Here is a 72,089-nt window from a genome sequence, read left to right as displayed (position 1 = left end):
TATAAAAAATTACAAGCGTAAAATTGTCAATAGATCAAAATTGTTCAAAAACTTCGATAAATAAAATTGTCAAATTCCAGTATGATAAGTTTCAAAAATAATTAACATAAAAATTTAGCCTTGGAAAAATTTAGCCAAGTTGACGACTAAGTCTCAAATTCTTACTGGAATTCAAAATAGACATAAGCCGATTATTCAGGCAGTTTGAATTCGAGTAAATTTTAATTAATCTAAAATTTTGGTTGAATAAAACGCTGCTGTGATATTAATAACTAAGCGACCAAAATTAAATAAAATTATTTATCGAAGTCAAGTTAGGGACCGGGAAAATTGATTCCCAGGAAGTCATGTTGAAAAAAAAATATTTAAGAATTTTAAAAATGATTGTTAATTAGAGTCAAGAGTGTGTTTGGATGAAATTATTATATTGTGTGTGTGTGTGTGTGTGAAAAATTAAATTTACATTATATACTCCTCGTTCACGGGCTGTCGAGGAGGTTAGTATTAGCAGGTTGTCGACTAGTGTCATGGTATCCTCCTCTGTCCTAGTCGACTTCAGGTTCCTTAGTCCCGTAGTGAGGGTCCGGGCGACAGCGAAATGGCTAAGGACGGTTTGAACCTTGGGCAGGGGTCCGGGCGACCACCCAAGGTCAAATCTAGAGTCTTAGAGCGTGAGGGTCCTGTGGACAGCGCGACTTAGGTAGAAACTGCGGTATAGACGCTCCATATGAGGGTACCGTCAGGAATAAGCAACTATGATAGAAACTATGATATAGACGCTCCTTATGAGGGTATCGTAGGAATAAGAAACTATGATAGAAACTACAGTATAGACGCTCCTTCAGAGGGTACTGTTAGGATTAAGAAAATTTTTCGGCTATGTGAGTGTGTGTGAGAATTAAAATAGAATTTAATTATGTAAAATTAAGAAAATAAATTCATGATCAATGTCAAATCTACTTGTTATTATTTATGTCAAATTTTTATGATTTCTCTCGACCCTGTGATATCTCTCTTGCTTGGACCGGTTCTGGTAACCGTGATAAAAATTCCAGTGGCGCCCTTAATTATTAAATTTAAATAAAGGGGTGACCAAGGGACGGTACCAACCCGTTACAAGCGGGATAAATAATCATAAAAGTAAAACAGCAATAAAAAAATGAAGGAACGTTGGAATTCGAAAAATAAATAGCCATAAACCATCTAGGAAAAATTTCGCATGGAATGGTCGTAGTTTCATGTCCATACGATCAGTGGTTTAGGCGTGATTGAGCTTCAAACGAAGACCATTTTCATTATATATATAGAATATATATGTAATATAACGCGGAATGTTGCCGCGATTGTGTCTACAATTCTTGACGGATCTAGATGAAATTTGTTACACATATTCTTTGAATAATAACCTTGAATGAGTTCGAAGATAAACGAAATCCTTCTATAAGTTAAGAAATGGCAGCTCTTTAAAATTATCAAAATAGTGAAAATCACGTTTTCGGTGACTTCATTGATGTATAACTTTTGATTGAAAAGAGATCTCTAATTGTTGATAATTTTATGTGAAAGGTTATGAAATTACCTTTAATTTGGCGTATATAATTGACATTTTGACCATTTACCTTTAATTTGGCGTATATAATTGACATTTTGACCATTTTTAGTTATTTTATCAAAATTAAGAGTTCTATTGAACCATTTTCAGGCAATGTGTAGTACAACCGACTTATGAATGTTATTTTGTCGAGAATTCTCAACAGATCCTTATGAAATTTAGTATATAGATTCCTAAGACAATTAGCTTGCATGAGCCCTAAAATCAGCGAAATACTTCGATTAGTTCAGAAATAGTAGCTCTTCAAAATGATCAAAATAGTAAAAATTACGTTTTTGACGACTTTATTTATGTATAACTTTTAATCGCAAAAAGATAGCTGATTTTTGATAAATTTATGTGAAAGCTTATGAAATTCCTTCTAATTTGACGTATAAGACGTTAACTTTTTGAAAATTATTAGTTATTTTATCGAAGTTAAAAGCTCAATTGAACCATTTTCAGGCAATGTGTAGTACAACCTACTTACCCTCGCAGATTCGGAGTTACTGTAAAATCACAGTGAAATCAATTTTACCGTAAGTTTACTGTGTATTGACGGTAATTTCAGAGTGAATCTCATACAAAGTTTGGAAATCGGCCCTAGGCTGGGCCATTGCTGGGCCAAGAATGTCGATTAATGGCACAGTAATGGCAATTTTCAATGGCCAATAAACGGCTTACAGTTGGCATGATAACCACGGCTCATTAATGGCATTAAACTATTGGGCCATTGATGGCAACCAGCAATGGGCCAGACATAATTTGAATTATCGGCCCATTGATGGCAACCAGCAATGGGCCAGACATCATTTGAACTATCGGCCCATTAACGGCAAACAGTAATGCGCCAAATATTTTTTCTACTATCGGTCTACTAATTTCAAGCTGTTCTGCGCCAATTATGATTTTAATCGTTTGTCCTTTAATCGCTGATTGCTGTAATAACAGTTATTATTATAATTAATCACTTACACTTTATATTTCACTTTGAAATTATTATTATTATTGCTTCATTATTTTTATAAGGATTATTATGTATTAATAATTTTAATGTTAATTTTAATATTAATTTTATATTAATTATAATTAATAATTATAATTATATTAATATTAATTATTTTAATAATAATATTATTGTAATATTATTATATTAAATAGATTATAAAGATAGGGATCTTTGTTTTTGACCCTGTTCTCGATCTCCTTGCCCTGACAACCACCGGCCAACTTTTCCGGCAAAATTTTTGCAATCTTCACAGTCACCAAATTTCTCTTTTACTACATCTGTAATCAAAAAATAAATAAATAATTCGATACATTAAAAAACACAATTATATAAAAATCATTTTCATACCTTCCATACACTTAAATGTTTCTGTTGCGCTAAAATTAAGTTTTCCCACACCTTTTATTCTTTTCTCAGTACCAGAGTAATTTTTTTCAACATTTTTGGTCATCAGTGCAGATGCCATTTTACAAATGCATCCTTTCGCTGTTTTTTCGCCAAAAATTTTGATCCGGAAAAATGCAAGCTGGAAATAATTATAATAGTTTATAATAATTTTCTCCCAATATTTAAATAATTTTCACTAGAACAAAAGCTTGAATCAATTTTATAAACCTTTTGTCTTTGTACATTTTTTAAATGTACAAAGACGGGATTTTTCCTAGAAGATGGAAACAGCAAAGACTTGTACTTCTCCCTAAAGAGAAGAAGCCACCGGACGAGCCATCATCCTACCGACCACTCTGCATGCTGGGTACAGCGGGTAAGATATTAGAGCGTATAATGCACCAACGAGTAGAAGCAGCCGTCGATCCACTCCTAGCAGAAGGCCAGTATGGTTTCCGGAAAGGACGATCAACGCTGGATGCGATCAACCTGGTGGTCGATACAGCTAAGGAGACAATCGCTGGAAAGAGATGGGAACGTGGCAGAAAGAAGTATTGTTTAGTGGCTGCCTTGGACATCAAAAATGCCTTCAATTCCGCTAACTGGGACTGCATCATGCGAGCTCTCGAAGATAAAGAAGTGCCAGGATACCTGCGCAGAATGGTAGCAAACTACTTTACAGACAGAGACCTCAAATATGACATGAAAAACGGTCCAAGGGAGTACAAAATAACCGGAGGAGTGCCACAGGGCTCGGTTTTGGGTCCTTTGCTGTGGAACATCATGTATGATGGTCTCCTGAGAGTTGCATTACCATCAGAGGTGAAACTTGTTGCATATGCCGATGATGTAGCGGTAGTGATTGTCGCGAAACACTTGGAAGAGATCAATCTGGCTTTCGATATCACATTTAGCCGGATTAACCTATGGATGGAGATGATGAAGTTGGAGTTAGCCAAGCACAAAACTGAAGCTGTGCTCATCACCAGCAGAAAGATTGTAGAAAACATCAAGCTGAATGTCGGCGAGCAGGAGATCGCATCGCAACCATTTATCCGATATCTGGGGGTGACGCTGGATGCCCGACTGAACTATAAGCAACAGGTCGAACATGTAAGTGCTAAAGCATCAGCGATGGTAACTAGTCTATCAAGACTGATGCCGAATGTTGGAGGCCCGAAGCAGAGCAGGAGACTATTGCTGTCGTCAGTAGTCACATCAGTGCTTACATATGGAATATCCGTTTGGGCAGACGCGCTGGAGACCCAAGAATTATGGAGGAAAGCCGGACCGGTCTACCGATTAAGTGCACTGAGAGTTGCAAGCGCCTTCCGCACAATATCCGAGGAGGCAGTGTGCGTCATTTCTGGAACTCTGCCTCTTAGAGTCCTAGCTGAGGAAAGACGGAACCTATACCACCGAAAGAGGTCATCTACACTGAGCGCTGAAGAACTGAGAACTGAAGAGCGACAGCATAGTATAGCAAGATGGCAACAACTATGGGATGCTGCGGAGAAGGGAAGATGGACTCATCGACTTATACCAAGGATTGACGTTTGGCTTAACCGGAATCACGGCGAGACCAACTACTATCTGACCTAGATGTTGTCAGGACACGGCTGTTTCCGGGAGTACCTTCATCGCTTTAAGCACGATAATTCCCCAGAGTGTCCGTCTTGCCCAAGAGTTGCTGAAAATGTGGAGCACGTTTTCTTTGAGTGCCCTCGTTTTAACCTACAGCGTGATGAGTTAGAGAAGATCCTGAACAAGAAAATCACACCAGAGTCAATAGTAGAAGAAATGCTGTCATCCGAAGCTGCCTGGAACGCCACAAGCACGTTTACCACCGAAGTGCTTACAGAGCTGCGTTCCGAATCTTTTTGATAAAATTTTGCGATTGAAATAATTATTTCTTTTTTAATTTTTGAATAAATTTGGCGAGTTGAATTAATTAATATTTTTTTTTTTTTTTGAAAGAAAAGACTGTAATTTTTTTTGGTTACTCGAATATTTTTTTTTGTAATTTGTTTTATTTTGAAATGTTGAATCATTGCGTTAGCACTAGTTTTGCGTTAGAATTATTTTTGCGTTAAAATAATTTTTGTTATTAATGCGACATTGCCGACAGAATATATTTGTTGTTGAATAAACCGTTGCTGGATTAGAAGTGCACGCCTCAATTATTTTGTTTAATTGTTGTTGCTCTGATTAACCGATCCCATCGTCCAATTTCGATTTCTTGGTCCGTCGATTGCCGTTATTCGATTTTTGAATCTCTTCACCACCGACCCGCCGCCCAACGAAGATCAACAGCGATATCGACCCGTGGAACATTGAGTTCCTGGCACCCAACCAAACGAAACAGGTAGGCCAATTAATTTTTGTTGACCTGATCCGGTCTTGTCGACGCCAGTGCCGGAAAAGGCATCACAAATTTAAAAAAAAAAATAAACAGCAAAAAATAATCAAAAAGAGAACTGCACGATGCCACAGTCACAGCGTCCAGATCAGAATTGATTGTAAATATGGCTGCCTCCTCGGCAACACATGCTCTTTTTCTTTTCGGTTCGTTCCAAAAACTCGCATCCAATCAGCTCACAAGCTTCTTCTAGCCGCCCCTTTATTACGGGATGCGTCCAGTATTCCGTTGCGATCGATGATTGGTCGATATGCCACTCGGTTTGGCTTACGGCATCCAGATGGTGCCTCGCTCGACTTCAAGTTGCTCAAACGCCGTCGTCATTCGTCGGTTTCAAATTTTGCTTCGCTCTCGCCGTGGTCCTCCTCCAGACGTCACGCTAGTCGTTGATGGCTCCGTGAAATTTTCGGGTTCGTATCAAGAATTTCAATCGCCAAATTTAATAACAAAATCTCAATCGCAAAACTTTATCAAAAATCGCAACCGCAAGATTTATTTCAGAAGTTTTTTTTTTTTTTTGTTAAAAAAAATAATAATTTCCAATCGCAAAATTCAATCAATAATTTCAATCGCAAAATTTTTAATACACAAATTTCTAGAGAATATAATAAATTCAATCGCAAAAACCTAACAAAGATCTCAAAATTATCCAAAAATAATTCAAATCGCCAAATTGCTCAACAATGACAAGAAAAATCAAATTATGCGAAGTATTCGAATTAGTCAACTTATTTTACAAAGCAATTCACTAAGCCGCTTTGTCGGGTATTTGAAGCTCGAGGTAGGTAAACAGTACTTATAATCCCGACCAAAAATTCCACACACACAAACACGCGACTCAATGGTACCGTGCCGCAGAGTGTCGTCACTAAGCTTCAAAAATACCGCACGGAATTTATCTAATTCCGTGCAACTCGAATTATAAACAAATTATTTTAACACGACGAAATTCGCGGTGATGACACCCTGGGGCTAATAAAGACAGCGACCAGATTTACCCTGCAGCTACCGTAGACATCTCGGGCGATGCTGGCTAAGTAGGCGAAGTTGGCGGCAAAACTGACGGAAGAGCGTCGATGTCTCGGCGATGGCGTGTCCGGGGTCGTAGTGTCCAAAACAACTCGGCGAAATATTGCACAATAATGTACACAATTGTACTCACGTCAGCGACAAATTTAAAAAAAAAAAATAAACAGCAAAAAATAATCAAAAAGAGAACTGCACGATGCCACAGTCACAGCGTCCAGATCATAATTGATTGTAAATATGGCTGCCTCCTCGGCAACACATGCTCTTTTTCTTTTCGGTTCGTTCCAAAAACTCGCATCCAATCAGCTCACAAGCTTCTTCTAGCCGGCCGTTATATTACGGGATGCGTCCAGTATTCCGTTGCGATCGATGATTGGTCGATATGCCACTCGGTTCGGCTTACGGCATCCAGATGGTGCCTCGCTCGACTTCAAGTTGCTCAAACGCCGTCGTCATTCGTCGGTTTCAAATTTTGCTTCGCTCTTGCCGTGGTCCTCCTCCAGATGTCACGCTGGTCGTTGATGGTTCCGTGAAATTTTCGGGTTCGTCTGATCGCTCTAACTTATTTTGGTCTCACTCTATCATACTCTTTACAATATTCACACTCATTCATGCATACTTTTCCAATTCGGCGCTTTTACTTTTACTAATTTTACCTCGAGCTTGTCATTCTGATCGGGAGGCTGCTTGGGGCGACACAGGCGCGTCGAATCTCTGCTTTTCCTCAGCTTAGCCAACCTAATAATTTTAAAACTCGTAATTTCAAATTTTATAAAATTTTTCCCATGTCACAATATATATATATATATATATATATATATATATATATATATATATATATATATATATATATTAGGGTGTGCCAAAATGTAACTTCCGTGGAGAACTTTTTAAAATTGGAATTTTAAGTTGCACTTTTAACAGCAGCTGTGTTTGGGCATTTCCTGAGATATTTCGGAGTGAGAGGATTCATTTGATTATTTAGAGGATTTTTAACAGGAGATTTAATTGGGTACTTCCGGCGAAATTTTGAATTTTCACCGGAAATGCCTAAACTAAGCTTCTGTTAAAAAACTCTATGAAAATCTAATACTTTGTCTCACCCCAAAATATCTCAGGGAATGCCCAAACACAGCCCCTTTTAAAAGCGGAACTCAAAATTCCAATTTTAAAAGATTCTCCACGGGAGTTACATTTTGGCACACCCTAATAGGGGAGGGGGGGGGCAAAATGGGGTACCTCCAAAATTTCGTAAGAAAATTTTTTTTTTCCAAAAAGCTCTTTCAGCTTCCTCAAATATATTTTAACGTCATTTCCTACAATTTAAAAAAAAAAAAAATTTTTTTTTTCTAACTTTTCTTACAGTCATTTTTATCGTCATTGTGCATCGTAATAAATTTTTTTTCACATCTACGATTACTTTTTCTAAATTTTTAAATTCTCGCTTTACAAATGAATAATTAAAAAAAAAAAATCGGGGAGTCATTGGTTCCATGCCAGTTTTCGAAAATCAAGTTCTAATCTGATCTTCACATTTTTAAGGTCCTAGGAACTAGTTCTTAATATTCCTACGAGGATATCTGTCGGCGTGTGTGTATGTGAGTGTAAACCTCTAATGTGTCGAAGAAAAATCTTACACAGAAAGAAAAATTTCTTGACTGGAGAACAAAATTCTTGGCTCAAGAAAATTTTGTGTTGTTTTTGTGTTGAAGTTGTGTTGCCCGAAATAAAAATTTTTCTTGAAATTCTATTCTTGGTGGAAGTAATTTTTTCTTAAGTCAAATTATCATAAATACTTGATGCAATAAATTTTTACATTTGATCAAGATTTTTAGATACTTTAGGGAAGCAGTGTCACCTACTTCAGCTGAGAAAAAAATTTTCTCACCTTGAGAAAATTTTCCTCTTGAATATTTGATACCCATTTTATATTATTTTAGCGTGCAATTATACATATTGAATGAAAAAAAATGATTCAACATTATTTGATCTTCCAATTTAATATGTTAAGCAATATTAATGAAAATTTACTTCTATCTTTATATTTAATTTTTTGGAGCAAGAGGCTGAATTTTCTCAAAACAAGAAGATTTTCTTGACTTAAATAAATTTTCTTGGATCAAGATACATATTTCTTAAAACAAGAGAGTTAATTTTGTTGGAATAAGTGAAATTTCTTGTGTCAAAAAGAAATTTTTTTTTTTGCTCAAGGAAATAATTAGGAAGAAAAATATTTTCTTGGCTCGAGTGAACCTTTTTTCTGTGTAAACTAACCATTCTAAAAGAATGTCTTTTTCAAATAACTTCGAAATTTATTCTCGGATAATTTTTGATGTCATAATTTAACTATCAATGCTCAGAAAACTATGTCAGAGGCCGCTAATTTCTTCAAAATCATTTGGTGGGCTTGTGAGATATTTAATTTAAAAAGTAAGATCTTCAGGCCTACATGATCATTCAACTTAAAAAATTTTTCCTGAATCCCTAAACCAAGAAAGAGAGTGCAAAAAAATTAAGAATGTTTTTTTTCGTGCTATTGCTTGGAATTGCGTGAGAACTATGTCTAAAAAATTTTTCACCGGGAGATCCAAAAATTATAATCTTCTCAAGGGAACTCTTTTTTTTTATCTTGATATTATTTTTACTCAAGCGAAACCCGTCAAAAATTACTACAAAATTAAAAAATTTTTTTTGCTACCTCAATTTTTGTTAGGAGTATATTGCGTCAACTATAACAATGTTTCTTTTTTGGGTGATTTCGGATAATGAAATTTTTTTTTCACTTTTTCAGGGGGTACCCCATTTTGTCCGCAAAAAAAAAAATTTTTTTTCTACGGCAACTTGAAATTTGATTATTTTCCTTCAATTACGACTGAAAACGAGAAAAATCAGCATATTTAAGTCCTTAAAATCATAACGGTTTCTTAAGTACCCCATTTTGCCCCCCCTCCCCTTTATCTAATATATAAAATTCTCGTGTCACAATGTTCGTTCCCATACTCCTCTGAAACGGTTGGACCGATTCTCATGAAATTTTTTATGCATATTCAGTAAGCCTGAGAATCGGCTACTATCTATTTTTCTAACCTCTAAGTGATAAGGGGTATTCACCCCAAAAATTTTTTTTTTATTTTTTTGATAAAATTTTTTTTTTTTAATTTTTTTATTATGTGGCATCAAAAAATACATACAACTCTAAATTTGCACTTTTTTATCACCAAACCTTGCTTTTTAATAGTCATTTTCATAATTTTATCATTTTCTATCCCGCTCGATAACATCAATTATTATCTCTTGGTAAGTTATCCCCTCCATGTGTCTACCGGTGTCACTTCTCACCCTGTAAACAGCACGGAGTAGGGATGTTACCTCTACAGTTTTCGGCTATTATTAATGTTTATGCTTCAAGCGTAGTAGTTAAACATTTTTACTATCTCAGTGTAACTCTCATATCAAATATATTCTCGAGTAACTTTATTATTTATTTATTAATAACTAATATTATTGAATATAATTAATTATTAATAACTAATAAAATTATTAATTTTGAGTGTAAATCGCACGATCAGTTAATTGAGTGACTTACATAACCTCTAAAATACTCAACACGTGTCACGAGTTCCCGCAAACAACGGCTATTGAGTTGTAAGTATAAATTATTTTTTACGTTTATTATAAAATCAAAAATTATTCTTTCTTATTTATAACGAAAATATTGTTAGAAATGGTGAAAAACGAATTCGGTGAAAGTTAGATTTTTATTACAATTGGGAAATTTTTTTTGTGTTTACTTACAAGAGCTCTAACTTCAACAGAAATTTTTTTTTTCACTATTTCTAACAATATGTATTTTCGATATAATTAAGAAACATAAAATTTTTCGCTTTCGTGAAACTATCTTATTTTTACATGTATATTTAATATAATCAAAGATTAAATAAATGATTAATATAATAATTAAATAATTCAATCAGTTCTATTCATGTGTGTTTTGTATTGTACAGTGAACAATGCCAATAAAACGCAAAGGGGCCAATTTGAGCCGTGATACAAATAAATCTAGAAGCATTCGAAATAGAAGAGCCCAAAGAACTGAAGAACAAGTTCAGGAAGAAAATACTGGAGCGCGTGTGAGAATGGCGCAATTGCGTCAAGAACAATCAGACGATACACGAGCTGAACGCAATGAAGTCATGAGATTAGAACAACGACAATCACACCGTTTTACTGTCAATAGACGCAGAGCGAATGACCAACAACGCCAACAGGCACATCGAGCATTTGTAGCTACATCATTTCTGCGTCTAGCATTCCAGTATGAGCCCGATATTGAATATTATGCTCATTCAAAAGTAGTAATTGGTGCTATGGACAAAGAATGCCCGTATTGTCATGCTTTGAAATTCAAAAATGAACCAGCCGGGATGTGTTGCGCGTCAGGGAAGGTACAACTATCTGTAATTGAAACACCACCAGAACCATTGAACGGTTTGCTTATCGGCACAGATCCAGATTCTAACGTGTTCCTGAAGTCCATTCGAACATTCAACTCATGCTTTCAAATGACATCGTTCGGAGCAACAGAAATAGTTCAAAATACTAATGCAAATGGTCAACAATACAATTCTACATTTAAAATCAGAGGCCAAGTTTATCATAAAATAGGCTCATTGCTGCCAATGCCAAACGAACCACATAAATTTTTACAAATCTACTTTATGGGCGGCGAGGACTCCGGAAGCGCACTAGCCAATCGGGTGGATGCACGTTGTGGCTACAATAACCTTGATTCATTCTTTGCTAGACGCATCGTCAGCGAGCTGGATGCTCTATTGAATGAGCATAATGAATTGTTGAAAATATTCAAATCCCACATGCACAATTCATTGCAACAAATGAATTAAATAAATATTTTTGAAAAATTATTTTTCACCACATTGTTAGCGTAAGAAAATTATGATTTAAAGAAAAAAAATTTTTCTTAAAAACAATATCTTATTGTTTATAATCGTTTTTTTCATATTTTGATTGTTTAAATAAATGATTAAGAAATCATTTTTTTTTTATATCATAATTTTCATTTCTAAAAATAATGGCGAAAGAAAATTTTTTTTTGTCAACAATTTATTAATTTATTTATTTAACAATTTATTATAAACAATTTTTTTTTTATTTTAATTTTTTTCTAGAAGATAAAAAAATTACAAAAACAGCAACCTACAACAATATGGCAAAAAAAATTTTTTTCGATTTTTTAAAAAACATTTGGATTTTGAAGCACGACAAAGTCCAAGCACTGACTCGATTTGTCAACAAACAAATTGCTGTAACTTTGCAACTATTGCAGATACAGCTTTCGACCTCCGAGTCGTTTTTGTAGAGTATGACTCATACTCTACAAAAACTCATACTGTATTAGTTAACCTTTCTTATAAATTTTAAACCTGACGTTTATCTCTTTTAGTTCTCTAACTACACGCATTTATTTATAAAAATTTGCATTTTGTATTTCTTACAATGCTTATATCTCATAAACTAATAATGCTATAAGAAATATGCTTCAAGACTTTTTTGTTACCTGATTATTAAACTATTTAAATATATTTTTTTTATATTTTTAACTTTATTTGTTTATGCGATTTTAAAATTTTTTTTAAAATTAGTTTATAATTTCACTTGAGTGTAGACAGCTATCGAGCATGAGACAGAAATTACTCCGAAAAACATAAAATAGTTAATAATTTCAAACCAATAATCATCTCGTACTCTTCAATATAAATAATAATAGATAAAATTATGAGATTGACTTTAACAATATAATAAATAGTAAAAACTTGTAGTTTCAGTTACTATGTAATGAGAAACTCTTATCAATGAAAGTGAAATTATAAACTAACTAGAATTCAACTTTAGAGTTTGCATATATTTTCATGCTTATGATATATTCGACCAATCACGTTACGAATAGTTTGCTTACATGATATATTTTCATATTTTTTATCTAAATTATAAGAGTGGATTTAAAAAAAAATTTTAAAATCTCATAAACAAATAAAGTTAAAAATATAAAAAAAATATATTTGAATAGTTTAATAATCAGGTAACAAAAAAGTCCTGAAGCATATTTGTTATACATTATACATTATACAATATAAAATTATTAGTTTATGAGATATAAGCATTGTAAGAAGTACAAAATGCAAATTTTTATAAATAAATGCATGTAGTTAGAGAACTAAAAGAGATAAACGTCAAGTTTAAAATTTATAAGAAAGGTTAACTCATACTCTATAAAAACGACTTAAAAGTCGAAAGCTGTATCTGCAATAGTTGCAAAGTTACAGCAATTTGTTTGTTGACAAATCGAGTCAGTGCTTGGACTTTGTCGTGTTTCAAAATCCAAATGTTTTTTAAGAAATCGAAAAAAATTTTTTTTGCCATATTGTTGTAGGTTGCTGTTTTTGTAATTTTTTTATCTTCTAGAAAAAAATTAAAATAAAAAAAAATTGTTTATAATAAATTGTTAAATAAATAAATTAATAAATTGTTGACAAAAAAAAATTTTCTTTCGCCATTATTTTTAGAAATGAAAATTATGATTTAAAAAAAAATGATTCTTTAATCATTTATTTAAACAATCAAAATATGAAAAAAACGATTATAAACAATAAGATATTGTTTTTAAGAAAATTTTTTTTTTTTTAATCATAATTTTCTTACGCTAACAATGTGGTGAAAAAGAATTTTTCAAAAATATTTAATTAATTCATTTGCTTATAAAAAATTTATAAACAAATGGTATAAAAAAATTTTTAAAGTAATCATTTGATGCCTAACAAGAATATAAAATCAGTAATAACTTAAAATTAAAAAAAAAAATTATTTAACATACGTTATTTTAATTTTTAATTTTTTTGTTACTTCAAAAATTAATAATTAATGAAACAATAATATTTTATAAACTTTTATAATGCCATCTTGTTGAGTAAGTTCATAAAAAGGGCTCCAAGAAACAAAAAATTTATAGATTAATTATTTAAACTTTTATACCGCCTTTTATAATAACACAAACCCGTAAGAAAAATGTTAATTAACAATTGAATAACTTTTTGAAAAATGGTGATACAACTTTTATTACCGCGGAATCATATTTTTTGAAGTGTCTAAATGACACCAGAATTTTTTTAAATTTTTTAATTAATATTTAATTGCATATAAAAATTATTAAAAAACTACGCTCACTAGAGTGACGGCGCGCGCATGCCAAAACTGCCGCGCAAGAGCCGATTTTCAACGCTTAATTAAAATTATAAACATTGGAGCTACAATTTCGGGAGTCGAGAACTTTTTAACTAAAATTTTCTGCTCTCAAAATCTTTTTTAATATTTGAGCTATCACTTATACTTTTTGAGATTTTGCCAAAAAGCTGGACGGCTAATTTTTTTAACGGTTTTTTCTTAATAACAATTGTAATTTTCTTTTTCTCAAAAACTCCTTTTTCTAGACACCATTCCGGATCGTTGAAGCCATCAACCATATTTTTAGGAGACTTGGAAATATTTTTCGCAAGAAATCAACTCGACTAGACTATTCTCCTTGTTACAACGCATGACTCACCTACATAATAACCCCCAAACTACCCCCTCCTACTCTCTCTTTAGGCCCGAAGATCGAGACGCGCCAGTGCTGCGTCGAACAGTTATCGATCTCTGGCGACTTATCGATTCAGGGTAATTTTACCCTGTTACATAGTAATTTCAATACCACAAATAAACAGTACTCATTTTTTTTTAACACGGAAAAAAGTAAACTGTAATAAATAATAAGGTAAAAGCCCCAATTATTGACACTATAAGACACAAAGTTATGATTCCATTTTTTAAACAATAAAATGTTAATATCATTGAATTTTATTTGTGGTAATGTCTTAAGTAATGTTTTTACTAATCAATTTATTTTTTTAAAATGATAATCAGTGATATTTACTAATTAATTTTAAATAATTAAATAGATTATCCGGATACACCAATTATTGACAGATTAAAAAACTGATTGATCTAATAATTATTGACATATCTAAGCCCCAATTAATGACACCTATACTGTGCATGTGTCAAATTATCTGCTTATTTTTATTTATCGAAACTCATTATTAAGTAATCAATACTATTAAAGTTTATTAATAATAATTTCCATAAAAGTGATTAATTACTATTAAAAATATAAAAATTAATTTAAAAATAATTCATTAAATCAGAAAAGTTCAAACTCGTAAAGTAAATTTTTTAGGTCAAAGTAAAAAAAAGCGTCATATAACGCTGTCTACTAGCTGTCAATATGAGATTCAACTTAAAAATTATCAACTAGTTATTGACACCCATTATTGAAATATTATAAAGCATACAATTAATTTCGATTATTTAATTTTATAAATTTTTCATATATTGTTAGTTAAAAAAATAAAGATCATTATAATTAGATGAAGAAATTAATTTAAACTCGGCGTTTGAATAAAATGCTTTTCTAACCAAAGTTGTTAAGAAAATAGATGCTCGTAAGCTTGTTTGAACTGACAGTAATTTTTTTTCAATTTTTTAATTAATTAAAATTTAATAAAAATTTATATGATAGTTATTCTTATTACAGATAATTAAATATATTTAAAAATAATTTAGGGTGTCAATATTTAGACCCCTGTCAATAATCGGGGCTTTTATTTTAGTCGATTTATAATAAGTAATGATCTACTGAAAAAAATTATCATTTTAAACAGTAAAATCGTGATTTAAATAATCACCTCACAATATTTATCACTTAAATGCTAGAATTTATTGTTTACGTGGCGAAAATACTATTTCAAACAGTAATATTCGCTATGTGAATATCGAAATATTAAAAGATAATAATTAAAAATTTAGACTTCGATATTTATCATTTCGTACTTAAAAAATGATCGCATAATGTGTGGGACTCTTTCTTCTCCTTATTTGTGAAGCTAATGCTCGCCCGAGTCAAAGTTAAAAAACTAATTTGAGCCTCCCAATTCTACTCGAGGGCAAGGAGGCCGAAATCAGTTTTTTAGATCTATACATTTGGTTAATAAAACTCCTGACATTAAAATTTCTCCAACGTTCGTATAGCGTTGCGGATAAGTTGTAGTCTCGCGTGCGTTAGGTGTACTGTTCGAATCTCGGTTAGAGCGATAGGCGTTTTTAGAAAATTATTTGTAAGGCAAGCGTTAAACTTAATTAAGATGAATGAATGTAAATGTGATGTGATACCTTATCCCCTCCCCCTCCGCCTCCTTTAAAAAACTCCAAATAAAAAAGTAAAAATCAAAATAAAAAAGAAAAATTATAAAAAACAAAAAAAAAATAAAATAAAGAAAACATTTTTATCAAATTTTTTTTTAATGCCAATTTTTTTGTGAATTCACATAGCGAATTTTATAAATTATATGAGAATTATAAATTACTAGAAATTTAAATTTCGCGCTTCACGCCCCTTAACTTTTAAATCAATAAGGAATCAGGGATTATATTTTTGTGTTAATTCGATACTTAATTAACTTCACACTTATTTATATTTCATCTATTTAACGAGGATAATGAATAAATAAAAAAATTAAAATTTAAAATTTTTCCTGCTCCCAGCAGCCATTTTTATTTAAATTCCTTCTCCTTTCTCTTCTTTCCTCTCACCTATTTCATATAAACCAATGAGAATCTTCTTCTCGATCGAACTGTAGGCTTTGGAGGGTCATTTTAGGGTTCTGTAATACTAATTTCAACCTAAACTTGGTAAAAGTGGATAAAAATACCAAGTTTAGGCTGAAATTAAGGTTTCGCTGTACAGCTTGGGTCAATCTAAAAAAATGATTTCAGCCTCCTTACCCTCGAGTAGAATTTGGAGGCTGAAATTAGTTTTTGAAGTGAAACTTCTTTAGAATCGTTGTGATTTCAAACTCAATGAAACGAAAAAATAAGTCCATAGAGACACAAACACATAAATGTATAGGATTCAGCCGGCGGGAGAATGAGATAGAACACATTAGACGTTCTCGGTCTCCTCTTTGCGCGACTCTTCGTAGCATCCCTACTATCGTCTACTAAACATTGTCCATATGTATGCATGCTCCTGTGTAGTGGGATAGTCAGTTTATCTATATCTGTAACTTGCTCCAGGTCCGAGCGTTCTACGTGTTATGTTAGTATATGTTTAATACATGTGTTTGCGCCTGGGTATGAGTAAGCTTTAATAAAAAGCAAGCGTGTTGATTGTTGATGCATTTTTATTTGTGTGAATATTTTAATTTTTTGAATTTTACAATTATGCCAAAAACTACCAGATCAAAAACAGTAATTGACGCTGTTTTCCAAAGATGGTTATTATTTGTAAGTAGGATCAATCCAAGCTAAGCCATATTAATTTTTGTTTCTTATCAAATTGAACAATTTTTTTTTTTTTCAAATTGTTCATTTTTTTATGTACTTTAAAAAAAAAAATATATCTCAAACATCAAAAAAAGATCAAATAGAAATTTTATCCAAAAAAATGAAAGCCAAAATTTTTTCCTTTCGAAGGCAAAAAAACTATCGAAATCATTTTTTTTTCTTTCACGACATTTTTATCTTAAATGTGCCGTAAAAATAAGCAGAATAAAAAAAAATTAAAAGGTTTTAATTTTTTACTTAGTTATGGCCCAATATGGGGTTGACCCTACTTGTAAATTATGAACCCAAAGATATATAAATCAAATTGAAACTAGAGCATTTGTTTCCTATTTCAGTTACTATAAACCTCTCGTGTCATTTGTTCAATGTGAAAATATAGAGACTTAATGTAATATATGTAATATAATTGTTTACATTGGGCTCGTTCAAGTTTACTAAGCTCTTGGGAGATCTTAGCAGATCATGTACCAAAAACTAAAAGTGACTACATTCTCTCTAAAGAATATCTATAAAAAAAACAATGCAAGTTATACTAATCTAAGCTCAGTCCAGCGAAAAACTTAGTAAACTTGAACAAGCCCATTAAAATATTAAATAATTTTTAGGCTCGGTGAAAAATAATAAACCTTACATTTATCCTAATACTCCTGACACTCTATATCTATCTCAATCTCTCGTAGCCTACTCTTGATTGAAAATACTAATTGAAAAGTATTGAAAATAATGAGATTTGAATTGTTTTTAATAATCCTAATACTTTTTTTATGTATTTTAAATATACAGTTTACATGAAGAGATTGTTTATTTTTTCAATACTTTTCAATGAGTATATTTAATCAGGGACTTTTCGAAAGTTTCACTTCTACCGTGTGTGACTTGCACATACACACATTTTTTTTAATTTTGACTCGGGATTGCATTAATCGAACAGTATAATAATTACTTAACGAAAAATGAGGAGCAACTCCAATATCTTCTAAAAGTTGTACAAGATCATCGTCGACGTTTTCAAAATTTTAATAAAGAAACATTAAAATAATCATTAATTTATTTTATAATGACTTTTCTACTGTAATTTATAAAAAAAAAAGTTGTTTCAAAAAGAATGTTCAAGAAAGTGATACTTTAAAATTTGATATTATTATTTCAATAAATAAAAAAGATTGTTCCTGAATAAGTGTCGTCTTTTTATCAAAATGTCATTGTTGGGTTAATGATATTTAATTGTTGTTAGTAGCATTTCATTGTTCATAGTTTTGATAGCTGAAGTGAAAAAAGTAAATTTTATAAACTGGAAATAATGGTGTTAAACTTAAAGCTATTATTTATACTAGGGTGTGCCAAAATGTAACTTCCGTGGAGAACCTTTAAAATTGGAATTTTGAGTTCCGCTTTTAACAGGGGCTGCGTTTGGGCATTTCCTGAGATATTTTGGTGTGAGACGATGTATTTGATTTTCATAGAATTTTTTAACAGGAGATTTAATTGGGTACTTCCGGCCAAATTTTGAATTTTCACTCGTTTCTTAACGCTTAGAAAGTATACTCAGTACTTATGTGTATATCTATATATGTTTTTATAGCGATACTTTCTTTTATAAGGTTACAATTAAATTCATAATAATGTTAATTTTCAACAAGATTTGCAATCAGGAAATTTTCTAAGCTACAATTTTGAATTCTTATCGTTGTTTTGAAAAAAAAATCAATATTTTAGGACTTATAGCCGATTTATAATCTCATGATTTTACATTTTCGATATGTTAATAATACTTCCTAAGTTTCTATATCCCCTAAGATATTGAAGATAGTCCTACAGTATAAAAACATTATTCATAGGAAATTTCCTAAGCTGCAATTTCGGATTCTTATAAATTTCTGAAAGATTTATATTTTAGGAGTTACCGTCATTTTTGCATTTATATTTTTATATTACGTATTCCCTATACTAAATTTTATTCGTTCACTACTTAGTTGCAGCTGCACGGCTTATCTCATTTTGATAAGCTCCGATTTCTTCCACAGCGTCCCAACCCCTCAGTTGCCCCATGGATGCTAAATGGTAATTGCCTTTATGTTCTCAGTTTTTCTTATTCCTAAATTCCTTTGTTTCTCAGTTTTTTTCTTGACTTTATGTCAAAATCTTGTGAAACTGACGTGTTTATTATTTTTTTTTTACCTTGTGAAAAAAAAAATTGTGGAAACAGTCGTATAATTGTGCTAGACGTGTTTAAGTGGAGTTGACAATTCTGACGTGTGATTTGTGTAAAGGTGTGATATTGTGTTAAAGAAACGGATTAAGCGACATATCACCTCGTCCTACCCAGCACAAAGGTAATTGAAATTTATTTATAAAATGCTGAAAGGTCACTTTGGTAATCCGTCACTCATAAAATACTTCAATAATAATTGAGAATTTAAGTTATACCTCAAAGGAATATATATATATAGAAAGTTATTTTAGTTTCTTCCCTAATTTCTTAAATTTAAACAGTATTATAATTATTTTAAATACCTTCTAATGATTTCACCCTGATTACGCAACTAATAAAATTATAACAATGCTTTTAATTATTACTCCTTTTATCATTTTTAAATTCTTAGTCATTAACGTACATTATTTTTATAACTTAATTTAATATTTACAAAAAAAACGGGCCGAAATACGTTCATTTGAAAAAGAAAATTTTTGAAAATTTTCAAAATCACGCCATTAATTATTGAAGGTAATTAAATGAAGTTTAAGATAAATTTGATATCTTTTATCCATCTTTTACGTCTGGAAAATTATTTTCATAAAATATACGAAATTCGAAAAAATTTTTTTTTGAAATGGAAAAAATTTTCAAACACCCCCAATTCGTAAACTAACCGGCCGATTTTGCTCATATTCGAACTAATGAAACATATTATGACAAAATTTTCTCAAAATTTCAACATAAGACCGGCTACAATAGATAGATTCCCACGTAAATCTACCTATATTCTCGACGACTGGTTCGTGGTTTTCTGCCGTTTTCGTTGTTCCTGTCGTTGATGCTCCGTTGCCGTCACTGGTGAGTTATTTCCTTTAACTTGTTTTCGCATTTCATTACTACATTAATAGAATTTCCAGGTTGATTGCTCTGATGTGGCTCGATTGCTGGTTCTCGTTACTGCGGCTGTCACTATTTCTTGGATGTTGTTGCCGTACCCGTCACTTGCATCTGATATTGTTGCTCCTGTTTTTAATTTACTGTGATCTATGGTGAGTTTTTTTCCATATTCCCTTTTTATACTTCGTTTACTATATTGTTTTACATTTTTCCAGGTGAATTATTTTGCTGAGTGATTGCTTCCCGTCCTGCTTGGTGATGTCTCTGCTGTTGGTGGTGTCATTATTGATCTAAGTGATTTGCATCCTTAGACGGTGAGTTCATTCCTTTCGTCCTATTTTTATATTCATGTGTTTCATTGATTACATGTTTTTCCAGGTTTTATTTCCTCACTTGGCTGGATGGTGTCTCGATGTTGCCGTTTTCCTGATTTTCTTCGTACCCGCTGCTGCTGCTGGTGATGGGCCGTTCCAATCGTTAATGCGCGGTAGTGATGCCCTGACGTAAGAGCATTTTTTTTGCTCGCGTGTGGTATCTATCACACAACCTCATCGTATCCTTTATTTATTATTATTATTATTTTTATTAGTCTTATTTCCTCTACCTAATATTTCTCTCTCTTTTTTTTTGACAAGGGGAGGATACGACCTTGGGGAAACGGATTTGGATAATCTTTGACGCAGTGATAGTACACCATGTGGGTATACTACCTCTGAAATACTAAAGTGCAATACTCAAAAATGGCTGAGAAAAACACACTCAAAGTTTACTCAGCACTATAATATATTAATAGGTAAATAATTGATACATTAAATTATTCTTTAATAAAATATTTTTTTATTTTCAACTTCATTTCTATAAATTATCTACGGTGTATATCATGAGATATTTGTAATTCATGAATAATTCTTATAACTCTCATATTCATTATAAGTTTAACTGAAAAATATATACCTGCGCCAGACAATAAGAAGGGTCGAATATGGTATGAGGGTACAATAATTCTTGTCCTCGAGTTATTGTAAACTGTACATCGATTCGAGCTCTGTTGGCCCACCGGAAGAATAGTTATGTTGTTGTCCTTGAACCTATGTTAATCCCACCACTTTTTCAGAAGCTTGACTATAGCAGTTAATTTCTGAATTTCGACACGAACAGACGTATTTATGCAGTGAAATTTACTTTAAAAACTGTTTTATAATTTATAAAATGTCATCAAGTGAAGCCAGTTCTTCTCATGGAGATGAAAACACTCCTGATACATCCTTACATAGTGATTTATCGAAGCAACAGCTAAAAGATGGAGTAGTGTATTATGAAGGTTTACTTCTTGAAAGTGATTTAATTGCAAAAACATCTTCTGACACTCTATCTGAAGATGCTATGTTGATTGATAGAGAATTATATGATAATACGTTAGATATGTTAAATAAAAAGAAGTTCGTAAGCGATCAAGAATTGATTCATGCTCAAGAAGAATGCCCAGACGGAAATTTTGAAACAGTAGAAGATAATTCAGTTGATGACTATGTTCCAGATGAAAAAAAAAAAAAACAAAAAATGATGGATTATATTCCTCTGGAATATAAAATTAAAGTTTTAAACATAGCAAAAGCTCACCCTTCATGGAAACTAGAGACATTACAAAAAAATGGATGTAGTCATTTGAAGAGAATGGATCATTTGAAAGTATGGGAAAAAGATGTTGAACATGGTGGAACTAAATTTGATAAATATCATGTGATTGATTCTTGGACGTATGACCGCTTCGTCGAGGCAAGACAAAATTATCAACAAGTGACTACACGAAATTTGCAGCAATGGGCTTTAGCTGTAGCCAGCCAGTTTCTTAATCTTCAATTTACAGCGTCCGATCCATGGGTAAAAAAATTTAAACAAAGACACAACATTCGTCAACGCAAAATTACAAAATTTGTAACAGACAAAGAAGTTCACACCATGCCAGAAATTATCGCCTCTGCAGAAATGTTTCGCATTCAAACAAAACAATTGATATCTAATTTCGATAGTGACTTCGTTATTAATACAGATCAAACAGGTATATAAATTTTCTAACGGTAAACTAATTATTTTTTATTCCATTATTAAATTTAATCGAAGTTAATCATTAGATTTTTTAAAATTCATATTTTCAGGATGTCAATACCAATCAATGTTTAATAGGACACTGACGGAAAAAGGAAACAAAACAGTGTTTGCAAAAGTACAAGACATGACCAAGGTGTCACACTCATATACTGCACAATATAGCATAACATTATCTGGAAAATTACTACCACATGTTTTTATTTGTTTGCAAGAGCCTACAGGTGATTTTGGGCCAAGAATAAAGAAAAACGTAGAAGAATATTTAAAAAAATACAAAAATGTTATTGTCACATCATCAAAATCAGGAAAACTGATAACTACTCTCTATAAAAATTTTCTAGAGAAATGTTTAATGCCATATGTTCAAAAAAATAAATTTCTTTTAATTATTGACTCGTGGACAAGACAAGTGAAGCCAGAATTATATGATGAAATATTTCAGGATGATAAAAAAATGCCTACATGCACATTTAAAGTTATACCTCCAAAATGTACTCCGTTAGTTCAACCATGTGATGTCTATTTCTATAGACAAGTGAAAAATTTTATCAAACGATTGCAAAGTACCGCTGAACTTCTAGACAAGAATTATGAAATTCATTCCCGAGAGGATTGCATAAAAATTCATTCGATTATTCATCACCAATTGTCAGCGCCAATATTTCGAGACATGATGGAATATGCCTGGTTCGCCAGCGGGCTTTGTGACACAAGAAATTTTTTTACTAATGTCAATGATGGGTGTTTCTCATTAGACCGTTTAAAAATACCGTGTCATTGTAAAAAAGCAGCATTTATTTGTTGTTCTTGGTGTAGAAAAACTTTTTGTTTTGAATGTTTTTATCATAAGTATCACTCAGGATCATGTAATAATATCTCATAATACGTAATTATAAAATATTGCTTTAATTAATTAAAAAAATGTATAATTTTCCATTTAATTTTCGACTTATTATTTGTTTGTACCACCGCAGATAATTTATAAAAATGAAGTTTAAAATTGAAAAATTTTTTATTAAAGAATAATTTAATGTATCAATTATTTACCTATTAATATATTATAGTGCTGGGTAAACTTTGAGTGCGTTTTTCTCAGCCATTTTTGAGTATTGCACTTTAGTATTTCAGAGGTAGTATACTCACATAGTGTACTACCACTACGTCAAAGATTATCAAAATCGGTTTCCCCAAGGTCGTATCCTCCCCTTGTGAGACAACGGTCGTTTATGGGTCAGTGGGGATTCTCGCTCTTAAATTAGTAATTTACAACATATTACTATTTTAAAGTCAGGTCCCAATTGCTGGTCCTTATGAACTATTTTATAACTTACGCCTACTATTAGTGCTTCCAAATTATTTTAATACAAAATCTGAATTATTTTTAACCTCTCTTTTTATTCCCCCTTTTTTTTGTACTCAGTCGTTGTTTTCCCTTACCGTACCGAAATTTCCCACGCATATATATCAATGTGTATATACATATGTGTGTACTTTTCTAAATCGATCTTTTCCAACCTATTCTGGAAGGAATTACACTCCCGATTGCGTTAGTTAACGTAGTTTTATTTAGTATAAGCTTTAAGGGTTGTTATTATTTTATAAATGATAGAATTACCGGCCGGATTTTGAGATGAAAGAGTGAAAAATAGAAGATAGTGTATGCGAAGGGTAGTATTTCTAGTTAACATGCTGTATTATTATAGTTTGGTTATGTAATTATCTTCCAGTAGGCAAAAAATTATATATATATTTAACACTATATTCTTTACTAAATTCTATGATCCCGTGCTAAAATCTATAATATAAAGATTCAATAATAATTATCTGATTACGTCACCTATATGGTTACTTCGCGTATCGTTTCATGCCCTGGTATTGTTGGTTTTGTTGGTATTTTCGTCTCCATTTATTCTTCTTCCGTAGTTGAGATGTTTTTCGGGTCCATAATTTTTACCAAGTCCTCTATTTCCAAATAGCTCATGACTCTGTCTAGTTCATGTCCTTGCAGATGACGTAGAAATTTGACTTTCTCTAATTCTTCTTTTACGGTGTCAGTCATCTTCTTCCTTCATAATGCCCGTTTCACTTTCTCTCTCAGCTCTTCTTTGAAGTAGTCGGTGTGTCTCAGTTTTTCCTCTAGAATGCTCCTGAACTCCGCGCATCTACAATAGATACTCATCTGCTCCTCTGAAGCCCTCCAGACGTCGAACAGGGTTATCGACTGTCTTGTTGTAGATACGCTCTTCATAATCTCCATTTCATTCAGTACTATGGTTTCGTATTCTTCGTATTTTTCCTCGACGCATGCTATTTCTGATTTCAATTCCTCCGCTATCTCTTTACCTCCTGCTCGTAACTTCAAAAGCCAACATTTGATTAGGTCACATACTTGTACTTGGCCGCGAGTTGCGTGGTTCCATGTGTTTTTTGGAATACCAGGGTCGTAATCCCTTGGCATGTCAGCTACTTCTCTGTGATACTTGCTGAATTGCGGAACGTACCTCCCTCTTTTTGTCTTTGCGTTGATATCTGCTCCGTTGATTAGCAACATTCTAGTTATTTCCTCGTATCCTCTATGTGCGGCCATGTGTAATGCCGTAATGCCTTCTTCTGTAGTGCGTTGGTTCACTTTTGCTCCAAAAGTTAGCAAAATTTTTACAATATTGACGAGAGTTGTGTATTCACTGCTCCAGTCATTTCTCATTGCGTGGACGTAGTCTACTCGTTTGTTAAGGACCATCATCAATGGCGTCATTCCTTGGTTATCAGTGTGATTAACTCCAGCACCCATCCGAAGTAGTTTATCCACTTTTCCCTTTTGTCTTCCTTCTACTGCGTAGAATAGTGCTGTTCTTCCATTGTCGTCCTCTAGGTTGATTGTTGAGCCTTCCTCCAGCAGGACGTTGAATAAGTCCCATATACCTTGCTTTGCGGCTAGGTGGATTGCTGCTTGACCTCTATTTTTTGCTGATAGATCCACCCCTTGTCGGATCATGTGGTATAACATTCTTCTGCTCGTGACTCTTACGCGTCTTGATCCAAAATCTCTATCTATTATTAATTCGTGTATTGGTCGGTTACCACTGTCATCATTGTCGGCATCCAGTCGTGCTCCTCGATGTATAATAAGCCAGGCTTCCTCCATCATTTCTCGGCCTAGGGCTCTACACAAGGGCACTGTTGAATTTTTTTGATCTGCTTCATCTATTTTGGCTCCTAATCTGATTAATTCTCTCACTGATACCCGTATTCCTCTTGTTAAAGCTTTCCCCAGGAGTGTGTATCCCTGGTTCCATTCTGGCACATATCCTAGGCCGTAGTCCTGCACGATATTGATTATTCCTATGACGTCCTCGTCCATGACCGCCGTGATCATCTTCCTGTTTAATTCTTTAATATCCATGGCTTCTTGTATTTTCTTCTTAGTATCTGTTAACATATAATTTCGCGTTTTTGTTTAACAATGGGGGTGGGAGGTTATATCATCCTCATGCAGAGTTTATATTTAATAGTAAGTCTTCAGATTCGGAGTCTGGAGCTGTCTGTGTCAGTTTGATTTTGTCCTGGTGTACCACTCGAAGTTTGCCTCTTATGTTTATTTCGACATTATTGTTTTCACAAACTCTAGTTATTTCATATGGGCCCTCGTAATGGTATTTCATCTTGTCTGTCCGCGGTTCTTTTAATAACCACACTTTCATACCTACTTCGAAGACCCTTTCTGTTGCGTTGCGGTCGTAATATTCTTTTGATTTCCTTTTTGCATTTTCTAAATTAGTCCTCGCCAGTCTTTGTCGTCAAATAGTCATGGTAAGTTTTATCAGCCGTATCTGCTCCTAATGAAAATTCTGATGGTATGCTTGCAGTTCGTCCAAATACTAGTTCGTGGGGTGTGTAATTGGTTGCTTCATGAACTGACGTGTTATATGAGAACATTGCAAAGTCCAACCAGTCGTCCCACTCTCTATTTTGGTCGATGAAGGTTCTCAGGTACTCTGTTAACGAATGATGACTCCTCTCAATGGAACCGTTGCTTTGCGGGTGGTATGCGGTTGTATTGAGATGTCTGATTTTAAATAATTTACACAGGCTTTGCATCGTTTCGCTCATGAAGTTCGTTCCTTTATCCGTTAAGATTGCTCGTGGTGCTCCAAACAGACAGATGACTTTTTCCGCTAACGCCTTTGCAACATCTCCAGCCTCTTGGTGTTTCAGCGGAATGGCAATGGCGAACTTTGTTAGTAGATCCTGCACTGTTAATATGTATCTATAACCTCGTCTGGTTAATTCTCGTGGCTCATAGATGTCCATAGATATTTTCTCGAAGGCTGTCTCCGGAGTATCCGTGATGACCATAGGTTTCTTTGGTTTTACACGTACCAGTTTCCGTTGTTGGCAAATAAAACAGGTCTTGATGTAGTCCCTCACATCCTGCTGCATAGTCCTCCAGTAGAATTGGCTTCTTATACGTCGATACGTCTTCGTCATGCCCTTGTGTCCTCCTACAGCCGATGTATGGTGGTCCCTTATTAGTGATCTTCTATTGGTGGCTTTCGGCACTTCTAATTTTCCGCTGCATAGAATTATTTTTATTTCCGTATTTGAAAATGTTTCCTTCAATCTTGATACGTAGTATGCTTGCATTGTTTTGCTGAGTAACTCGATCCCTGTAGGCATTCGTAGGGTTTTGCATTGTTTTTGTTCTGCCAACTGTTTCAACGATGCCACGACCATGTCCAGTACTTCTTCATCTGTTCTACCGATAGCATTGGATGCATATATCATTCCGAACCCCCATCTTTTTCTTTTATTTATCATTAATACATCCCCTTTTTCTAGATTATCTTCTTGTATATTTCCCATATTTATCCACTTCATTTCCAAGAGTATATCGACTAAGTCCGAATTTATGTCTCCACTGGCAGGTAGGAAGAATACAAAGTTGTCGTTGACATCTGTTACATGCTGCTTGGTGTATTTTACATTTGATTCTTCCTCTGGATCGATGCGATCTCCCTCTGGCACACTTAACTTGGGGTTTGTTGGGTTTTCGCTTCGCAGTCATCTGTACTCGTCGTCACTGGGTTTTCCGTCAATAACTGCCCCCATAGATTATTCCGATCCTCTAATTCCTTGTCTTGCGGTCCAGATTCTATTACTCTATTTGACTCATCATTACTTCCGTTAACCGCCACTTCCCCTCGTTCTGACTGCTGCATCCTGCCTCCTTGCGTTTCCGGTGCTGAATCTGTATCTTTGTCACTCTCCGAATCTTCTAGTGACTCTTTCCTTCTGCTTTTACTTGCAGCATCTTTACTTCTTGTTTGATATTCTCGCTGATTACGATTATTTCCTGATTCCAGCCTTGGTGTTAACTTGAGTTTATTTTTGCTTCCTTTTGGACGTCCCCTTTTCCTTTTTTCTGTTTGCATTCCCGAGGGTCCCGCCACTGCTGATGTCAGCTCCATATCTACGTGGGATTCTTTTTCGAATTCGGAGTCAAATGTCAAATCTTCACTGGACTGCTCCATTCCTTTTGGCATTCGTTTTTTTCTACGTGCTCTTTTCCTTGGACCGCCCTGCTCCGTTGATGATGTTGCTGTGTTTTCTTTCCTTCCTCTTTTTGCCATGTCTACTTCTGCTAACGGTAGGAGCTGACCATTTTCATCTCGTACTGGGTTCCTGGAGAGCGCGTCTGCATTTGAGTTGCTCTTACCTGAACGGTGTACAATTGTATACTTATATTCTTCCAATCGATCGACCCATCGTCGTAGATGTTCACCAGGCCTTTTCGTTGATTTCAGCCACGTTAATGGTTGGTGGTCAGTGACTAACAAGGAAACTCTCTCCGGTGTCCCCCTCCGATTTTGATGAAACTGAGATATGTTATTCTCCGTCGAAATCTAAGAGACACGTATTTTTTTTTATCTGCGGAAAAACATTTCTAGGGGGTGAAACTACCCCTCAAAGTTTAGCCTCCAAAGGGGTGTTTTTCAAGTTTCGCATACTTGCAGTTTAAATAATCGAATGGGACCAATTGCATAATTTTCAGGGTGGAAAATCATGAAAAATGCTTTTGGTTTTATAATAAAACAATGGATAGAACAAAAGTTATGAGGGTTGAAAATCACAAAACTTTTATAAAAAAAAAACTATTCGATGGATTTCAATGAAACCAACGGCAATCGGAAGAGGAAAAAAAAGTAGAGAATACGTCTTTCGTGGTTTTTCCGAAAAATTAAGTTTAGGGGGTGAACATCCCTTAAACATATCTACATTGACCACCAAGAAAATATCGTTTTTTATATTAATTTCGATATGAATTCATCAATAATAATTTGTTCGTACATTTCTAGCATTTAGAAAATAATAATAATATTATATCTTAATATTTTACTTACTTGTTTACTTCTCATCCCAAACTTTATTTTGTGTATCGGGACATCAAATATTATAAATGTCATGTAATGTGAATCTGTTTTGGAAAAAAAGAAAAAGAAAAAATGCTTACAATATATGCTTTACTATACTTTACTTTACTATAATCAAATTAAATTTAAAAATAATTTACAAATGATTTTTTACAAAAATATTTAATATTTCTGATGTTTATGAAATTTAATACTTAAATTCATCATTTTGTCATATGCAGATCTATTCAATATATGTTTTGCAATCGTGATGTTCATGAAAAAAATGTTGAAAACACAACGACTTTTTGCACCATGAACAGCGGATAATTGCTATATTTTGACAACCAGGAACCTCACAATGAGAATTGCATGATCCGTGAAATGCAAAATCCACAGGATTTTCAAACTCATCTGGTTTTACTTCTGTGTAGCCACTTTTGTACCACGAGTACTTGAATAAATTTATGTACCGAGGAGATGACAACTGGATATGTGTAAGTGATTGTAATTTTATAATGTTATTTCGTAAATGCAAGTTTATGTCCAAATTCATCAAAACTGTACGATCCGAAAAATATCGAACAAAATTTTTCCATACTCGGAATCCAAAAACATCAAGCGGTTGAATTTTCCCAGTTGTACCTTTTGGTAAGATCATTACTTCAGTATCTTTATTTGTTGGTTTAACGCTTTGTACAACTTGAGGACAATGCCCAGTCCATGATTCAATTAGTAATAAAGATTTTGGGCCCACATTTGGAAAACACACCCTCTCCAAACAAATTTTGAAATGATCTGAAAATTAAAAAATATGAACTATTTGTATCAACAATAACTTATGCGCAAACCAGATAAAAAAATAAAGAATAATTCGTACCTGATGTAAGTTTTCCGGATTTTGATGCTTCTATGTATACATTATGAGGTCTAAAAAGTGTTGTTTCAACTATTGGTCGAAATTTACCACTTGGTTCTTTTAGAACCAAAAAAAGTGGGGATAAAAGCTTTCCATCAGCGGATACAGTTGGTTGAACTGTGTAACTATGAGTAGTAGAAGTAACAGATTGTACAAGACATTCTACTTGCTTCTCTCCTTCAACAGCTAAAGTTCGACCGGAATGCATTTCCAACTGAAAACCACTTTGATCTGAATTATATACGTTTGCTAATTCATAAATTTTAATTTTTTGTTTTACATTATTGACGAATTCCTCAGCTTGCTGTTTTAATGATTTACTATTTTCAATGGTTTTGGACGTGATAAACTTATTTATTTTTCTTGATACGATGCGATGTGCTCTTTTGAATGACGCGATCCACTTTGTTGATGCTTTAAAACGGAAATCTTCCGCACCAATTTCTTTTTGAGCTTGTAAGGCCCATCTTTTTATGTCACAATCATGTACGGTTAAACCTGCTTCTATAGCTGCTTTTGAATGTTGTAATGTATATTCACAAATTCTTGCTAATTTTTCCTTATAAGTCCCTCCCTGATTTAAAGTATGAGCCCATCTTCGTAACTGTCGCACAGATTGTACCTTTCTAAATTTTTGTCTAACACTGTCTAAACTTAAATTTCTTTTTTTGCCACTACGCCAGTACTCGACGGCTTTCAATTTATATTCATAAGATAAATCTTCAACATCCTTAGTGCATTCGTCGATAGGTGTTTCTTGATCAACTAGTGCATTTGCCCACTCTTTATCTTCCACGACTTCCATCGTCCAATCTTTATACGGTTCTTGGAAATGCAAAGAACTTTCTTCGACCATTTCGACTCCGGAGTATTCGTTCATAGCATTGAGTAAAATATTTTCAAAACTTTCTTTGATTTGTATTTCTTCGTCATTTACTGGCGATTCTGGAATGTTCATGACTTGAAATGTTGTTAAGAGTAGTCTTATAATATTTATAGGATTGACATTCATTTTGCTCTATGTACTAAAATAAAGATTTTCGTACAATTTTAAATTATTCACTTATTAAAAAAAAAAAACACGATTATAATATTGAATTATAAAAGATGAAGTACATCGCAGTAACTAAACTAATCTCGAAATGATACATTTATTTATACTATGTTGTTTTTCACAATACTGACTCATATATACTAAAAATATAATTATCTCTTTTTTTGTATGAGATAACGATGAATGATTATTATGATTATAATAAATCATTATAAGCATTTTTTCTTTTTTTTTTTTTTCCAAAGCAGATTCACATTAAATGACATTTGTAATATTTGATGTCCCGATACACAAAATAAAGTTTGGGATGCGAAGTAAACAAGTAAGTAAAATATTAAGATATAATATTATTATTATTTTCTAAATGCTAGAAATGTACGAAAAAATTATTATTGATGAATTCATATCAAAATTAATATAAAAAACGATATTTTCTTGGTGGTCACTGTAGATATGCTTAAGGGATGTTCACCCCCTAAACTTAATTTTTCGGAAAAACCCCGAAAGACGTATTCTCTACTTTTTTTTTCCTCTTCCGATTGCCGTTGGTTTCGTTGAAATCCATCGAATAGTTTTTTTTTTATAAAAGTTTTGTGATTTTCAACCCTCATAACTTTTGTTCTATCCATAGTTTTATCATAAAACCAAAAGCATTTTTCATGATTTTTTACCCTGAAAATCATGCAATTGGTCCCATTCGATTATTTAAACTGCAAGTATGCGAAACTTGAAAAACACCCCTTTGGAGGCTAACTTTTGAGGGGTAGTTTCACCCCCTAGAAATGTTTTTCCGCAGATAAAAAAAAATACGTGTCTCTTAGATTTTGACGGAGAATAACATATCTCAGTTACATCAAAATCGGAGGGGAACACCGAAGAGAGTTTCCTTGTAAGGTGAAATTCCTTCCATAGATATACGGTTTAAATGTTTCTATAGCGTACATTATTGCCAGTAGTTCCTTCTTCGTGACATTATAATTTTGCTCGGCTGATGACATTGCTCTTGAGGCGTAACTTATTGCTCTATCTTCTCCAAGTTTACCCTGACTTAATATTGCTCCTACTGCATATTCTGACGCATCTGTCGTGACTATGAAAGGTTTTTCGAAATCGGGATATTGCAATGTAACTCCTTCGCATAACTCTTTTTTCAATGTTTTGAATGCACTATCCTGGGCCTCTTCCCATACAAAGGGCGTGTCTTTTTTGAGTAGGTCCGTTAATGGTTTGGCCTTTCCTGCAAAATTCTTGATGAATCTTCTGTAATAGCCGGCTAATCCCAGGAATTCTCGGATTTTCTTTTCGTTTGTTGGCCTTTTGAATCTCTCCGCAGCTTCCACCTTCGTTGGATTTGGTCTGACTCCATCTGCGCTGATAATGTGCCCCAGATATGTAACTTCTTGACGTAGAAATTCACACTTTGATGGTTTTAGCTTCAATCCTACTTTCTTCAATCTGTCAGCAAACTTTTCGTATTTCTGGCGGTGTTCCTCCAACGATCTTCCATATATTACTCCATCGTCCATGTATACGAATAATAACTCCCCCTGTAAGCCTGATAACACGCACTCCATGGTACCCTGGAATGTTTGTGGAGCTCCTTTAAGTCCCATTGCCATTCTTTTATAATGATAGTGATCCATTGGAACCGAGAATGCTGTTTTATGTTTATCTTCTTCTGCCAATAGAATCTGATGAAATCCTGAGTCGAGATCGAAGACCGAAAAATACGTAGCGCCACCAAGTTGGTCAAGTATGTCTCGAATATAAGGTAGCGGGTATGAGTTCGGAATTGTTTTGTCATTTAATTTGCGAAAATCTATCACCAGCCTTCAATTTTTTGATCCGTCGGGTTTTGGTTTCTTGGGCACAATCCATACAGGCGAACTATATGGTGAATCGGAAGGTTCGATTATATCGGCGTCCAGCATGCCTTGTATTTATGATTTTAGTTCGTTTTTTAAATTATGAGGCATTCGGTATTGTTTAACATTTATTGGGATATCGTCAGTCGTCCGTATTCTGTGTGGTGGTACTTTTGCTGCTTGAAGTTTCTCCCCAGGTAGTATGTATATGTCAGGCTCGTACCAAATATTTTGACGTACCATTTCTAATTCTTCCTCCCCAAGGTGTTCTGTTGGTATAATCTCAAGTATTTTGTGTGCTCGTTCTTGCCTTGTCTCCTCATTCGCACCTTCCTCGTAAACGCTATGTATCGTTGCTTCGTTTAATTTCTCTTCAAATTTTTCAACCTCCAGGTACGGCACTGTAAATATGTGTTCCTCATCTGTTGTGTTGTAAGCATACATGCATGCTACCCCGTTGTTGACAGCCACGACTGCATCTCCTAGATAAACGCCAGGTGCTATGTCGCATCGCGGAATGTACCCCTCTTTTTCAGCATTGATCACCTTGACATGTACCAGATGCGCGCATCTCCTAAGTATTCTGATGATCTCTTCTTGGAATTTAAAGTTTTTATTGCCAAGAGTTAAATTTTTGTTTTTGAAGTCGATCTTCACTTCTTGCTCTCCCAAGAAGGGTAACCCCAGGATTCCGTCTTCTTTTAGGTTGAATTCATCCCCTATGACATCGAAGATGGTTGTTTGGCCTTCGATTTCTAATTTCACCTATCCTAAACTTATAACTGCTCCTGATGTGATTCCTTGGAGTCTCGTTCTCTTTGATCGGTCGATTTTTGCCTCTGTTCCCAGCGTGCTGTCCCTAATAAGGTTTATTTCTGCCCCAGTGTCTATTAAAAATGTTGCTTTTCCGCCCTTAACTTCCTTCGCATTGAATTTTATTTTTGTATGTATTTTCCCACATAGTTTAATATTTTTCTCTCTTAGCTTACGTTCGCTGTTTTCCGAGGTTTTTGAGTCGGCGGTTTCAGCGGGGGATATTGCTGCCCCGGCCTTCTCTAGTTTAAATGGCTTGTGTTATACATTTGTTCTTGTTGACCTTGGTTCTGTTAATACTGTCTTTGTTGTGGTCGTTGCTGCCACTGGTTCTGAGGTAGTCGTTGTCTTTGTTGCCAAGATTGTTGTTGATACTGCGGGCTCATTGATCCATCTCTTCGGTTGTCTACTGGTTGTTGCTGCCATTGATTTCTTCTGTTCTGATAATTGTTGCCTCTTCCTTGTCCCCTGTAGTTACCTTGATATCCTCGACCGACTTGATTATTATTGACATAGTAATTGTTACCATACGACCTCCTGTTATAGAAATTACTGGCATTATCGTGGTTGTTGTTCTTGCACAGTTGTCCGGTTCCTCGAAGGTTGTGTGCTCCTCGCCGTACTTGCTGCCGTCTCCCATTTTGATCTGGACAATTACGTATAAAATGTCCTGGCTCTCCGCATCCATAACATTTTGGGCCACCTTGGTCAATATTAGCTGCATCGTTCGTAACGGTATGTTGCCAACCTGATTCTAGCGTGGTCTCTCTCTCTGCGGCGAACTCTGTCCTCTCTTAATTTATTCATTGCCTCCGTTTTTTCACTCTGGATCTCGGCTTCCAATGCCACTTTCAATGCATCTGTAAGGTTCCTAGGTTTCTGGGTGGAAACTGCAAATGATAGCTGCGGTGTGAGACCTACAATAAATGTTTCCAGGGCTGCTGCATTTAAATCATTATTTCGATATTGTTTTTGGTCCGCTGTAAGTGTAATCCTGTCGATTTTGTTAGCTGCCTGACTTCTCATACTTTCTAAACGTGCCCCGAATCTTGCTACGCTCTCATTCTCCTCCTGCAATAATTTTGTTAGTCGATTTAATATTGCGAAGAAGTCTTCGGTACGCCCAAAATTTTGTCGTAATTTTTCTATGACTGCGTCAATTGTCCGAGCTGTCTTCATGACTGTCCTCATGCTGCCTACTGCAACGCCTGAAAGTCTAGACGCTAATTCAAAAATGAAGGTTTCTTCATCCCCATCCTTAAGCCTAGGGGTACAGTATTCAATGGCGTCGATAAATGGTTCGACATCATCTTCTCCTGAAAATACTGGGATGTGTCTCGTGAGTGATATGATGCGCTTCAACCGGGCTTCTTCTGTCTCCACCATGGTCGTCGCTGGTTTTCCTGATAATTCTTCTTCTAATTCGTCGTCTAGGACACCGTTCGTCGAACCGTTCTCTAATGTCCGTTCGTTTATTAGTGCGTCAAATGAAAGGTCGTCAAGAGCAATGTCGGAATTTTCAGAACTAGGGGTGGAGTTGTGTGATTCGTTATCGCGCCACCCGTCGAACCACGCCTGCCGATCCTCGTCAACGAATTCTTTTATATGATCAATTTTTGCGACTTTTTTTTGTGCCCTCTAAAATGATTGGTCGGCTTTCCTATTTCCTCGGAGCCCTGCTGATGACGCGTTCTTTTGTTGCTGGCTGTTAATTTATCCTCTGCGTGGCTTATGTTCCTCTTCCTTGTAGTAGCTGCTTCTATTTCTTTATTTCTTTTTTTTCTGGAGACACTTGTTTGACCTCTCTCTCTCTTTTTCACTTTATTTCCTTGTTTCACTGAATTTCTTATTTCTTCGGGGACACTTGTTTTAATTACTTTTCTTATTCCAGTTACCTTATTTCTTAATTGCACTTTACTTCAATTCTTCCTATTTCAATTAATTTCCTATTTCAATAACTTTCCTTATTATCTCACTTTTCTATGTAAATTATTCTTCTTTTTCTTGATTCCTTTTCTCTATTTCACTTATTTTCCTTATTTCAATTCACTTTTCCTATTTTCAATAATTCTTCTTTTTTTTCTGGATTACTTTTTCTATTTCACTTATTTTTCCTGTTTCAATTCACTTTTCCTATTTTCAATTATTCTTCTTTTTTTTCTGGATTACTTTTTCTATTTCACTTATTTTTCTTGTTTCAATTCACTTTTCCTATTTTCAATAATTCTTCTTTTTCTGGATTACTTTTTCTATTTCACTTATTTTTCTTGTTTCAATTCACTTTTCCTATTTTCAATAATTCTTCTTTTTTTCAATTCACTTTTCAATTTCAATTATCTTCTTTATTTCAATTCACTTTTCAATTTGAATTATCTTCTTTATTTCAATTCACTTTTCAATTTCAATTATCTTCTTTATTTCAATTCACTTTTTCATTTTCAATTATCTTCTTTTTTCAATTCACTTTTTCATTTCAATTATCTTCTTTATTTCAATTCACTTTTTCATTTTCAATTATCTTCTTTTTTTCAATTCACTTTTTCATTTTCAATTATCTTCTTTTTTCAATTCACTTTTCCATTTCTTCAATAATTCTTACTTTTATACCCGGGTATTTCCTAGAGTTCTCAGTTTTTCCGATTTCTGGGTACTCACCACTAAATTTTCCGCACAATTCACTTCACTCAATTCACTTAGCTGGGCGGCAACCACGTTGGGCGCCAATTTTTCTGTTACGTGTGAGCCTACACCTGGTTATTTACCTGTCACGTAAACAGACCTCCGGACTAGCTCAGCGTCTTACTGAAAAATATTTAGATGTTGATAAAAGGGTGGGTCGCTCAGTGAATGAAAAATACTCGTGAATTACGGTACTAATTGTTTATTGGGAGTCCTCAAAGCATGGGAGTTGCCCCAAATGGCCCTGAGAGTCTCTTTTACAAACTAATTCTATTTATGAAAGCAAATCTAATCCAGTACAATAATCCATTTGATGCAATACTTTTGATTCTATAACTAAGAGAGAGAGATGGGACAGCAACGAGAATGAGAGTCTTAGGAGACAATTAATCACGATGCAAGACAACTCGGACTCAACATAGATTCGGACAGACTAAACAACTGACTGATTACAAGAGGCCGCTCCTCCTGAAGGTCCCAGGTTTATGTAACCTCGGTCGCGGATGCCGCCAAACACCTGTATCACTGCGCGGAACTTGTATTATTCCGCGGTTGAACTCAGATTATTCCACCCTGAGGAACTAGGTGGTTATTGTCAAGTTCCCTAGTCAGCAGAAAATGGTATCAAGGCGCCGAAAGCGGTTCCCTGTGCTAGAGTACCTGTTCGCTCGGTTCCCATGAGAAAGCGTCTCCTCAGCAACACGTGCAAGCAGCGATTCTCGGTAACCAGAGTCAGGCTAGAAATACAACGGAAATTCAGTGACTAATTCAGGTGGGCAAATTGGCCCATCGATTTATAGAAAATATATATAGGATATCATAATATTGACGGGAGGGTAGGCCCACCCGTCACATAATAATAATAATAATAATAATAATAATAATAATAATAATAATAATAATAATAATAATAATAATAATAATAATAATAATAATAATAATAATAGCGGTGCTTGCTACGTGGCCTCCAAGCGGCGCATCGCGGGAAACGCAGACCATAACACCAGGTCTGTAGGCGAACGACGTAGCCGATGCAGTGGGCCAACTACCCACTGCATTGAAATACTGAGTTACAACAAGGCGTAATCTCAGAAGTGCTCCCCACAACCGGTCCTTTTCGGATGAGGACCATTCATCAGGTGGGAGGAGCACGCCGGACCCGATGAACGATGACGACCCTGGCGCTTTAAGGACTTTCTTTAAGTGGACGGAGGAACTACGAGTCGACCTCTTGGTGTGCTACCAACGTAGCGAGCCGGGGGGAGCGGTTATATGGCCCGGATGCACACTCTTTGGAGTGATATGCATCCGGAGCTAGAGCATTTTACGCCTAAACACCTGCGTAATTATGCCGCTTATCTTCGGCGTAATAGAAGATCGCTTGTGCCGGATAGAAGGCAGTCTAATAGACTTTCCTTTCCGGCGCAATTACACCAAGAGCGACGCCGTTCCTCCTTGGATGACAACAATCCCTTTATAGGACGGCAAGTAAGTATATCTAAAAAGATAACTTACTCCCAACAACAGCTAGAAGCGGTAAATGAAGATCTCCGTGCAAACATCCTGGAGGATTCCACCCTGCTCACTGTGAGCCAGGTTGTGTATGGTGCAGCAGTTTCGGCTTTTTCGAGAGAGAGACATTGTCTCTCGATCGAGGCAAGGTTGAGACAGCGCATCTCACAACTTGGACTCAAAATTGACAGATCCCGGAAACAGGTCTCCCGCATTCAGTGTGTGATTGAGTTTGAAACAACTCAAAGAGCATACACGCCCCGAATTCGACGCATTGCTGCTGAACTTCGGTGGCGTCATCACACACTGAATAAGAGTACTCTTCTTGTCATCAAGGAAGAGTCTCTCAATAAATTGCGGGCTCTAGTGACTGCCGAAAAGTCACTAGAGAAAAGGCTGAAGCGGTTGGTCGACAACTCGTTGTTTCGATCCAGCCCTTCACGCTTTCTGACACCAAAGACCGATGTTACCGGGAATTATCCAACACCTGAGCGGGTGGAAGCTTTTTGGACTGAGTTGTATGGAGATCAACCAAACGTGAACGCCAATACTCCAGCTCTGCACGACTTTAAAGCATTCTGTCGGGAACACCGTAGACAGAATGCTGATGAAGAGAGCCCTGCAGTCAGTGTGAATGAAGTTCGTTCAGCTCTAAATGGCAGCAAAAATTGGGCTGCCCCGGGACCAGATGGCATAAATGTCTTTTGGTGGAAGAAGTTTACTTCTACCCACCTCCATCTGGCCCGTATATTTACATCGTACATTAGAGCTGACGAACCGATTCCAGACTGGCTCGTGGAAGGGCGAACCGTACTGATACCAAAAAAGGTGACTTGTCTGACCCAAAGAATTACAGGCCTATCACCTGCTTGAATGCGGTTTATAAAATTTTTACAAAAATTTTAAACAACCGTATTTTGCATGAGATAGAACCTGTATGGCAACAGATATATGAACAGCGTGGCAGCAAAGAGGCCTGTCAGGTTGCAAAGAGAACTTGATAGTTGATCGATGTGTCACACAAGATGCGATCTACTATCAACGCAACCTGTCAATGGCCTGGATCGACTATCGCAAGGCATTTGACTCAACTTCTCATGAGTTGATTTTATATCTCCTCAAATGCCTGGGGGTCAATCCTGAAATAGTGGAATGCATTCGGCGTACAATGCAGCTCTGGCGAACGCGTTTTCACATTGGAAGTGGAAACGCATTGCACATAACCGGAGTTGTAGAGTACAAACGAGGGGTCTTCCAAGGTGATTCCTTGAGCCCTCTGCTGTTTTGCATCTCACTGCTGCCTATATCTGTTGCTCTCCGTAAAACTCGTGGGTACTCTGTGGGGCCTCCGGGTGATCGAAAATACTCGATTACCCATCTGCTTTATATGGATGACCTGAAGCTGTATAGTGCTGATGAAGATCATCTACAGGCGGCCCTTAACATCGTAGCAGAGTACACGCGGGATGTCGGAATGTCTTTTGGGTTGGACAAGTGTGCGGTCGTACATCTGGCGAGGGGTAAGTGCTCTGTTACGGGTGATGATGTCGAGTTGGTAGATGGGAGCGTTTTAAGACAATTAGACGCCGGAGAGTTGTATAGATATCTAGGAATGGAAGAGCACCGCATGCATGCGGTCTCCGAAGTCCAAGCAACTCTCCGTAGCGAGTATGTTAGGAGACTCCGGAAAATTTGGTCCTCCGAACTTTCCGGCAAAAATAAAGTCTCCGCTACTAACACGCTCGCTGTCCCAGTCTTACTATACTCTTTCGGTGTCTTAAAATGGGCCCGAAAGGATCTGCGAGATCTCGACATCAGAACCCGTAAGACTATCAACATGAACCGGAGCATGCACCCCAATTCATCAGTCGCCAGATTATACCTCTCCCGGTCGATCGGTGGGAGAGGTTTGCAGAGCTTGGAGCGGCTTCACGATCGTTTAGTCCTGGGTTTAACACACGAAGTTGTCAATTTCACTGCAGATGAGGATGACTTTCTTATGCAAATTGTTCATAAACATGAGAATGCGCATAAGGGGTCGTTCTTATATAAGGCAGCAATATATGCGGCAAGAACCCTTGGTCTTGGAGAAATAAACGCTCTTATGGAACTCCGAAAGGAGGAATTCAAGAGCGCCATCAGGAACGCCGAGGAAAAACTACTCCTAGGCAAACTGATGGACAAGTCTATGCACAGCGTGTTCTTCAAACACGTGCGTGATCATGGCTTGTCCACCCAGCTGACGTTTTCCTTCTTAAAGTCAGCTGGCCTGATGTCCGAGACTGAAGGGTTCATATTTGCTTGCCAAGATGGTGTCATTAACACTCTAGAGTACCGTAGCAAGGTGCTCCAGGTGCAGCTCCCGGACACGACCTGCAGGGCGTGTAAACAACATCCGGAGACGCTTATGCACATTTTGTCAGCATGTCCTGTGCTGGCGAGAGGTGCATACATCCAGCGTCACAATGCTGCCCTGAGAGTACTGTACTACTATCTTCGTCACCGCTACGGTATTGACGTGACACCGGTGCTGCCTTATCTGCCAGGAGATATTCCCCAGGTTGTTGAGAATGACAGTTGCAAAATTTATTGGAACATGCCGTTTGCAACAACTCGGCGGATAGATCACAACAAACCTGATATTGTGCTCTTCGACAAGGCTACTCGTGACATTTATGTCATTGAGTTCTCGGCCCCGGCTGAATACAACATCTCAGCCAAAGAAGAGCACAAAAGACAGATATATCAGGATCTCCTGTTTGAAATTGGCAAACTTTACCCAGGTTACCGTGTCAAGCTCGTCGTCCTGATTGTTGGCGTCCTCGGAGGGATGAAACAGTATCCTCACTTGCCAGAGTTCCAGCTTGCTCATCAAAAGCTGAATTCTTGGCGGTCAGGATGCAGAAGGCTGTCATACTAGGTTCCCTCCGTCTACTTAGGAAAATGACTTTGGCCTGCTGTGATCACTAACCGCCTTGTTGTGCGGAGTGGTCCAGCAGTAATGGATGGAGCTCAGGCTGGGCCCTCGGAGAATCGGACTCCGGGGACAACCCCCCTGAGCATTTAATAACATAATAATAATAATAATAATAATAATAATAATAATAATAATAATAATAATAATAATAATAATAGCGGGCTTGTTACGTGGCCTCCAAGTGGCGCACCGCGGGAAACGCAGACCAGAACACCAGGTCTGTAGGCAAACGACGTAACAGGTGCAGTGGGCCAACTACCCACTGCATTGAAACTCTGAGTTACAACGAGACATAATCTCAGAAGTGCTCCCCACAACCGGTCCTTTTCGGATGAGGACCATTTATCAGGTGGGAGGAGCACACCGGACCCGATAAATGATGATGACACTGGCGCTTTAAGGACTAACTTTAAGTGGACGGAGGAACTGCGAGTCGATCTCTTGGCGTGTTACCAGCGCAGCGATCCGGGGATGATCGGTTACATAGCCCGGATGCACACTCTTTGGAGTGACATGCATCCGGAGCTAGCACATTTTACACCGAAACACCTGCGTAACTATGCCGCTCATCTCCGGCGAAACAGACGATCGCTTGTGCCGGATAGAAGGCAGTCTAATAGACTTTCCTTTCCGGCGCAATTACACCAAGAGCGACGCCGTTCCTCCTTGGATAACAACAATCCCTTCATAGGACGGCAAGTAAGTATATCTAAAAAGATAACTTACTCCCAACAACAACTTGACAAGGTCAATGAAGATCTCTTTACACAGATCCAGGAGGATTCCACTCTGCTCGCTGTGAACCAGGTTGTGTATGGTGCAGCAGTTTCGGCTTTTCCGAGAGAGAGACATCGTCTCTCAATCGAGGCAAGGTTGAGACAGCGCATCGCACAACTTGGCGACAAAATTGACAGATCCCGGAAACATGTCTCTCGCATCCAATGTGTGATTGAGTTCGTAACAACCCAACGAGCATACACGCCCCGAGTACGTCGCATTGCTGCTGAACTTCGGTGGCGTCATCACACATTGAATAAAAGTACTCTTCTTGTCATCAAAGAAGAGTCGCTTAATAAATTGCGAGCTCTAGTGACTGCCAAAAAGTCACTAGAGAAAAGGCTGAAACGGCTGGTCGACAATTCGTTGTTTCGATCTAGCCCTTCACGCTTTCTGACACCAAAGACTGTTGTTACCGGGAATTATCCAGCACCTGAGCGGGTGGAAGCCTTTTGGACTGAGTTGTATGGAGATCAACCAAACGTAAACGCCAACACTCCAGCTCTGCATGACTTTAAAGCATTTTGTCGGAAACACCGTCGAGAGAATGCTGATGAAGAGAGCCCTGCAGTCAGTGTAAATGAAGTTCGTTTAGCTCTAGATGGCAGCAGAAATTGGGCTGCCCCGGGACCAGATGGCATTAATGTCTTCTGGTGGAAGAAGTTTACTTCTACCCACCTCCATTTGGCCCGTATATTTACATCCTACATTAGAGCTGACGAACCGATTCCAGACTGGCTCGTAGAAGGGCGAACCGTACTGATACCCAAAAAAGGTGACTTGTCTGACCCAATGAATTACAGGTCTATCACCTGCCTGAATGCGGTTTATAAAATTTTTACAAAAATTTTGAATAACCGTATCTTGCAGGAGATAGGACCTATATGGCAACAGATATATGAATAGCGTGGCAACAAAAGAGGCCTGTCAGGTTGCAAAGAGAACCTGATAGTTGATCGATGTGTCATATCAATCCGTGTCGTGTCAATCCCGAAACGGTGGAATGCATTCGGCGTACAATGCAGCTCTGGCGAACGCGTTTCCATATAGGAAATGGAAACGCACTGCACGTAACCAGAGTTGTAGAGTACAAACAAGGGGTCTTCCAAGGCGATTCCTTGAGCCCTCTGCTGTTTTGCATGTCACTGCTGCCTATATCTGTTGCTCTCCGTAAAACCCATGGGTACTCTGTGGGGCCTCCGGGTGATCGAAAATACTCGATCACCCATCTGCTTTACATAGATGATCTGAAGCTATATAGTGCTAATGAAGATCATCTACAGGCAGCCCTGAACATCGTAGCTGAGTACACACGAGATGTCGGAATGTCTTTTGGGTTGGACAAGTGTGCGGTCATACATCTGGCGAGGGGTAAGTGCTCTGATACGGGTGATGATGTCGAGTTAGTAGATGGGAGCATCTTAAGACAATTAGGCGCCGGAGAGTTGTATAGATACCTAGGAATGGAAGAGCACCGCATGCATGCGGTCTCTGAAGTCCGAGCAACTCTCCGTAGTGAGTATGTTAGGAGACTCCGGAAAATTTGGTCCTCCGAACTTTCCGGCAAAAATAAAGTCTCCGCCACTAACATGCTCGCTGTCCCAGTCTTACTATACTCTTTCGGTGTCCTGAAATGGGCCCGAAAGGATTTACGAGATCTCGACATCAAAACCCGTAAGGTTATCAATATGAATCGGAGCATGCACCCCAATTCATCAGTCGCCAAATTATACCTCTCCCGGTCCATCGGTGGGAGAGGTCTGCAGAGTTTGGAGCGGCTGCATGATCGTTTGGTCCTGGGCTTAACATTCGAGGTTGTCAATTTCACTGCAGACGAGGATGACTTCCTTATGCAAATCGTACATAAACATGAAAATGCGCATAAGGGGTCGTTCTTGTATAAGGCAGCTATATATGCAGCAAGAACCCTTGGTCTTGGAGAGATAAACGCTCTTATGGAACTCCGAAAGGAAGAATTTAAGAGTGTCATCAGGAACGCCGAGGAAAAACAACTCCTAGGCGAACTGATGGACAAGTCCATGCACAGCGTGTACTTCAAACACGTGCGTGATCATAGCTTGTCCACCCAGCTGACCTTTTCCTTCTTAAAGTCAGCTGGCCTGATGTCCGAGACTGAAGGGTTCATATTTGCCTGCCAAGATGGTGTCATTAACACTCTAGAATACCGTAGCAAGGTGCTCCAGGTGCAGCTTCTGGACACGTCATGTAGGATGTGTAAACAACACCCGGAGACGCTCATGCACCTTTTGTCGGCATGTCCTGTGTTGGCGAGAGGTACATATATCCAGCGTCACAACGCTGCCCTGAGAGTACTGTACTACTATCTTCGTCATTACTACGGTATTGATATGACACCAGTGCTGCCTTATCTACCAGGAGATATTCCCCAGGTTGTTAAGAATGACAGTTGCAAAATTTACTGGAACATGCCATTTGCAACAACCCGGCGGATCGATCACAACAAACCTGATATTGTGCTCTTCGACAAGGCCACTCGTGACATTTATGTCATTGAGTTCTCGGCTCCGGCTGAACACAACATCTCAGCCAAAGAAGAGCACAAAAGAAAAATATATCAGGATCTCCTATTTCAAATTGGCAAACTTTACCCAGGTTACCGTGTCAAACTAGTCGTCCTAATCGTTGGCATCCTTGGAGGGATGAAACAGTCTTTTGTATCCTCACTTGCCAAAGTTCCAGCTTGCACGTAAAAATCTGAGTTCTTGGCTGTCAGGATGCAGAAGGCTGTAATATTAGGTTCCCTCCGTCTACTTAGGGAAATGACTTTGGCCTGCTGTGGCCGCTAACCGCCTTGTTGTGCGGAGTGGTCCAGCAGTAATGGATGGAGCTCAGGCCGGGCCCTCGGAGAGTCGGACTTCGGGGACAACCCCCCTGAGCATTTTATAACATAATAATAATAATAATATTAGGTTCCCTCCGTCTACTTAGGGAAATGACTTAGGCCTGCTGTGGCCGCTAACCGCCTTGTTGTGCGGAGTGGTCCAGCAGTAATGGATGGAGCTCAGGCTGGGCCCTTGGAGAGTCGGACTTCGGGGACAACCCCTCTGAGCATTCAATAACATAATAATATCGGGTTTAGATCATTACAAAAATAGTTTATTAAATTTCAACAATTACATTGAATCTTGCAATTATAAATATTTTTTAGGTTTATACCCTCTTTAGTTCTAAACTTTTAGCTTTATTCATCCTTGACCATTTAAAACTTTTAGTTTTTTCCTACATTGCCTGAATAATTCACCTGCCCAGTCCCGTGCGTAGAGATTTACATCGTCCAAACTACCCTGTATGTAATTGATCCTTTTTTTGCGTTGCAAAAATAAACAAATTTCTAAAATTGAAAAAAAAAAAAAAACAGATGTTATAGAATTTATATTTTCACTCAAGTAAACCGTTTTTTCTGTGTAGCTTCACATTAATTTAATAATAATAATAATAATAATAATAATAATAATAATAATAATAATAATAATAATCTTCAATTTGGTATAAGATAAAAGCCTCAATACCTGCTCAGGAATCAGCACCTGCTCACTCCATGTATTTGTATATCCAAACTCACAGATGCAGACATACAAATACATGAAATACATTGTGGATACACTGTTAATACACTGTGTATCCATGGTGGCTACACCATGTAAAAATTTCACGATTTCATGGTGCATACACCGTGCATCCATGGTGCTTACACAGTGTTTCCACGTACACCGTGTATACACCGTGGATACACGGTGGACTCAAGGTCACAAGGGAAGTTTTACAAGTATTTATGTACTTTAATTTCTTCAGATCTACTAGTTAAAAAATCATCAATTTCTTAACATGGTTCCTTTTTCTATTCTAAAGATAGTAAAATAAAATTTCTGAAATTAAATCCAGCCCAAATCTAACCTAAATTCCAAAAATATTTATAACCTTTGATTTATTCAGCTCCACCAGTTTAAAAATCATCAATTTTTGAGCTTCGCCAAGTTCTGTACCTTCAAGTTCATCGTTTGATTCTGTTAAATTCAAACTATTTGACAAACTCTGCATTGAGACCTCGTCATCTGCATCTTAGAATATATTTTCTGTTAATTTTGTCTGTTATATTTTTGGTTGTATTAGTCTTACCTGAGCTAGTCAAATTATCTGATTCACTCATGCATCTGTCGTTCTCATTTTGCATCGGCTCATCTCCTTGATCTTTCAAAAATTTTATAATTTTATATCGATAAGATCTAGAATATTCCTCGAATGGTTTTACTCGCTTCGGCATTTTTTACTGTGATTCTCTCCAATGTTTTTATTGTTTTTATTTATTTTTTATTATTTAATTTTTTATCATTATAACCCATTTATTTGTAATTAAGTACATACAACTTTTTTTTTATTAAATATTTTTTTTTTTAATCGTTCATTTATTTTTTTTTTTACGATTACTGTTGTGTTGATTATAATATTGCCATGGTTACGTTATTTATTTATACATAAACAATTATCTCTTAACTAATCAAGTCGTGGTTATCTCGTCTTGTTCTTTAATTTGCATTATTTTTCATTGATAATGATTCTTTGGGCTCTTGTCCTTTGGTGTGGTTCACGCGAATGGGATATTGTGAATTACAATTCAATTAAATTTGAGAAAAATGGTGATGCTTCAGCTAAATGGAAAAACAAATTTTATTCTGTTAAAGTTTTACGTACAAGTGGTAAGTCAACTAATTTATTATGGGATCATTTTAACATATTCTTCAATTTTTGTATTAATTCATTTATTTTTGGTTGGTTTTTTCCTTATTGTTTTTATTCTTCTGTTTCACTTACTTAAGTCTTGATAGTTTTATAATTTACAGAGTAAATTACTCGTTGTTTTTTATCTTCTCTCATGTTTCTATTGTTAATTTCACATCATATTGTCATTAGAGGACAAGCAGTGGCTGGAGTCTCTGGTTGTTGATACTGACGGGAATGTGACATTACCCGATGTCCCGGATGAGTGTCGTGAAAAGAAGAAGGCTGAAAATAATTCAGCTGTTGCTGACTTAAAAACAGCAAAAAAAGCCCTCAATGCCAGCAAATCCCGAGAAAACGATTCGATCACTCTTACTGAAAACATCCTTCAAGACATCACTTCGCGGACTAATGCAAGTAATCTTCACAATTCAGATGACGATGATATTTTATCAGATCGCGGTTACTCACCAGTCGAAGAACTGGAAGTTATTAACCCTAATAATGGATCAAAATCACGGATGGTCCGGGCTGAAATTGAGACTGACAAACAAAATGTGAATTTTCCATTTGTATGTCAAGTTTGTAAAACTTCGCAAGAAGGTACAATTTTTTAGCTATCATAACCCATAATTTTGCATTAGTCACGTAACCTCTAACAAATATTATGATAAGATCTTTATAAGACTTATTACATTTATTGCTCAGACAATCAACTTAAGTAATACTAGCCATCTTAATTTTTAATGTCGATAAAATTGGGTGACTACGAATGACTTTTAACTATGAATGACTTTTGACTGAGAATAGATTGTTTTCTACTGAAAATTCCATCTTAAAGCTGATTAAACTCCCTTCAATTTGATCTATTTAACTTTTATTTTTAAATGTTTCTAGTTATTTCATGGCCCATTTCAAATTTTGAAATTCGCAAAAATTATAAGTTTAGTGACTTACGAATGAATGAATGAATGAATGAATGAATAACTTTCTTCTGATAGCTCATTTTCAATGAATTATAATTATTTCAAAACAGATGACACTACCTTCAATTAACCTATAAATACTAGACATTAAAATTAATTTTATTACCCATTCAAAATTTTTACAATAAAAAAAATAATAACTTTGTATGCTGCATCCTAAAACAAAAATATTCTTTGACTAAGATTTTGCCAGAGGAATTCAATTGTGTAAAGAATTACTAACTTTTTTGCGTCAAAAATCCAGTCAACTCCACACTACTCAAGCAGTCAACCCGAAGTCATCTCAGTTTTCCGAACCCAGGGTTCTATTTCCATTTGATTCTGAATCAGCTAAAAAATCACGCCATCTACATAATCGTGACACCACAAACTTCTCAGCTGATAATTCAAGTCAACATCCTGACGTACAAAGCTCTACGACTGTTTGCTCTTCTAATGCATTTTCAGCAACCGAATCCCGGAACGTTAACAATCAGAAACGTTTTAAGTCGTCTCGTTCTGAGTATTCCGATAAGTTTTCTGGCTTGAATCACCACAAATTTCTTCAAAAATCCAGGGAAGTAGCACATTCACGTTCAAATGTTTCATTTTCTCCGAGTTCTGAAAAATCACCTCACTTCCAACCTATTCAATCACCAAAAGTATTCCATTCACCGATTTTATCACGTGATGAAGTGAAAACCACTCAAGTCTGTAAGAAGTCTTTGAACCAAGATCACAGTGGATCTCTTGGTCGAAATACCACTCGGGAAGAGAAACCAAAATATGCATGGAATATTCCTTCAGCTAAAAAAGTAAGTTTGAAATATTTCTTCTATTCTTGACACTATTTTGACAATTTCATCTAATGTATTTATTTGTTATAAAATTTTCTAATTATTTATTTCTTTGTTAGAAGGAGTTAATTGAAAACTCAGATGTTTACATCAGTGAAGTGGATTTAAATTATATTAAAGTGAAGTTTCGTCATGATCCTGCTGAAATGGCGCGACGACTCTTCAAATCGATAATTGGAGAAGACCGATTATCTACTATGAGCCGAACTGGTGGAAATGGGTGGCAGCCATTACCCCTAGACGTTAGCCAAACAGTTTACGGTATATAAATATGTTCATAAAAATTTTTTTTTGTATACAGAACGAAAAATTTACTTGACTTTACCTAGATTCTTTGTTATGAAACACAAAAAAAATTTTTTTGAGAAAAGAAAATTTTGTTCTATTAAGAGGACCCGGTGGTCTAGCGGCCTAAAATTTAAGCTATTTTAAAAAATTTTATTTCTATGTGAAGGTAATGACTAATTCTTTCAAATTTTTTAACACTTATCCTATTACTTATCAACTACACAAAAATGAAAATAAAAACAAAAAAAAAATTTTTTTTTAATTAGAAAAATGGCGCTGAAATCCCCCTCTAAAAAAAAAATGGACCTGATTGGTGGAGGTAGATTGATCTCTCCCTCTAATCTGAAATTAAAAAATATGACTGATTTTTAATTAGTATAAGTATAGTTATCGTCGATACTAGAATGAAAAAAAAAAAAAAATATTTGACAAAATGGCGCGTAGTTTAAAGTAAAAATCTGAAATTCGTTTTCGAAAAATATTTTTAAATACGATAAGTAATAGAATAAGTGTAAAAAAATTTGAAAGCATTAGTCATTCCCTTCATATAGAAATAAAATTTTTAGAATAGATTAAATTTTAGGCTGTTAGACCACCGGGACCCCTTAACCGAAAAATTTTTCTTCTTGTGTATTTTTCGCTTTATACTTAATAAAAAAATTTAATGCGTGCTAGTATCTTTCTGTGTCAATTTGATTTTTCACAAAATTTGAATCATGAATTCCTATACGTTAAACAACATAAGCGAGTTAGGAAACAATAATAAAATTCTGAAAGATAGTAGCAAGTGTTGGACTTTTTCAGACATTTTTATAAAGCTTTTGGATTAAAAAATTGAATTTTTCAGAATATGTTAAATTAAATTCAAAACCAAGACTGAATTTTGAGAAATTTGAGCGAGCCGTTACACAAATGTTTACGTCAATCAGGCGAACTAATAACGTTTCTTCGAAGCCTTTACAAAATCCAGTCGATTCAAAAAAGTCATCAAGTTCAACATCTCGTCGCCAATCGCAGATCACGACACCAAAATCATCTCATGTTCGTGAATCGTCGTTGCATACTCCCAGTCAGTCTCCGTATGATTCTTCTACGCGTTCGCACTATCAATCACAAGATCACTCTCCCAATTATCGACAGCCTGATCATCACTCCAAAAAATCTTCTCACAACCGTCGTTCCATTGATCGTCATCATTGGTCACGTGAACGATCAAGAAGCCGTTCACTATATTCTCGATGTAGTGATGAAAGTCACCGTAAAAGTTAATGAGCACTGATAAAAACAATTATTTGAGAAAAATGTTCTCGAATCACGAATATTATTCTGTGAAATTATATTATTAATTTGAATTATACTTAAAAATTCTCTAACCAAGTACTGTTTTGTGACATAAATTCATGTCACTTGGTTTAAGAATTGTTTTGTTCGATTCAAGATAATAAAATTTTTAATTTTTTCTTTTATTCGGCTAACAATTACATATGATCTAAAACGTATCTTTCTTTACTGACCTAGGTACACGTAATATAATATTTAAGATTATTCAAGCAAACTTACTATAATGTTACTGTTGTAATTTTGTTCATTTTTTATCCGAAACAAAAGTATTGTGAGACTCAAAATAACACTTTAATTCCAGATCCGTTTGAATTTTTATTCAAGTGGGAGTGCTTATGATTGTTATAAATTATTTTTACTTCTTTTTTTTATTTATAACCCTGCATTAAGTAGCTTATATAAAATTATGAAGCACAAAAAAATAAACCTACAGCAGTCTTGCCAAAGGATGATTTAAAATTTTTTGCAGCTTAAGTAAATTGGTTCTTTGATACTGCTGTCACTAGCCGTCACTAGCTGAATTATCGAAATTAATCAAGCAAAAATTTATCATTCTAGACCAGACTTTTAAAAGATCTGCCACAAATCTTTTGCTCACCGATCTTTGAAAGATCGACCATAGATCTTTCGCTCGCGGATCTTCCTAAGATCTTCCAGAAGTCTTTAATGGACTATACTGTTTTTTGGAAAATTTGTCTCCCCAGGTAGACTTCTGGTAGATCTCTTGCAGATCTAATAGCGAAAGATCTGTAGTAGATCTTCCATGAGTCTATTATAGATTGTTTTTTTTTTACCCGGGTTAGTCTGGGAAATATTGTGTAATTTAATTGCTAGCTAATGACTGAAGATTTTTAAGTTGAAAATTAATGTTAATATTTTTCTTGAACTAATTGTTCTAAATTTTTATAAATAAAAGTAAAGTAAATTTTGTATGTATGTGTCGATGTGTGGGTTATGCGTGTGAAATTTGTACGGGTTATGTGTGTGAGCTGCAAAGGTTTCTTGGCTTACGGTGCAGTCACTAGGCTGTTACTTCTGTAGTTGTGTGTTATTGGCAATCCCTCGTGCACTGCGGTCTTTGTGCGAGGTGTTTCGTTGATAGTCAAAAATTTAGTAATACGTTAGTTGGTCAGGTGTTAGCTTTTTGGCTCTGGATATCCGCCAGTTAGGCTAGACGGTCTCTGTCACACTGCGGTCTTTGTGCAGAGTAATTTTACGGTTCTGGTCAGCCGATAGTTAGGCTGTAGTTTTAAGTCAATTATAGTGTGAGTGTGAGTGTTAAAATTTGTTAAATTCGTTGTCATTAATAAATTTTGGATCTGTTGTTAGTTAACTATTTATTTATTTCACAGCACCTTCCTCTGTTACGGCCCCATGTCGCCTAGTTACAAATTCTTAATTAATCAAGGGACTTAACTAATTATTGAACAGATAATGAGCTATCGATCCACGGTGCTTCAAAAGGGGCTCACCTCTCCGTCCTCTCACCCCCTCGCGGGCCTGCAAGGAAGGCGTATTTTCCGCCACCTCAACATAGATACCATAACTATTCGGGAGGGTCTAGAATCACGCGTTAGTTCTAAGCCAATCCAGAAGACTGGTTGCCTGATTCTCTCTGCCCGTAAGGCCCTAACACACATGCATTGTTCGGGTGAGGAGAAGCTCGGTGCTTGCGCGGTTTGAACATGGCCGCCGATGAATATTACATTATCAATAAATAATCCTTTCTTTCGTCCCAATGCATGTTTTTTCTGTATACTCTGCGATAAAAAACGTAGATAAGAATAATTATGCCCGCGGAGTTTAAGCTTACCATTTTAAAAAAAGCTTAAAACTCTATTTACCCAAGTATTACTCTGGCCGCTCATAAGATTCAGCATGTAAACCCTTATCTAAAATTCGATTGAACGCTTGTTCGGCTGACTTTTATGAAGAAAATAATTTATGACCATCGGCCGAGCTCCTCGAAAAATGTCTTATATGGGCATATTCACCGAATATTACCTTATAAGGAAGCACCTTTGTCTAGCTACGTGACTAGCCACTATGGCATCATGGCGGATCTGCGGATATAAAAGCTCCAGCCGCGGAAGCTAAGGCGGCACTCATCGGGAAGTCGTAACCCGTGTTACGGTCCGTGATATTTTTCTTACATTAAATATTAATTTGATTGAATTTCACCGTGTGCCCAAATTCAATAAACAAGCCATCGGCTTTAATAAAAATTGATAGTTAGAGAGTAATTAATTAATTGTATTAAGACAGAAACGGGTAATTATTTTCATACTTTTTATTATATTGATTGAAAAGCCATCGGTTCTTGAGAATCAACTTACGTTTAAAATATATTTACTTAAACGAATTTTCGAGGTTGGAAGAGTAGAAACTAAAACATTTTATCTCTCAGTAAATAAACCTAGATCAGCTGCCTATAGCTATCGGTGAGCTGAAGAATTTTTAAAACTCATTACATGCAATCATTGAAACTAAAAGAACCTCCGGAAAACATTTATCGAGGTAAACATCTCTGAAAACAAAATACCTTGTAACGTGAGTATAAGTCATGGTATCCCATATAGTTCGACTCTCTAAATAAACAATTACTAAGCTGTGAATAAAAACAAAAGAACGCACAACTAAGAATATTTGGAGCAGCGTGTATCACCACTAAAACCGCCGAGGTTCTATCCGAATAGTAAAAGTCTCGCTATCGAAGTAAAAGGGTCCCAAAGTAAAAATTCATTCGTAGAGATAAGCAACAAAATGAGTCACAGCATTGTATACTAGTACAACTTGCGAGGAGCCTCAGCTGAACAAATAATGCGCTGAGTCGCGGGCATAAAACCAAAGTGATTTAAAATATAGACAAACGAATTCAAACCAGTCACGTTCGGCATTCAGATAATAGACAGAAAACTCATAAACGCATTAGAGTTACCATTATCTGCTATCTTTCTCAGTCTCCTACCGTAACTCCCAAGGCACCGAGCATCATAAGTTGTTCTTCCTTGTCTAAGTTATTAATATTGTAAAGTCAAGTGACAAGTCGAGATTTTAATCAACATAATTTACCAACCAGTCAACCAGACAGTGATTGTTACTAAATTTTAATTCTTTTAATTCAATAAAATTGCGATTCACCTAATAATTGTGAATTTATTCATTTGTAACGAAACCCTGATCGCTTATTACGATTGTTCACTCTAATTACTCGCTAGTAATTTCCTTTCGGCCAATGGTCCCAGAATACTCGGCACCAGGTACCCGGACAAAGGCCCAACGACAACACAGGTTTGCCTTTCAAACAGGGATGTGTTTCTCTTTCTACGTTGATTTTATTTTAAACTCGTTTATCATTTCATTCGCTCGTGCCCTGACCTACCCTAAAAGAAATATGTCAATTGAGTCGAAATTCCCCAAAATTGTTCTAATCTCGTCATTCCTTGTGTCGCGTCAAATCCTGCGTGCAGTTACCTATAGGCCCGCCTCCCGAGACACATCATCTTCGGTGATTAGTCTCGAATTTAAGGAACTGATTAATTAATTGTGTTATTGTCGTCCGGACGTAACACATCCACTCTTTCTAACTCTAAGATAAGCTCTCTGTGCTCTGGACCGGTTCCAGGAACCGTGAGAATAATCCTGGTGGTGCCCTTTAGATTAATTTGGTTTTGATTTAATTTAGTAGATTATTGTTTATTTTATTAATTTAAGGGGGCCAATTGAACATCCTTAAAAACTGTTATATATTAATATCTAGGAATTAGAAAGACTAGCAAAAAAACAATCACTACCCCTTGCTTGGATTATACTCGCCGGAGTCCAGGGTTGGAAAAAGGGTATTTCGAAAGTTAGGTACAGATATTTTATTATAAATCAAGAAAACTTTATTATCAAACTACTATTTTATATAGGAGGTGGCTTTAGAGCCCCCTTCTACTACCTTTACAATGATAATTACGCGGTTTCACGGTCACTTCTCGGTCGGAAACATCCACACAAAGAATCTTCGCGGGAGAATCTTCGCGGTGCTAGTATACCTTGGTGACTATAGGGGTGTCTGGCTGACGACCCTAATAGCCCTACACGAATTTCCCCCTGGAGGGTAAGCGGATGGTCTCCGTTTCGCCCCCACCTACTAGAATATGATCACCTGCCATACCTCCGCAGAAGGCTTCGGTACGGGGACACTAAATGTCCGTGAGAGAGTAAAACGGACTTACCTTGGTCCTGGTCAGACTCGAAGTAGGCGTCGTTACTTCCCGCTAATTCCATACCTAAACGCTTAAAATTGCACTTATGACGTTTTGAAGTTCTTCGAGCTCAAAAATATAATTTATATGTTATTTCGAGCTCTCCGAGCTCATAGAGTTAGCTGTTCTAAGCTTTTAAGCTCTTCGAGCTCAAAAGTCTGATAAAAGTTTAATAAACAGTATTTTTTGAATTTTCAAACTGCAATAACTTCTGAATGAATAAATCGATTTTCACGCAGTTAGTAGTATTCCATACAGTTTTTCAAATTTTATAATATACTTTTGAACATAAACTTATCGAACCGAAAATCTTGGAGAAATTTGAAAAATTCATATTTTCCGAATTTTTTCGACAACGACAACTCACGAACCAATCAACCGATTTTTACGTTCTTGGTGCTGATAGACGTGGTTTTTTAGGCTCTAATAATTATTTTATTTCATCGAAAACGATCCAAAAAAAAATATCGAAATGTGAAAAAAACACTTTTTTCAAAATTTTTCGTTTTCGATAACTCTTGAACGAATCAACCGATTTTGATGGAATCGGTGGCAATCGACGTGATTTTTTAAACTTAAAAGCAGATTTGTTTTTAAAAGTGATCGGTGGAGCTGTTTTGAAGTTATTCTAAAAAAAACAATTTTTCGAAAATTTTATTTTCGAAATTTTTCAAAATCTAGCAAACCGAATCGATTCAAATTCTTACAAAATTTAATAGCAATGATACTCTTTAGATCGCCACCTATTTCGATTCGATCGGCCGAGCCGTTCAAAAGTTATAAGAGGTTTACATACATACGCACACATACATACATACATACATACACATACACACACACACACACGAACACACACACACACACACACACACACACACACACACACACACATATACATACACATACATACATACAGCCGCACGGACACCACCGCGAGAATAGTCAGGGAAGCTTCCTATGACCTTAAAACGTCGAGATCTAATGAAAACTCAATTTTTGCAAAACGGGGTATAACCAATAACTTCCTGATTTTCTAAAATTTTCAATTTTTTTAGCGGGAAGTTAAAAATGTGTGTTTTCAATAATCATTAAACTGTTGCAGCGATGTTCATTCAATCCACAACGTTAGAGTTGAACAAACACATACATCTCATGAAATACTATGCATTAATGACAAAGAACCGACTTTTCGAATATTTTCTGATTAGATAATATAAAAAAGCTGACTCAATCTATCACTAGATTATACACGATGTATGTTCGTTGGTTACTATATTATGAAATTATCCGTATACAATTATTTTACACAATTGTCCATGGAGTTACGTCTAATCATCAAATAAATTAAGATAGTAAACGGATATTTGGTTCGAATAACCGTTAACCATCTTAAAAAAATTGTACTATACAATCTTTCCCGTTGAACCGCAAAAAAAACTATGATCAAGATGAATGATTATTTGGAAAAGTTTGGAAAATCCAAATGGGCATACCTTAAGCGTTCATGTCATACACAAATTATTTAGATCGTAATAAAAATTATTTGTTTTTTTTTGTTTGAATTTTTCCGCGAATAGTATTACCCCCTCCGTAAGAAGAGCTAAAGAAAAATTTTAACGGTTGATGAAATAGTTAGTAATTATACCATCAAGTACGTATATATAGTTTCTGCTTGTTTATAGTTATTTCAATCCGGTTTTATGAAAAATAATATATACGGCTGCCAAAATCGCAGAAAGAGTCACCAAACTGACAGTCAAAAGAAATTAACTGTATCGAAAAAGAATTATTTTGACACGCAATTTTCACAAGTTTTGAAAAATTTCCTAAGAAATAAAACAAAAAAAAAATTAAATAATGAAAGTGATTTTTGACAAAGCTGTGATGTTATCAAGCCCAGTGCTCCCGTAAATACCACGCTCTTATTTATTTCATTTATCAAAAAAAAATGAGTTTTTTCTGAAAAATCTTATTTAATCGATGAAAAATTTTGTTAACGTGTTCTGTAGTTATTATTTATTTCAATATGCTTCTTATCCATAATTTTTTTCGTATAAATTATGAAAATTACATTTTAATCGAATCACGATTTTTAGGCGAAAGTAGAGCATACCTGCACGCTTCGCGTTTAAGGCATGCAATATTCTGTTTAAATAGTGTTGTTAAATGAATTTAGTTAGCTTTATAAGATAGAAAGCTAGTATTTTAAGAACTAAACATAAAAACATGTAAAGCATTGAAAGGACCGAAATCGTGGCATTAACATGGAGAGATTTGATATATGCTTTACGTTGGAACAAGCAAAAATATCAACTAAGTGGAATGAAGTGAGGAAAATAATTGACATTACCATAGAAATCCTTCGAGAATAGCACATTTGAACTTGCCCTTTCAAATAACGAAGCAAAATAGTTTTTAAGACGATAGTAAATGAAGAATTAAAATAAGGAGGCTATTGCAATAATAGGGAAAAGAATAAATCATTATGTAAACAAGTAAGAATATTTATTAATTATAATACAGATGATGAGTAAACAAAAACCATTTAAAATGTAACTAACTAAAAATCATGCACAGTCTTTGTACAGATAGTAATTCATAACTTAGGTTTGTTGAAAAATTAAGGAAAAGCTGGGTCGATTAAATAAACAGAAATTAAAAAAATTAGAATAAAAATATGGGAGTTCTCAAGAATTAATATCATTCACAGTTCGACTGGACTTCATTCAGAAACATCAACGTAAAAGATAAAAAATTAAAATAAAACGGTTGAATAACGGAAAGAAGTAGATAAAAATTCGCCAACTAATACAAAAAAGAGAAAAATGAACAATTCAAATCGTTAAGAGTTTCAAGAAAGAATTGGAAAAAAAATTTCGTTAAACCGTTAACGTTTAGAATTGAGAACATAAGTAACTAAAATTATTGGCCACCGACCGGAATAGGGTAATACGGGCCGCAAGTGCAGACACCGTTTCTCATGAATCCAATAGTGTACGGACCGGAATTAATAGTTGAGAGACCTGAGTCTGAAGATGAACTGCTACCGGCATTTGAACCACTACTAGAATAAGATCCAGGGTAACGAGAATAGCCATTTCTCAGTCTTGAATATCCGAATCTAGGATGACCTAAGTGGCGGTTTGCGTAAGATCCAGAGTAAGAGTTAGCGCCTGAACCACTGTATAAGCCAGCATTTGAGTTGCTGTTTCCATTAGAATAAGCATTAGAGTTGGCGTTAGAATCACCAAAGGCGTTAGAGTAAGCATCAGCGTCGCTGTTAGCGTTGGAGTTGCTGTAGGCGTTAGAGTTGCTATTACTGTTCGAGTTGCTGTTGGCATTGGAGCCAGAGTTTGAGTTGCTGTAGGCATTCGAGCCACTGTCTGAGTTTGAGTTACTGTTGGCGTTGGAGTTAGCGTTTGAATTGCTATTGGAATTTGAGTTGCTGTTAGCGTTAGAGCCACTGTTTGAGTACGAGTTGCTGTTAGCATCAGAGTTAGCGTTCGAGTTGCTGTTGGAGTTTGCGTTGCTGTTGGCGTTAGAGCCACTGTTTGAGTAAGAGTTGCTGTAAGCATCGGAGTTTGCATTCGAGTTACTGTTAGAGTTGGAGTTGCTGTTGGCGTTAGAGCCACTGTTTGAGTACGAGTTGCTGTTAGCATCGGAGTTAGCGTTCGAGTTGCTGTTGGAGTTAGAGTTGCTGTTGGCATTAGCGCCACTGTTTGAGTACGAGTTGCTGTTAGCATCGGAGTTAGCGTTCGAGTTGCTGTTGGAGTTGGAGTCGCTGTTAGCATTAGCGCCACTGTTTGAGTACGCGTTGCTATTAGCGTCGGAGTAAGCGTTCGAGTTGCTGTTGGAGTTTGCGTTGCTGTTGGCGTCAGAGCCACTGTTTGAGTACGAGTTGCTGTTAGCATCGGAGTTAGCGTTCGAGTTGCTGTTGGAGTTGGAGTTGCTGTTGGCGTTAGAGCTACTGTCTGAGTACGAGTTGCTGTTAGCATCGGAGTTAGCGTTCGAGTTGCTGTTGGAGTTGGAGTAGCTGTTGGCATTAGCGCCACTGTTTGAGTACGAGTTGCTGTTAGCATCGGAGTTAGCGTTCGAGTTGCTGTTGGAGTTTGCGTTGCTGTTGGCGTTAGAGCCACTGTTTGAGTACGAGTTGCTGTTAGCATCGGAGTTAGCGTTCGAGTTGCTGTTGGAGTTGGAGTTGCTGTTGGCATTAGCGCCACTGTTTGAGTACGAGTTGCTGTTAGCATCGGAGTTAGCGTTCGAGTTGCTGTTGGAGTTTGCGTTGCTGTTGGCGTTAGAGCCACTGTTTGAGTACGAGTTGCTGTAAGCATCGGAGTTAGCGTTCGAGTTGCTGTTGGAGTTTGCGTTGCTGTTGGCGTTAGAGCCACTGTTTGAGTACGAGTTGCTGTTAGCATCGGAGTTAGCGTTCGAGTTGCTGTTGGAGTTGGAGTTGCTGTTGCCATTAGCGCCACTGTTTGAGTACGAGTTGCTGTTAGCATCGGAGTTAGCATTCGAGTTGCTGTTGGAGTTGGAGTTGCTGTTGGCATTAGCGCCACTGTTTGAGTACGAGTTGCTGTTAGCATCGGAGTAAGCATTCGAGTTGCTGTTGGAGTTGGAGTTGCTGTTGGCATTAGCGCCACTGTTTGAGTACGAGTTGCTGAAAGCATCGGAATTAGCGTTCGAGTTGCTGTTGGAGTTAGAGTTACTGTTGGCATTAGCGCCACTGTTTGAGTACGAGTTGCTGTTAGCATCAGAGTTAGCGTTCGAATTGCTGTTGGAGTTGGAGTTGCTGTTGGCATTAGCGCCACTGTTTGAGTACGAGTTGCTGTTAGCATCGGAGTTAGCGTTCGAGTTGCTGTTGGAGTTGGAGTTGCTGTTGGCATTAGCGCCACTGTTTGAGTACGAGTTGCTGTTAGCATCGGAGTTAGCATTCGAGTTGCTGTTGGAGTTGGAGTTGCTGTTGGCATTAGCGCCACTGTTTGAGTACGAGTTGCTGTTAGCATCGGAGTTAGCATTCGAGTTGCTGTTGGAGTTGGAGTTGCTGTTGGCATTAGTGCCACTGTTTGAGTACGAGTTGCTGAAAGCATCGGAATTAGCGTTCGAGTTGCTGTTGGAGTTAGAGTTACTGTTGGCATTAGCGCCACTGTTTGAGTACGAGTTGCTGTTAGCATCAGAGTTAGCGTTCGAATTGCTGTTGGAGTTGGAGTTGCTGTTGGCATTAGCGCCACTGTTTGAGTACGAGTTGCTGTTAGCATCGGAGTTAGCGTTCGAGTTGCTGTTGGAGTTCGAGTCGCTGTTAGCATTAGCGCCACTGTTCGAGTACGAGTTGCTATTAGCGTTGGAGTTAGCGTTAGAGTTGCTGTTGGAGTTTGCGTTGCTGTTCGCGTTAGAGCCACTGTTTGAGTACGAGTTACTGTTAGCATCGGAGTTAGCGTTCGAGTTGCTGTTGGAGTTGGAGTTGCTGTTGGCATTAGCGCCACTGTTTGAGTACGAGTTGCTGTTAGCATCGGAGTTAGCATTCGAGTTGCTGTTGGAGTTGGAGTTGCTGTTGGCATTAGCGCCACTGTTTGAGTACGAGTTGCTGTTAGCATCGGAGTTAGCGTTCGAGTTGCTGTTGGAGTTGGAGTTGCTGTTGGCATTAGCGCCACTGTTTGAGTACGAGTTGCTGTTAGCATCGGAGTTAGCATTCGAGTTGCTGTTGGAGTTGGAGTTGCTGTTGGCATTAGCGCCACTGTTTGAATACGAGTTGCTGTTAGCATCGGAGTTAGCATTCGAGTTGCTGTTGGAGTTGGAGTTGCTGTTGGCATTAGTGCCAGTGTTTGAGTACGAGTTGCTGAAAGCATCGGAATTAGCGTTCGAGTTGCTGTTGGAGTTAGAGTTACTGTTGGCATTAGCGCCACTGTTTGAGTACGAGTTGCTGTTAGCATCAGAGTTAGCGTTCGAATTGCTGTTGGAGTTGGAGTTGCTGTTGGCATTAGCGCCACTGTTTGAGTACGAGTTGCTGTTAGCATCGGAGTTAGCGTTCGAGTTGCTGTTGGAGTTCGAGTCGCTGTTAGCATTAGCGCCACTGTTCGAGTACGAGTTGCTATTAGCGTTGGAGTTAGCGTTAGAGTTGCTGTTGGAGTTTGCGTTGCTGTTCGCGTTAGAGCCACTGTTTGAGTACGAGTTACTGTTAGCATCGGAGTTAGCGTTCGAGTTGCTGTTGGAGTTGGAGTTGCTGTTGGCATTAGCGCCACTGTTTGAGTACGAGTTGCTGTTAGCATCGGAGTTAGCATTCGAGTTGCTGTTGGAGTTGGAGTTGCTGTTGGCATTAGCGCCACTGTTTGAGTACGAGTTGCTGTTAGCATCGGAGTTAGCATTCGAGTTGCTGTTGGAGTTGGAGTTGCTGTTGGCATTAGCGCCACTGTTTGAGTACGAGTTGCTGTTAGCATCGGAGTTAGCATTCGAGTTGCTGTTGGAGTTGGAGTTGCTGTTGGCATTAGCGCCACTGTTTGAGTACGAGTTGCTGTTAGCATCGGAGTTAGCGTTCGAGTTGCTGTTGGAGTTTGCGTTGCTGTTGGCGTTAGAGCCACTGTTTGAGTACGAGTTGCTGTTAGCATCGGAGTTAGCGTTCGAGTTGCTGTTGGAGTTGGAGTCGCTGTTAGCATTAGCGCCACTGTTTGAGTACGAGTTGCTGTTAGCATCGGAATTAGCGTTCGAGTTGCTGTTGGAGTTAGAGTTACTGTTGGCATTAGCACCACTGTTTGAGTGTGAGTTGCTGTTAGCATCGGAGTTAGCGTTCGAGTTGCTGTTGGAGTTGGAGTCGCTGTTAGCATTAGCGCCACTGTTTGAGTACGAGTTGCTGTTAGCATCAGAGTTAGCGTTCGAATTGCTGTTGGAGTTGGAGTTGCTGTTGGCATTAGCGCCACTGTTTGAGTACGAGTTGCTGTTAGCATCGGAGTTAGCGTTCGAGTTGCTGTTGGAGTTCGAATTGCTGTTAGCATTAGCGCCACTGTTTGAGAACGAGTTACTGTTAGCATCGGAGTTAGCGTTCGAGTTGCTGTTGGAGTTGGAGTCGCTGTTAGCATTAGCGCCACTGTTTGAGTACGAGTTGCTGTTAGCATCGGAGTTAGCGTTCGAGTTGCTGTTGGAGTTGGAGTCGCTGTTAGCATTAGCGCCACTGTTTGAGTAAGAGTTGCTGTTAGCATCGGAGTTAGCGTTCGAGTTGCTGTTGGAGTTGGAGTCGCTGTTAGCATTAGCGCCACTGTTCGAGTACGAGTTGTTATTAGCGTTGGAGTTAGCGTTCGAGTTGCTGTTGGAGTTTGCGTTGCTGTTCGCGTTAGAGCCACTGTTTGAGTACGAGTTACTGTTAGCATCGGAGTTAGCGTTCGAGTTGCTGTTGGAGTTGGAGTTGCTGTTGCCATTAGCGCCACTGTTTGAGTACGAGTTGCTGTTAGCATCGGAGTTAGCGTTCGAGTTGCTGTTGGAGTTGGAGTCGCTGTTAGCATTAGCGCCACTGTTTGAGTACGCGTTGCTATTAGCGTTGGAGTTAGCGTTCGAGTTGCTGTTGGAGTTTGCGTTGCTGTTGGCCTCAGAGCCACTGTTTGAGTACGAGTTGCTGTTAGCATCGGAGTTAGCGTTTGAGTTGCTGTTGGAGTTGGAGTTGCTGTTGGCGTTAGAGCCACTGTTTGAGTACGAGTTGCTGTTTGCATCGGAGTTAGCGTTCGAGTTGCTGTTGGAGTTGGAAATGCTGTTGGCATTGGCGCCACTGTTTGAGTACGAGTTGCTGTTAGCATCGGAGTTAGCGTTCGAGTTGCTGTTGGAGTTTGCGTTGCTGTTGGCGTTAGAGCCACTGTTTGAGTACGAGTTGCTGTCAGCATCGGAATTAGCGTTCGAGTTGCTGTTGGAGTTGGAGTTGCTGTTAGCATTAGCGCCACTGTTTGAGTACGAGTTACTGTTAGCATCGGAGTTAGCGTTCGAGTTGCTGTTGGAGTTGGAGTTGCTGTTGGCATTAGCGCCACTGTTTGAGTACGAGTTGCTGTAAGCATCGGAATTAGCGTTCGAGTTGCTGTTGGAGTTCGAGTTGCTGTTAGCATTAGCGCCACTGTTTGAGAACGAGTTACTGTTAGCATCGGAGTTAGCGTTCGAGTTGCTGTTGGAGTTGGAGTCGCTGTTAGCATTAGCGCCACTGTTTGAGTACGAGTTGCTGTTAGCATCGGAGTTAGCGTTCGAGTTGCTGTTGGAGTTGGAGTCGCTGTTAGCATTAGCGCCACTGTTTGAGTACGAGTTGCTGTTAGCATCGGAGTTAGCGTTCGAGTTGCTGTTGGAGTTAGAGTTGCTGTTGGCATTAGCGCCACTGTTTGAGTACGAGTTGCTGTTAGCATCGGAGTTAGCGTTTGAGTTGCTGTTGGAGTTGGAGTTGCTGTTGGCATTAGCGCCACTGTTCGAGTACGAGTTGCTGTTAGCATCGGAGTTTGCATTCGAGTTGCTGTTTGAGTTGGAGTTGCTGTTGGCGTTAGAGCCACTGTTTGAGTACGAGTTGCTGTTAGCATCGGAGTTAGCGTTCGAGTTGCTGTTGGAGTTTGCGTTGCTGTTAGCGTTAGAGCCGCTGTTTGAGTACGAGTTGCTGTTAGCATTGGAGTTAGCGTTCGAGTTGCTGTTAGAGTTGGAGTTGCTGTTGGCATTAGCGCCACTGTTTGAGTACGAGTTGCTGTTAGCATCGGAGTTAGCGTTCGAGTTGCTGTTGGAGTTGGAGTCGCTGTTAGCATTAGCGCCACTGTTTGAGTACGAGTTGCTGTTAGCATCGGAGTTAGCGTTTGAGTTGCTGTTGGAGTTGGAGTTGCTGTTGGCATTAGCGCCACTGTTCGAGTACGAGTTGCTGTTAGCATCGGAGTTAGCGTTTGAGTTGCTGTTGGAGTTGGAGTTGCTGTTGGCATTAGCGCCACTGTTCGAGTACGAGTTGCTGTTAGCATCGGAGTTAGCGTTCGAGTTGCTGTTGGAGTTGGAGTCGCTGTTAGCATTAGCGCCACTGTTTGAGTACGAGTTGCTGTTAGCATCGGAGTTAGCGTTTGAGTTGCTGTTGGAGTTGGAGTTGCTGTTGGCATTAGCGCCACTGTTCGAGTACGAGTTGCTGTTAGCATCGGAGTTAGCGTTCGAGTTGCTGTTGGAGTTGTAGTCGCTGTTAGCATTAGCGCCACTGTTTGAGTACGAGTTGCTGTTAGCATCGGAGTTAGCGTTTGAGTTGCTGTTGGAGTTGGAGTTGCTGTTGGCATTAGCGCCACTGTTCGAGTACGAGTTGCTGTTAGTATCGGAGTTAGCGTTCGAGTTGCTGTTGGAGTTGGAGTCGCTGTTAGCATTAGCGCCACTGTTTGAGTACGAGTTGCTGTTAGCATCGGAGTTAGCGTTTGAGTTGCTGTTGGAGTTGGAGTTGCTGTTGGCATTAGCGCCACTGTTCGAGTACGAGTTGCTGTTAGCATCGGAGTTAGCGTTTGAGTTGCTGTTGGAGTTGGAGTTGCTGTTGGCATTAGCGCCACTGTTCGAGTACGAGTTGCTGTTAGCATCGGAGTTAGCGTTCGAGTTGCTGTTGGAGTTGGAGTCGCTGTTAGCATTAGCGCCACTGTTTGAGTACGAGTTGCTGTTAGCATCGGAGTTAGCGTTTGAGTTGCTGTTGGAGTTGGAGTTGCTGTTGGCATTAGCGCCACTGTTCGAGTACGAGTTGCTGTTAGCATCGGAGTTAGCGTTCGAGTTGCTGTTGGAGTTGGAGTCGCTGTTAGCATTAGCGCCACTGTTTGAGTACGAGTTGCTGTTAGCATCGGAGTTAGCGTTTGAGTTGCTGTTGGAGTTGGAGTTGCTGTTGGCATTAGCGCCACTGTTCGAGTACGAGTTGCTGTTAGCATCGGAGTTTGCATTCGAGTTGCTGTTTGAGTTGGAGTTGCTGTTAGCATTAGCACCACTGTTTGAGTGTGAGTTGCTGTTAGCATCGGAGTTAGCGTTCGAGTTGCTGTTGGAGTTGGAGTCGCTGTTAGCATTAGCGCCACTGTTTGAGTACGAGTTGCTGTTAGCATCGGAGTTAGCGTTCGAGTTGCTGTTGGAGTTGGAGTTGCTGTTGGCGTTAGAGCCACTGTTTGAGTACGAGTTGCTGTTTGCATCGGAGTTAGCGTTCGAGTTACTGTTGGCGTTGGAGTTGCTGTTGGCATTAGCACCACTGTTTGAGTACGAGTTGCTGTTAGCATCGGAGTTAGCGTTCGAGTTGCTGTTGGAGTTGGAGTCGCTGTTAGCATCGGAGTTAGCGTTCGAGTTGCTGTTGGCGTTGGAGTTGCTGTTGGCATTAGCGCCACTGTTTGAGTGCGAGTTACTGTTAGCATCGGAGTTAGCGTTCGAGTTGCTGTTGGAGTTGGAGTTGCTGTTGGCATTAGCGCCACTGTTTGAGTACGAGTTGCTGTTAGCATCGGAGTTAGCGTTCGAGTTGCTGTTGGAGTTTGCGTTGCTGTTGGTGTTAGAGCCACTGTTTGAGTGCGAGTTGCTGTTAGCATTGGAGTTAGCGTTCGAGTTGCTGTTGGAGTTTGCGTTGCTGTTGGCGTTAGAGCCACTGTTTGAGTGCGAGTTGCTGTTAGCATTGGAGTTAGCGTTTGAGTTACTGTTGGAGTTTGCGTTGCTGTTGGCGTTAGAGCCACTGTTTGAGTGCGAGTTGCTGTTAGCATTGGAGTTAGCGTTTGAGTTGCTGTTGGAGTTTGCGTTGCCGTTGGCGTTAGAGCCACTGTTTGAGTGCGAGTTGCTGTTAGCATTGGAGTTAGCGTTTGAGTTGCTGTTGGAGTTTGCGTTGCTGTTGGCGTTAGAGCCACTGTTTGAGTGCGAGTTGCTGTTAGCATTGGAGCTAGCGTTTGAGTTGCTGTTGGAGTTTGCGTTGCTGTTGGCGTTAGAGCCACTGTTTGAGTGCGAGTTGCTGTTAGCATCGGAGTTAGCGTTCGAGTTGCTGTTGGAGTTTGCGTTGCTGTTGGCGTTAGAGCCACTGTTTGAGTGCGAGTTGCTGTTAGCATTGGAGTTAGCGTTTGAGTTGCTGTTGGAGTTTGCGTTGCTGTTGGCGTTAGAGCCACTGTTTGAGTGCGAGTTGCTGTTAGCATTGGAGTTAGCGTTCGTGTTGCTGTTGGAGTTTGCGTTGCTGTTGGCGTTAGAGCCACTGTTTGAGTGCGAGTTGCTGTTAGCATTGGAGCTAGCGTTTGAGTTGCTGTTGGAGTTTGCGTTGCTGTTGGCGTTAGAGCCACTGTTTGAGTGCGAGTTGCTGTTAGCATTGGAGCTAGCGTTTGAGTTGCTGTTGGAGTTTGCGTTGCTGTTGGCGTTAGAGCCACTGTTTGAGTGCGAGTTGCTGTTAGCATTGGAGTTAGCGTTTGAGTTGCTGTTGGAGTTTGCGTTGCTGTTGGCGTTAGAGCCACTGTTTGAGTGCGAGTTGCTGTTAGCATCGGAGTTAGCGTTCGAGTTGCTGTTGGAGTTGGAGTTGCTGTTGGCATTACCGTTACTGTTTGAGTACGAGTTGCTGTTAGCATCGGAGTTAGCGTTCGAGTTGCTGTTGGAGTTTGCGTTGCTGTTGGCGTCAGAGCCACTGTTTGAATGCGAGTTGCTGTTAGCATGGGAGTTAGCGTTCGAGTTGCTGTTGGAGTTGGAGTTGCTGTTGGCATTAGAGCCACTGTTTGAGTTTGAGTTGCCGTAGGCATTCGAGCCACTGTTTGCATTTGAGTAGGCGTTGGAGTTGCCGTTAGCATTTGAGTAGGTGTTCGAGTTGCTGTTAGCGTTCGAGCCGCTGTAAGCGTTTGAGTTTCTAGCCGCATTTGAATTGTCATTGGAATTGCCGTCGGCATTTGAGTTTGCGTTACCATTGGCATTGCTGTTTGAACCTGCATAAGATCCGCTTCCTGTGTTAGCACTACCGTAAGAGTACGATCCAGCGTTCGAATTAGCGTTTGCTGCGCTATTCGATCCTTCGATCATTTCCCATCCACTGTCCGTTTTTTCTAATGTCACAACATTGTCTTTCATCGCTCGCATTTCATCCATGTCCAATTCCATTGTAGTAGATTTTCCATCATCACCTACAATCACTATATCCATGGGCTCACCATTATCTGTATAATCGATTTCATTAGCCACTGCTCCAGCAATGGCTAATCCTATAAACAGTGATAATATCGCGCCGTTCAGCTTCATTTTCACTGTGGTTTCAGACTTGTCTAACGTAATATTTTTTTTTAGCCGATCTTTTATATACAAACTCGTTGTATATCTATTTGTTTTTTAAATTTAGCCATATTTATTTTTCTTTATTATTTTTCTATCTTATCAGTATTTGCACATGTTTTTTTCTTCTTTTTCGAAATTTTATTTTTTTTTCAATATTATAATTCATTCGAATTTTTTTCCTGTCTGATAAATTCGTCTTGCTTTCTTTCTAAATATTGGTAATATTTATTTTAACATTTGTTATCTCTACTTCTTTCACTTTTTTACTCCTTATCTGTTTGATTGCCTTGACTCGTTCAACGGTACTGTATATTTTTTTTTTAAATTACTACAAATTTTGATTCTATGTCTTAATTCTTTTATTATCCTTTTAATTATAGAATCAGAATCACAGCTTTTTACATTTCATCGGAATATGTTTTTATTTCCCATCATCGTTAGCAAACTTTTTATCTCCTTTTCGATTTGTAAATATTCTTTTTAGTCTGTTCTTATAAAATCAAAAATTTCTCACTTATTTTGATTTTTATTTTTTAGAATTTATTTTTAAATCTTCATTGTTCATCGAAATGTTTTATAAATTTATTCAGTTGTCTGTACTTTCAACATCTAATTCAGTAGAGAATTCACCTAAAACTATTCATAACTCTCATGTTAATACACTTTCACTGATGTTCTTTCCGACCCAGTGAATGGGGTGTTTTATCAGATATCATTAAAAATCTCTGTTTGGCGTTCAACTTGGCATTTGCTTAGAACGTATTTGTGTTCGATCAATCCTATTGTTTCTTCTTAAATAATACGACAAAAACAGTTTTTTCTAATGTTTACTTAATAGACTCAAGTATATTATAATCCATAGAGTTATTGACCATACTTCAATACTTAACTAATTCTGACAGTAGAAAGTATCTCTGAATGATGTTTAGTGTTTAAAATAAGAATAGAGTGAACAAGCAAAAAATTAATTTTATTGTACATGACGTGTATAAATTATGATTCATATTTGAGCAGTATACATTTGTAAAAGTTAAATGAATAAGAAAATATCTTAAAGAGAATTTTCGCTTTTATGAAAAGAAATGTATTTATTTTGTCAATCAAACTATTGCTTTTTAATTAAACTTATTTAAATCTTTTTTTTTTCTTTCTTTCGTTCGTTCAGAAATTGTGTTATGAGTTTTTGAAACTTTAATTCCTTTTAAAACTTTCTATGGATGGCCTATGTTCAACGTGTACAATCATTTATTATTTCTCATCCTGAAGATTTGGCAAAAACGCTAGAATGTAATTAAATCATTGTCTTTCCATGATACAATAAACACATCAATACAGGTCAAGCTAATAAACATTGTCTCTTTGATTTATTATAACTTTAGCGATAAATCATTGGATTAAATATTTTTTTTTAATTTTAGACAAAAAATCATTCAGCTTTAGACATTGTTGTTGACATTTATTTTAAAGTTGTTTTATGGAGTACAGGGTATTGAATAAACAATAATCAATTTACTTGTAATTTTAAACTCAATTTTGTTTACATTTTTCTCTTAAACTATCAATTTATCGACAGATAATTTTTCTCTTAGAAATGGAAATAACTTTTTTCTCACAATTATTTGATTCTCGTTTACAAATCTATTTATTATAAATAAAAAAATTATTACAAAAGTGCTCCGGAAACATTCAGATGCACATGAGATTTCTTGTTACTCTTTACGTTTTTGCATGTTTTTTTGTTATATTTATTCTACATTTTTTTATACATTTATTAAATTTATATCTTTACTTATTTCATCGAGATTATACATAATGCACCTACAATTATTTAAAACAAGAGGTCACGGGTCTGAATTAACGCATCTAAATTGTAAAAATGAAAATTTTACAGACATGCACAATTTATTCCGTCTCTGGCACATAGAAAAATTAATTTCTTATGCCATTTTTATTTCTTTCAAATTATTAAGCTTGTTATTTGCCTACTAAGTTTGTTCTTAAGTACAGAGATGATACAAAATTGAATTCTTCTTTTTTAACAGAATCTACTTTAGAAGAAAGATGTTAATAGTTTAGAATATCAAATAAACTATATCTCATTTGTTAGGTGATTTTTCGTAAGCTTTCCTTATATATTTCGTTCTAAGCTAAATATATTTATATAAACTAGATATATTCTGTTTATAATTATTTTTTTGTTGACATTGACCATTCTTGTATTGACAGTGCAGATAGTAATATTATTTTCAATAAATATGAAACAATTTTTCTATCTAACTGTTTTTGCCGACAATCAATTTTCTTACGTGTTCATGGCTGAATCAACTTTTAGATTTTTGCTACATATATCTTTTTATTTTATTTTTTTAATTTAATTCAACTGCGTAAATTAATTATACATTAATGATAACACTTGAAAACATAGTCTGTGTATGCCGTATCTTTGTACCAGTTTTTCTGTTATCATTCAAGTTCACTTCATATTCAAATAAGTTATTTTTATCAAAATACTGTTTGTCTTCATGTTATATAAATAAAACTCAATCAGTTCCAAGCTCATGAAACTTACAGCGAAGCAGATTATTCATATTTTTGAGAATAATAATACACATCTATACAGGAGCAACTTTTCTTGACTCAAATTTAATCGGTAAAATTTTTTCATTACCGTTAATAATATTTGCTAAAAATATTTAAAGATTAAAATTATTATTTTATTCTCTCAACTTCCCGCTATGAAAATCAATGATTTTCAAAAAGTCGGGAAATTATTGGTGTCTCACTGACATTTGAAAATTAAATTCTTATAATATCTTCACATTTTGGGGTCTTAATGAGCAATTCTGAGTATGTAATCGATGATGTCAGTATGTCTGTGTGTTTGTGTGCGGCAGAGGAGGGGGGGGGGCATAAACATTTTACGACTTTAGAACGTTTTAATTGATCGAATCGTGATTTGCAGTATTCGAAAGAGTTTCACTAAATTCAAATTCCTTCAAAATTTTAACCAATTTTGCGCGTGAAATATCGCTAAAAAAAATTTTATTTATTTATTAATAACCTAACAGCACAAGGTCAATGAAAAGATTACAGAAAGTTACATATTTCAAAGCTAAATAATAATATATTAATGCAGTAAAAAGATATACATACACATTAAGTAACTCGTCCCGTTTCTGTATAAATCTAGTATCTACAAAATTGTAATTTTCGGTAAATTGATAAAAACGTTTAGAGTTACTTAATTTTTATAAAAAGTTATAACTAATTTAATAGTATATTACACTATTAGGGCAGAAAGTTTGAGATTTCTTCACTGCACGCCATGATGCCCAAGGCGTAGCCGAGTAACTTCTGCTCTTGTAGTGTATACTATTTTTCTTTGTAGCCGGTCGAAAGTACGTAAAATATTTAATGTGCTGCATCGAAAAAAAATTGATGCCTGCCCCCGACATTTGCGGCACGAGCGAAGCGAGTGCTGCTGGTCGGGGGCAGGCATCAAATAAAAAAAAATTAATGTAAAATCAAATAAAAAATAATTAACAAACATTTTTTTTGAAAAATTTTTAGATTAAATAAAACTGAAATTTCTTGAATTTAACAAACATAATAAATGTTATTATTAGCCACATAATAATAAAGATTATTCTCGGTTAAAAATTAAAAAAAAAAAAAAAACGAGCATATTATCTGAAAATTAACAATAATTAATAAAAATCGAATTGAATAGTTGTTACAGCGTACATTTTTCTAAATAATTCATTAATTAAATAAAGTTGATCCATTTTACACACGTCACTGTCAAACTGAATCTTAGTACAGTACAACCTGGTTATAATTTACATTGGATGATCTACTCACTCTTACGGCAGTTATATCTTTATCTATATCTCCATTTAAACATAAAATATTTCATGTAAGTAGAAGAAATAAAGAAATATAACCAAGTTGTATTGTACCATCAATCGTAAATGATCAGCGTAAACAAAACATAGTTAGTAACAAATGACTAATGTCAGTCGCGGTAACGAAAGCATTTTATGCTCCCGCTGTTATAGAGAGCGAATGTGTAGCTTTATCAATGCACGAATCTTTAACTTTCTGCATCGAAATAGGTGCAAAAGATGCGTACTTTCGACCGAGGTATAAAGAAAAATTTATACTCTTTTTTTATCATCTTAAAAAAATTAAACATAATTTTTGCTGTCTGCATCGATACCTTGTTGTTATTGTCAATTTCATGTAGATACGAGTTTTCTCATCAAATACCCTGGTAATTTTTTTGCAGATACGAGGTTTTGAAACAAAAAAAAATTTTTTTTTTCTTTAAGATCATTGCGAAAAATTTTGTTATGCAAAGCTTTCAATTCATTATTATTCTACATAGGGGAAGGGGGGGGGCAAAGTGGGCCTCTGGGGGCGAACTGGGCCTCCCTAAAATTTAGAAGGACTCAACATTTTGGGGGCAAAGTGGGCCCCCTGAAATCTATACTAATATTATAAAGAGGAAAGATTTGATTGTTTGTTTGTTTGTTTGCATTGGATAGGCTCCGAAACTACTGAACCGATTTAAAAAATTCTTTCACTGTTGGAAAGTTACACTATCCCCGAGTGACATAGGCTATCTTATATTATGAATAATTCGAAAATTTTTGTTAGATACCCGTGCGAAGCCGGGGCAAACTGCTAGTTTTTTTATAAAAAAGGTGAATAATAAATCATTTATACTTTTGATAATGATTAAAAGTGGTTTTAGTCAAAAAAAGTGTCATTGATTCTAAAAAGTTAGAAAACGAAATGAAATAAACAGTTCGTCAAATTTTAGCATTTGCTTTTTCGTAAGGGGTAATGAAGAACAAAGACTAAAAGAAAAAAAATAAGTCAATAGGAAGATCAATTTTTAAAAAAGTGATGGCTATTTGTGAATAAAAAAGCCGATTATTTTTAAATTTATTCTTTCTTGGGTTGAGTAAAAAAATTTAAAAAAATCTTGAAAACATTTTTCAGTAGTGTAGGAAAGGACAAAAATTTTTTAGCCAAATCATAAAGGGTTGAGTTCAAAAGTGATCAATTTAACAAATAAAATACCCCATATTTTCTGTTAGGGGCATTCCATGCGAAATGGGAAAATGACTAAAATTTTAAAATTTCTCTAGTTAATTCTAATTTAGTCTTAATTCATTATTAAAAGTCTATATTTTACGAATTTGTAAAGAAAATTTTTTTGAATCAATAAGAAAATCGATTTTTCCCTCCTAGTAATTTTTCAGTCGTACTAACTAGTATCCGGGCCAAATGCTGTTAAAGTCGGTAACACGTTTTTTGAATCATCTTATCAATTCCAGGTAGTGATTCATTATATTTAAGAAGAAGAATAAAATAAATAAAAAAATTATATTTGATTCAAACGAAAAGATACGTTAGTTTTAGTATAATTCGTATTTGAATATAAGCTCATCACATGTCCCACCAGTCACGCAAAAAGATAGAAAAGTGGTTTTCCCAACCTCAAATCTGAATTGTTCAATTGTTTTTCTTTGTAGAAGTAACAATAAACGTGTTAAAAATGATTTAAACTTTTCATAATTGTCAAAAAATCCAAAATATAGTTTTGAAGATCATTTAAAATATGTCACATGTGACTGGTGGGACACTGGCTTCTAGTCAAATCATGATAAAATTTAATTGAAGTATTGAAATTTACAGCTTTATTTCTCTTAGTGAACTTCAGTTAAATGATGAAATTTTTTTTTTAACCGAAATAATCACTAATTTGCGATTTTTCTCGCCGAATTTTCTCGCAAGTTATTCTCCCAATTATCCTGTTACGCGCGAATGTGGAACGCTTCACGTAATACTTGCCGTAACTCTTATTCTTTTCCGCTTCACAACATTATTTAATTTTAAAAATGTGGAATGCTTCACAATTTTGCATGTCATCCTTATTTATGAATCTTCTCCTATTCTCACTTCATTTCTTGTACATTTTTCTGAGTACATACATATTTACTATTCTCCTAAGATTCATAACCCGACGAAAACAGGATAAAAAACGGACGAATTTTAAGAGCAAATTAATTTTGTGTTTGTAATTATCTAACATATTTATTATTAAAGTTTTAAGAACAAATTTTTTTATGTTCGTTATTAATTAACACCTAAGTTTATCAAGAACGTGTTTTCAGCATGCTAAATTCTTTATTTGTGTTTTTTAATTAGTTTTTTTCTAACTATCCTAAATGATTTTTAATTAAATATATAAACAATAATGTTTCTAAGGTTGAAATAATATAAAAGTCTTTTTAATAAACAACTTGA

General features: G+C 36.5%; 3 protein-coding genes across 3 annotated transcripts; 1 reads left to right on the top strand and 2 right to left on the bottom strand.

Annotated features, from left to right (window-relative positions):
* Nucleotides 1–24,161: 24,161 nt before the first annotated feature.
* On the bottom strand, nucleotides 24,162–25,532 carry LOC123270073 (putative ankyrin repeat protein RF_0381). The gene has a single exon (XM_044736008.1). It carries the CDS (start codon nucleotides 25,530–25,532, stop codon nucleotides 24,162–24,164), a length of 1,371 nt encoding a protein of 456 aa, XP_044591943.1.
* A 21,472-nt stretch (nucleotides 25,533–47,004) lies between these two features.
* Nucleotides 47,005–49,342, top strand: LOC123270723. The gene is made up of 3 exons (XM_044736879.1): nucleotides 47,005–47,637; nucleotides 47,739–47,940; nucleotides 48,815–49,342. Exons 2-3 carry the CDS (start codon nucleotides 47,826–47,828, stop codon nucleotides 49,234–49,236), a joined length of 537 nt encoding a protein of 178 aa, XP_044592814.1. The 5' UTR covers nucleotides 47,005–47,637; nucleotides 47,739–47,825; the 3' UTR covers nucleotides 49,237–49,342.
* Nucleotides 49,343–56,051: 6,709 nt separating this feature from the next.
* Nucleotides 56,052–65,311, bottom strand: LOC123270722 (mucin-2-like). The gene is made up of 40 exons (XM_044736878.1): nucleotides 65,175–65,311; nucleotides 64,645–64,724; nucleotides 64,333–64,608; nucleotides 64,056–64,098; nucleotides 63,756–63,953; nucleotides 63,606–63,653; nucleotides 63,465–63,569; nucleotides 62,850–63,398; nucleotides 62,746–62,813; nucleotides 62,682–62,709; nucleotides 62,430–62,561; nucleotides 62,160–62,309; nucleotides 61,844–61,973; nucleotides 61,742–61,807; nucleotides 61,506–61,555; nucleotides 61,431–61,469; nucleotides 61,320–61,400; nucleotides 61,153–61,217; nucleotides 61,088–61,122; nucleotides 60,984–61,051; nucleotides 60,836–60,881; nucleotides 60,650–60,799; nucleotides 60,498–60,547; nucleotides 60,314–60,377; nucleotides 60,144–60,211; nucleotides 60,005–60,041; nucleotides 59,658–59,722; nucleotides 59,556–59,621; nucleotides 59,158–59,201; nucleotides 58,902–58,923; nucleotides 58,752–58,865; nucleotides 58,650–58,685; nucleotides 58,297–58,445; nucleotides 58,230–58,266; nucleotides 58,128–58,193; nucleotides 57,625–57,773; nucleotides 57,440–57,525; nucleotides 57,288–57,338; nucleotides 56,959–57,101; nucleotides 56,052–56,796 (listed from the first exon to the last, which is right to left on the bottom strand). Exons 1-40 carry the CDS (start codon nucleotides 65,294–65,296, stop codon nucleotides 56,484–56,486), a joined length of 4,089 nt encoding a protein of 1,362 aa, XP_044592813.1. The 5' UTR covers nucleotides 65,297–65,311; the 3' UTR covers nucleotides 56,052–56,483.
* Nucleotides 65,312–72,089: the final 6,778 nt, after the last annotated feature.

Source organism: Cotesia glomerata, linkage group LG8 (assembly GCF_020080835.1).
Source record: "Cotesia glomerata isolate CgM1 linkage group LG8, MPM_Cglom_v2.3, whole genome shotgun sequence".
Lineage (NCBI taxonomy): Eukaryota > Metazoa > Arthropoda > Insecta > Hymenoptera > Braconidae > Cotesia > Cotesia glomerata.
The sequence above is the reverse complement of the archived record's forward strand: the minus strand, read 5'-3'. Positions and strand labels throughout refer to the sequence as shown.

Coding starts and splice junctions, on each gene's coding strand:
- LOC123270073 (XM_044736008.1), bottom strand. CDS start 25,532: ATGTTAACAGATACTAAGAAGAAAATACAAGAAGCCATGGATATTAAA.
- LOC123270723 (XM_044736879.1), top strand. CDS start 47,826: ATGGCGCGACGACTCTTCAAATCGATAATTGGAGAAGACCGATTATCT. Junction 47,941..48,814: donor CGTTAGCCAAACAGTTTACG/GTATATAAATAT, acceptor TGAATTTTTCAG/AATATGTTAAATTAAATTCA.
- LOC123270722 (XM_044736878.1), bottom strand. CDS start 65,296: ATGCTAACGGCAACTCCAACGCCTACTCAAATGCAAACAGTGGCTCGA. Junction 60,212..60,313: donor CTCCGATGCTAACAGCAACT/CACACTCAAACA, acceptor CAAACAGTGGCG/CTAATGCTAACAGCGACTCC. Junction 59,622..59,657: donor GCAACTCTAACGCTAACTCC/AACGCTAATAGC, acceptor AACAGTGGCGCT/AATGCTAACAGCGACTCGAA.